The 72089-nt window shown below is 41.8% G+C and overlaps 4 protein-coding genes across 5 annotated transcripts; 2 read left to right on the top strand and 2 right to left on the bottom strand.

The window, feature by feature from the left end:
- Positions 1-9067: 9067 nt before the first annotated feature.
- Positions 9068-13312, top strand: LOC308304486 (aquaporin-11-like). The gene is made up of 3 exons (XM_080749087.1): positions 9068-9787; positions 12491-12607; positions 13191-13312. Exons 1-3 carry the CDS (start codon positions 9187-9189, stop codon positions 13292-13294), a joined length of 822 nt encoding a protein of 273 aa, XP_080605213.1. The 5' UTR covers positions 9068-9186; the 3' UTR covers positions 13295-13312.
- Positions 13313-19703: 6391 nt separating this feature from the next.
- LOC308304150 (junctional adhesion molecule A-like) lies at positions 19704-29851 on the bottom strand (the record flags this gene model as incomplete). The annotated part of the gene is made up of 8 exons (XM_080748709.1): positions 19704-19711; positions 23675-23725; positions 25046-25124; positions 25251-25453; positions 25905-26048; positions 26223-26339; positions 26788-26847; positions 29803-29851. 8 exons carry the CDS (start codon positions 29849-29851, stop codon positions 19704-19706), a joined length of 711 nt encoding a protein of 236 aa, XP_080604835.1.
- A 9352-nt stretch (positions 29852-39203) lies between these two features.
- On the bottom strand, positions 39204-64556 carry rsf1b.1 (remodeling and spacing factor 1b, tandem duplicate 1; the record flags this gene model as incomplete). Its single annotated transcript, XM_080748605.1, has 16 exons — positions 39204-43305; positions 44741-44926; positions 45962-46173; positions 46508-46727; positions 47127-47194; positions 47291-47400; positions 47490-47544; positions 48130-48209; positions 49360-49464; positions 51785-52066; positions 53073-56860; positions 57561-57700; positions 59293-59498; positions 61131-61223; positions 61674-61765; positions 64394-64556. 16 exons carry the CDS (start codon positions 64554-64556, stop codon positions 42722-42724), a joined length of 6384 nt encoding a protein of 2127 aa, XP_080604731.1. The 3' UTR covers positions 39204-42721.
- A 1540-nt stretch (positions 64557-66096) lies between these two features.
- LOC308304046 (uncharacterized protein) lies at positions 66097-70372 on the top strand. 2 transcript variants are annotated; one of them, XM_080748606.1, is made up of 5 exons: positions 66097-66203; positions 67327-67804; positions 68206-68459; positions 68700-68862; positions 69436-70372. In XM_080748606.1, the coding sequence occupies exons 3-5, from the start codon at positions 68443-68445 to the stop codon at positions 69616-69618; spliced, it is 363 nt and encodes a 120-aa protein (XP_080604732.1). In that variant the 5' UTR covers positions 66097-66203; positions 67327-67804; positions 68206-68442; the 3' UTR covers positions 69619-70372. The 2 variants fall into 2 exon arrangements, with proteins under 2 accessions (XP_080604732.1, XP_080604733.1); XM_080748607.1 differs by lacking the exon at positions 66097-66203 and having other exon boundaries at positions 66506-67804.
- The last annotated feature ends 1717 nt before the right edge of the window (positions 70373-72089 follow it).

The following is a 72089-nucleotide window of genomic DNA, read 5'->3' as shown; positions in this document are numbered from 1 at the left end:
AGTAAGAGCACCACCACGGTCCAGACACCCGAAGGTTGTAGCAGCACGAGGCAGGATGGAGGAAGCACGACTCAACTTTGAGCGTGAACCAACAGAGGAGGGTCGCGAGACACTGAACGAAGCCAAACAGTCTCTCTTCAGCACCTACGACACCATCAAAGGGGAGGAAGTGATGGAAAGTGTGCGAAGAGTGCAGGCAGCGCAAGGTGAAAGGCAATACGGGGAGGCCTGGAAGGTAATAAATGAGATGACAGGGCGGAAGAGGGCCAAGGAGGGCCAGGTGGAAGGACACAGCCCAGAGGAGAGGGTGGCAACATGGTTCGACCACTTCCAGAGGCTCCTGGGAACATCAGTGGAAGAGGGAGAGGAGGAAAATATACCGACAGTCCTCCAGGGCCTGAACATCGAAGACGGACCCTTCACAACCAGCGAGCTCGCCAGGGCAAAATCCACCCTGAGAGAGGGAAAAAGTGCTGGGCCTGATGGCATACCCCCAGAGGTCTTGAAGAACTGCGACCTAGACAACCTCATCCTAGACTTTTGCAACAATGCTCTACAGCACAACAAGCAACCTGAAATATGGTCTCTGTCTAACATCATCCCGGTGCCTAAAGCTGGAGACCTCTCAAAGCCAGACAACTACAGAGGCATCAGCCTGACATGTATCACTGCTAAGGTCTTCAACCGAATGATACTGAACAGGATACGGCATGCCATCGACCCTCACCTGAGAGAGAACCAAAATGGTTTTCGAGAGGAGAGAACAACCGTAGCACAGATCCTGGCATTAAGGAGATTAATAGAGCAGGTGAAAAAGGACAACCTAGCAGCTGTACTGTGCTTCATTGACTTCAAAAAAGCTTTTGATTCTATCCACAGAAGCAAGATGGTGAAGATCCTTGAGGCCTACAATGTCCCTCCCAACATTCTCCGGGCTATCGAGACCATGTACGCAAAAACAAGGGCCAAAGTGGTGACCCCGGATGGCAGCAGTGAGGTGTTTGACATCCGAGCTGGTGTAATGCAAGGAGACACCCTAGCCCCCTACCTCTTCATCATAGTTCTAGATTACGCGCTCAGGAAAGCCATAGGGGGACGAGAACAAGAGCTTGGCTTCACGCTAACACCAAGGAGGTCAAGGCGGCATCCCGCAGTAGTTCTGACAGACCTGGACTATGCGGACGACATCAGCCTGCTCTCCGACAGCATGGAACAAGCACAAGAACTCCTGAACAGGGTGGAGATAGAGTGTGCCAAAGTTGGTCTCAGGCTAAATGCTAAGAAAACTGAGGTTATCACCTATAACCTACCTGATCACTCACCTCTGACAACAACAGAAGGAGCTGTGTTGAAGGAAGTCAAGGACTTCAAGTACCTGGGCGCATGGGTCGACTCAACTGAGAAAGACCTTAAAGTAAGGAAGGCACTCGCGTGGAGGGCCCTGAACGGCATGAACAGTGTATGGAACTCTAACCTCCCCCGCCAAATCAAACTTAGCTTCTTCTTTGCAACGGTGGAGTCTGTTCTCCTCTATGGCAGTGAATGCTGGACCCTGAAGCCAACCCTGCAGAAGTCTCTAGACGGGTGCTACACTAGAATGTTGCGTGCAGTACTCAACATCAACAGGAGTGCACATGTTACCAACAGGAGCCTGTATGAGGGAATACCAAAGGTAAGCGAGAAAATTGCCACCAGAAGAATGAGACTAGCAGGACACTGCCAAAGACACCAGGAGCTTCCAGCCAGCAAATTGGTACTGTGGGAGCCAACACATGGGCACCGGTCGCAAGGACGTCCCACAAAAACATACGTGGACGTACTCAAGGAAGACGTAGGGACACAGAACACCAATGAGCTGGCCAGATGTATGGAGAACCGAGATGACTGGAAACAACGATGGAGGGCTCGTCTGAGGACGACCTAGATAGATAGATAGATAGATGTGTTGCAGGTGGCTACAGCATTGTAGATGATGGGTCTTCAACAGGGGGTCCGGTTACTCAAGAGTTACTACAGGGGTCCTCCAAATCTTTGTGTGATAGAAAGTTTTTTCTTTTCTCCTTTTAACCACTTGAACCCTAGTGTCCATATTCTGAGAACTTTAGCCAAAAATAGCAGATCTACAAGCTCACAACGCCTCGTGTGAGGCGATGTGAGCTTGTAGATCGGCTTTTTTAGGAAAGAGCTTTGGTGTAGAGGGGAAAAAGAGCTGACTAAGTACAGAGTGAAAGATCAAGTTCAAACATAAATTTGACATGAATCCCAAAATACACTGATGATTGTGCTGTCAAAGGATGAAACTATTGAATCTATGTTAAGGTTGTGGGGGTCCCTGCTTCATCTCTCTCTCAACTAAGGGGTCCTTGGCCTGAAAGCGTTGAAGACCCCTGTTGTACATGACGAGAGGAATCATCCACACACACCTGACATCATGTTGGTGGACTTTGGCTGTACATGTAGCACTTTACATGTAGCACTTTACATGTAGCACCTCTTTGGCTTTACATGTAGCACTTTACATGTAGCACCTCTTTGGCTTTACATGTAGCACTTTACATGTAGCACCTCTTTGGCTTTACATGTAGCACTTTACATGTAGCACCTCTTTGGCTTTACATGTAGCACCTCTGAAGTCAAGTGTGGCACCTATATTCAGAAGTGACTGTGAGTATCATGCAGTGTGCATGCATGGATATGCTATTCATTATCTGAGTTAGGCAGGCAGTGGACCCAAAGCAGAAAAACATTAAAAACGATATAATGCAATAGTTTTTACTAATATCGTGAGTAATATAATATAATAATACCAGTAAGACTCCCTAATCGGGAGATAAGCGACCGTTGGTCACACTGCTGACATCAGTATGACATCACACCGTACACAAATGACCCTTATATAAGACCGGCATTATCTACCGACAGATTAGTAACAAGATGTCAAAATCGTTGAAGGTTGAATCTCCAGATATGGAGATAACCAACACATCCCTCCATATATGGAGATAACCGACGAATCTCACTAAGGGTGACCTCACAAGCCCCATATTTGGACACGAACAACATATAACTCCATATGAGACATAGCTGCTGACATCAGTATGACATCACACTGCTGACATCAGTATGACATCACACCGTACACAAATGACCCTTATATAAGACCGGCATTATCTACCGACAGATTAGATGCAAGCAGGATCTCGACTCTGACACAACTCATCGGCTCATAAGCTGGTTCTCCCTCCATATATGGAGATAACCGACGAATCTCACTAAGTCTGACCTCACAAGCCCCATATTTGGACACGAACAACATATAACTCTATATATAGAGACATAGCTGCTGACATCAGTATGACATCACACTGCTGACATCAGTATGACATCACACCGTACACAAATGACCCTGACGGCACACACCAAGCAGTGTGATGTCATACTGATGCGTAGATATGAGCAGGGCAAAGGTGTGACGTGTGACGTGTGACCGACGGACGGACGGACGGACGGCCGGTGGAGGTTTGGTACTAAACTGCGACCTGACGGTCGCAAATACTATATTGAGGTATTCAACAGCGATATCGAATATCGAAGGTTTTCCTAATATCGCCCAGCCTTAGTGAACACCCACCCCCCATTTATTATATTTTTTGTTTATATTTTTTAATAATTGCATTGAATGTCGTTCTTTACTCTGTACTTATAATGATCTTTTATAATTGCATTAAATGTTGATCTTGTTACTATTTGCGAGGAATTGAATGTTAAGGACTTCCAACGTAAGCCATAAAAGGTCTTATTTTGGATGTTCCTTTTTGGGCAGGATGTTTTAACCGGCCTGTGCTGCACTGCATATATTTGTGTTGTCTGTACTTGTCATGTTAATCAAAAATGATTCAATCAAAACACCACTGCCTATTCTGGGCATGTTATTGGCCAAATGTAGGGCTGTCACAATTATTACATAATCGTCAAAACGTGATTATTTGACATAATCGAGATTCTTTTTCATAATTGTCATAATCGTTTCCATGTTGAAAAATGTTCATATATTTAAAAAATAGTCAAAAATAGTGGAAATAGCAGATCTACAAGCTCACCGTCGCATCGCGCCGCGTTGTGAGCTTGTAGATCGGCTATTTCCACTATCAATGTTCTTTTTTAAGTATAACGTTGTCAAATATGTCAGTAATTTCTTTGTATATTTAGGTTATGTGTCCTATCTACCATGTGCAACTTAAAAGCCTAAAAGCCAAACAGAAATGTTATTGTCATTGACAAAAATACAATTAAATCGTTAATCGCAATTATTTGAGGGACAAATAATCGTCATGTAAAATGTCATAATAGTGACAGCCCTAGCCAAATGTCTACTTTCGGAATGCTAGACCAGGTAACAAAACGTATAGAAATACAAGACTAGAAACCACAAGCAATGACAAAGTCTGTGACCTCATGAACCTATAACCTCATGAACCCTATTCTGCAAATGTCAATAGGTGAACATTCTGCAATTCAGCGGCATTAGGTGAACAGTCAACAAAAATAGAGCTTGTAGAGCAGGGTTCCCCAATAGGCGGCCCGCAGGCCATTTGCGGCCCGCGGGGGGCTACTGTCTGGCCCACACCAACCCCTGTAATAACGGTGGTATAAGAGCAGCAACAACACTAGTATATCGTTGTTGTCGGGTGGAAATCTCCTATCTCCAAATTTGTACGCTCTTTCCCAAATCATACAAGGCCGTCGCACAAAAGTAGTGAAAACAGCAGATCTACAAGCACACAACGCCTCGCGGTGCGAGGCGTTGTGTGCTTGTAGATTGGCTAGTTTTTGGTGCATGTGAAAATAAAAACAAACGTAATACTTCCTATTGTTAATATGAACATATTTCAAATGTGTTTGTGTGTTTTTTTGCACATGCATGCCATAAATTCCATAGGGATAGATCACACATGACATTTATGACATCATCAACTTGCGACAGGTATTTCCCCTATTGAGTGAAAGATTAGCTATTTCTAGAAGAAATAAAATATTTAAGGTGTTTTTAATTTTACATTGTAGTTATAGAGGACAATTATAATGTATTAATGCATATTTGTCGTATTAGCCAGGGATCCTTTTAAAGCACAAAATATTCTGTGGGTCTTGAAAGATTAGTAAACACGCGCTGACAGTGACTGCACATTGCCAGAAAACACAACATGTGTGTTTAGTTTTTTTTTTGTTGCTTTTCTTTACTTTTTTTTGTGCGTGTGCTGAATTGTGATAATTGCTTTTCAGCAGGAGGTCTTGTTTTGACAAGGTGTCTCCCCGTCCCGGACACAGAGGGTCACAGCTCCTACAAAGGGAAAGCAGACCTCATCGGACGCAGCCAGAGGAAGGAGTCAGTAAACTCAGGACAGAGTACTGAGACTGGTATGAGTACCTCAGTCACTCAGCCACTGACTGGAGTATGTTGGTTTGTATCAATCTGAAAGCAGCAGTCGTCAAATTACAAGTTCAGAGAACACATGCGACCAGCAACACCTGGGGGATTTTTGTCTTTTATATATAGCATGTATATTTGTATATTTGTTTTTGTGGCTATGTGCTGAATACAAACACCTTTTCTAAAGGTGAATTAATATTGAAATAAACCTTGTAATGTTCAAATAAATTGTTAATTGTTGTTAATCCTATATACCTACTGTAAGCACCAAATCCAGTAGAAGTAGTAAATGGCAGCAGTTGGACAACTCCACAAGGTGGCGCCAGAGAACATCTTTTAAGAGTCCACCTTCATTATGACTTATAAAGCATCATGCCACATGCATGCACCATCAGTTTAATGATCTGGCAGGCCTGCAAATTCTACTAGTCACAGACTATGACACAGCCCATTATGGGCTATCAAAATGTTACTATTTATCATTTTATATAGCCATACTCTGAACATGTAGGTCTCTGAACATAATCTAACTCCTGACACTCAAGATTGTGTAGTTATAGTATCATAATTGTTCCCTAAAGTGATATTTAAAATGATTTCTGTTGGGGTTATAATAATAGCCTACATGATAATAAATTACCTTTGTAAATAATTATTTATAGTCTATTTAATGCTAGCTTGAAGAGGTGCATGGGTTTTAAAGACTCAGTAGGTCTGCTTGATGGACTGCTAGTGGACAGACACTAGGCATATTTGACATGCACATGTTAAATATCTTCTCAATATTGTCCATCACAAGTGATTAATTTAGTTAGCATTTGCGTTCATATTCACCCTGGAACTGACTGTGTGTGAAAATCTTTACTTTTAGCCTGTTTTTATATTTGAGGCTATAGATTGGAATTTTCCTTGGATAGTTTATTTTCTAATGCATAGTCTATGTATGTATTTATGTATGTATGGATACAATAGTCTACTTTATAAATCCCAAACTCGCTTGCAGATTTATATCTCACATTCTCACAGAAGGCAAAGCTGCCAGGCCAAACTCTAAAACAGTTACCTTTAACTTTTTATGAGTTAAAAAAAGGTTTCCTATGTATTGTAAATACGCCGCAAGGCTTTTTTTGGACCTCCTTTTAGTTAGGCGGTAAGTTGTACTGTCATGAAACTACTACTTTTTAGTAGGGCAGGAGAGAGGGGTCTACCAGCACCCCAATGACATTTTTTCGAAACCTGTTTTTTTTAGGACCGTTATGATGTCTAGTTATGATTTCTGCTTGTTGCCGTGGTCAACTAATGTCCCATGGGGTTCATTTTTAACCTTTTCTCACAACTATTCCCAATCTGAACCATACAATGGTCATAACAGAAGATGCCATAACTCTTGATGTAAACAACCTACAGGGACAAATGAACACACTTTCTATATGATTTTGACCCAGGGAATTCATTAAAGTGGTTATTTTTAACATTTAAGCACATCTTGACCCTATTTCAGGACAGAAACGGCGAAAAATAACCCAAAAATGTTCAAAACACGTCTATACTTCTCTTTGTACAGATAAATTAAGGTGTATTCTTTTTATACCACAGGTTTTTTAGGACCCTTATGATGTCTAGTTATGATTTCTGCTTGTTGCTGTGGTCAACTAATGTCCCATGGGGTTCATTTTTAACCTTTTATTACATCTATCCCCAATCTGGACCATACAATGGACATAACAAAATGCCTTAACTCTTGAAGTAAACAAATACAGCGACAAATGAACACATTTTTCTATATGATTTTGACACAAGGAATTTATTTACGTCATACTTTTTAACATTCAAGCACATCTTGACCCTATCTCAGCTATCTCAGGACAGAAACAGCGAAAAACTACCAGAAAATGTTCAAAAACATCTATATTTCTCAAATATTAAGGTGTATTCTTTTTATACCAACCCTAATGGTGTCTAGACAATATAGCTTCTTGTTGCCGTGGTCAATCAACGTGGCTTGGGGTTCATTTTAACCCTTTCTTACACCTATCCCCAAAACAAAACATAAGATGGAGTGATAGAAAATACCATAACTCTTGAAGTAAACAACATACAGAGACAAAACAACACATTTTCCCACATCATTTGCATTGCATTTGCATCTATATTTCTCTTTGTACAACATTTCTAAGGTCACACGTCATGTTTCTTAGTACCCTAATGGGTACAATGTCTAGTGTCAAGATTTAGTAGTGTTGCCCAACTCATGTCCCATGGGATTCATGTTTTTTCCCCAGATATGTTTTTGGGCTTTTATGCCTTTATTGACAGGACAGTAGCTACTGACAGGAAACAGAGAGAGAGAGTGACACACAGCAAATCTGGACGGGCTCGGGGATCGAAACAGCGACCCGCTGCAGGCTACACAAAGCCTACTGTATGTGGGATGCGCCCAGACCATTTTGAATCGATGTCCGTAAGTTATCAAAGAACAATTTCACTGATCAGTGTCTTCCATCTCATCAAACTCCACCTCATCCTCTTCCTTATCATCATCGTTATCATCACTGAGGACAGCCAACAGGTCAATGAGAGATTGGGGAAGAATTTGGCCCACAAGACCAGACAGGCTCCAAAGTCCATCCTTCCGTCTTCTGCCACCCCTCACCTTCGTCATAAGTTTAGGCCCCCACAAGATTGGCTCAGCTGCTCGCTTGTAACAGGCCACTCACTCTATAGTTCACCCGCTGGACGTGGGGGATGAGCATATTGGCAGAGGATAGATGTGATTTGAATATTTTCTGCAAATCTTTTGCAGTTTCTGCCATGAAGTAGTGTCAAAATGTGCTTGAATCTTAATAATAACCACGTTAATGAGTTCCTTGGGTGCAAATGATGTGGGAAAATGTGTTGATTTGTCTCTGTATGTTGTTTACTTCAAGAGTTATGGTATTTTCTATTATCTCCATCTTATGTTTTGTTTTGGGGATAGGTGTAAGAAAGGTTTAAAATGAACCCCAAGCCACGTTGATTGACCACAGCAACAAGAAGCAATATTGTCTAGACACCATTAGGGTTCAAAAAACAAGTGGTATAAAAAGAATACACCTTAATATTTATATGTACAAAGAGACATATAGATGTTTTTGAATATTTTCTGGTAGTTTTTCGCTGTTTCTGTCCTGAAATAGGGTCAAGATGTGCTTGAATGTTAAAAATGATGCCGGAAATGAATTCCTTTTGTCAAAATCATATAGAAAAGTATGTTCATTTGTCCCTGTGGGTTGTTTACATCAAGAGTGATGGCATTTTCTATTATGTCCATTGTATGGTTCAGATTGGGGATAGTTTTGAGAAAAGGTTAAAAATGAACCCCATGGGACATTAGTTGACCACGGCAACAAGCAGAAATCATAACTAGACATCATAAGGGTCCTAAAAAAACAGGTTTCGAAAAAATGTCATTGGGGTGCTGGTAGACCCCTCTCTCCTGCCCTACTATTTCCTATGCAAACTTCTAATAAACTCAGTGTGTGAGTATATAGCGCCATCTACTGTTACGTCCTAAAGATTCTACCAGCTTCCGCCTGCACTGCAGTCACAGTCAGTCACTACTAGTTTTTCTGCAGTGCTGGAGGAACTGTAAACTGCTGTTGTACTTTCACAGGGACCAAGTGAACTCAGACTGAAGCATCTAAAGAAAGCACGCCGAGGCAGTGAACCAGGGGAGACGGTCCGCAGCTCTCTAGAGACTATACACAGACGGGACAATGGCAGACTTGGTCATTTCTATAGCTCTGGTAGTTGCGATCGTGCTTCTCAGCGAGGCGACACGTAGGACAGCAGCAAGACTCGTGTCCCAGAAGAAGAAGGATTATTGGATTTACTTGCTGGAAACGGTGTCGACCTTCCAACTGTGCGCGTGCACCCACGAGCTCAAGATCCTGGGCGAGGTGGCGAGGATCGAGCCTCACGTCGGCCTGACGCTCACTTACATAATTACCGTGATCCACATACTAACTTTCCAGGGCGCATCGTGCAACCCCGTCGGAGCCCTGGAAAACGCGTACCGCGGGCGGTTCGGCGCGAAGTGTGCGTGCGTCCTGATCGCGTGTCAGTTCGTGGGGGCGATCGCGGCGCAGTTCTTCGCGGCCGCCGTGTGGACCCTGGGGATGTCCGAGCTCCACGTGAGACACGAGCGCTTCGGGTTCAAGTGTTTCAACCCCATCGGTGGGAGCGTGGTCGAGGCGGCCGCCGTGGAGCTGGCCTGCTCCTTCGCGCTGCAAGCCGCAGTGCTGCACATTCACACGCTGGACGAAAAGTTGAGGGTCCACGCGATCGCCGCTGTCATCACATCTCTGGTCTACTTAGGTCCGGCTTAGTATGTTATTGGGGGCTGTTGTTCAGTTTAAACTCTGGCAAAATGAGAAGAAAACCAAAACAAAACAATGCTTTTAAAGGAGTAGTCAGGGCCGTGCTTAGCGATTTGGAGGCCCCAGGCAAACCCCAGTTTGAGGCCCCTGGGTCGGGAGCCAAATGCGGGTCGCAGACCAATTTCTAGGGGTCGCGAATAAATACTCCCTTATGTTTTGTTTCCTATATTTTAGCTTTTAATTATTTGAAAAAAAAAAAAATATATATATATATATATATATATATATATATATATATATATATACATACATACATATACATATACACATATATATATACATATATATATACATACATACCCTTGTAATAACACAAGTTTAATAGCCTATTAAAAAATAAAATAATAATAATAATCTCATGAGGCCCCCAGGCTGTGAGGGGGCCCCAGGCGGCTGCCTATTTTGCCTGTATGGTAAGCACGGCCCTGGGAGTAGTTCACCCCCAAAAATGATTAGTCACACGATGGAGACTTAACAATAATATCTTTTTTGTATTTGTCGCATTATGACGAAAAATCCATTAGGCTATAGTAAATTTACCCCCATTGATTTTGGATGGGGACCCATTTGAGTGATAATCAATAAGGGTAAATTTACTTGACCCTTGGCCCCAAATGTTCCCCCTTGATTCAGACCATAGAGTATAGATTCAGACCCAAATGCAATTGGGTCCCCATCCAGGCCCATGCATTTGGGTCCCTACAGAATCAATGGGGGTAAATTTACTATTATCTTTTCTTTTTGTTCTTTTTTTTGTCTTAGGAAAGCGACGAATAGGCCTACAAAATAATATTATTGAACTCAAGTCTCCATGGTGTGACTAATAGAAAATAAGTCATTTTGGGGGTGAACTACTCCTTTAACTCTGACAGTGTACTAATGGAACCAAATGGACCCGTTAGGGTTCATTTGGTTCCATTTGTACACTGTCAGAGTTGCAGACTTGGATGGGTCAATAACTGTAAATTGTGTTATAAGCAGATTATAATGCATTTATGCTTGACCTTCATCTAAGTCATTATAGGATGCTTCATATGTGTCAGGATTATTGTTTTAAAGCATTTTGTATAGAGTGCTTAGATACAGTGTTGTAAGCAGCTTCTAAATGTTTCTTCTAATGCATTATATACATGCTTTATGGAAAGTGCTACCAAATTGTTCATTAGCAACATTTAGCCATCACATTACGATGATGGCTTAATGCCAAGGGGTCATTTTCTAAATATGAGAAAAGATGACACAAAAGTTGCACTGTTATGTAAAAGATTTTGAACATGCATGCTAAAGTAGAATAGGCACTGATTGGCTCATTCATCCTGATCTGCTGTTATGGGTGAATTGGATGAATTAGGTAGTTAGTCTTAAACAGGAGTAGTAGCCTACCCAGCTGGTAGGTCCCACTAAAAAATCTCCCATTCATTTTCCCCATAGACTTTAACAAAAATATTTATAACAATTATGTTAAGCCTAGAACCAAGCCATCCAGGATTGCAGTGAATCATGACCATAACACCTTGGATCCTATGTGAAAACATATTTTAATATTAAATTATGTGATATACTAAATTTAATAACTACCCGGCTTTGTTTAGCGATTTTCAAAATGTTCTTTTCGTAGAAACAAATGTTTTATGGTCATGATTCACTGCCATCCTATGGCTTGGTTCTAGGCTTAACATAATTGTTATAAATTTGTTCGTGAAAGTTTATGAGGAAAATGAACAGGATAATTTTTAGTGGGTGTGGGACCAGTAAACCACGCCCACTGCGATGCTCTATTGTTAGACTATAACAGAGGGAGAAGGTGACCTCAAGTTTAATTTTGCTGAGGTATGTGCTTTACTGCTTAGGCATTTTGCTTAGGTAGGTGTTTAGGCATTTGCTTAGGTGACGGTGCAACATCTGAAATTGGAACCCGGGTCTCCCATGAAGGGAAACGTCTACTCTAGGACAAGAGGGAATCCCAGTTGGCCAGGGGGAGACGTTAGCAGGGGTTAAAGTTCTCAGTCCTGGGGACTGATTTCAGTCTTGAGGATTCCATAGAGCCTATTTCTGAGATCAGTGCAGATCTGCAAATAAAATAAGGCCGGGGGAGGTGTAGCGATGGCTGCGGCATGAATGACAAAGTCATCAAAACGCTAGTCAAGTGATCTCCAAACTAAAAAGCAGTTGTAATTTCAAGATATGAGAATTTGAATTGGCCAGACTTGCAACAGATTACAACAGACTTCAGAAGATACTTCTATGTATAAATTGAAGCATGGATTGGCACACACACATTCAGTGAAGGCAGTTCAAAACTTCAGGGAAACGCCGAAATATTGGTGTGCGCTGCGCGTGCCATGTCCCATTCAGGCCGGGAACACATTTTGCTGTTTGGGAGGGGCTTACAGTACATGTACAGTATGTAGCAACATATTTGTTTTGTAGGCTAATTTCTGATTTAGCCCTATTCTATAGGTTAGGCCTAAATGGGTTAAAAAAATCACATATTGGGACGTGGTCTGTTAGGTTTATGGGCTTCAGGCTCAGCTACTCTGTTACATTCACCCAAATGGAGCTGTTGCTAGAGGTTGTGAAGCTAGTGGTTGATAAGTGTTTGTTCTGATTGGAATGTCTTGTGTTTCTCTCTTGTGTGCAGGAGGCAGTATTTCTGGTGCCATTTTCAACCCAATCTTGGCGTTCTCCATTCAGTTTCCATGCAGTGGCAACACGTTCCTGGAATACAGTTTTGTCTATTGGCTTGGACCAGTTTTAGGTAATCAATATAACATATTTTTTGAGTCCTTGTGTGCAGGAGCGTCACATGGGGGGAAAAATTCAAATATTTTTGAAAAGTTGTGTACGTGAATGTGTGCTAATCTTTGAATATAATGCTTTTTTAAGCGAACATTTGTAACTCAAATTTTGCTTCTGGGGGGGTCCCTGGAACTAAATATTTTGAGATGAGTTTCCGTGGCCAAATATTTATCATTTTGGGGGTCCTTCAGCTTCACATGAAAAAGTTTGAGCACCACTGACATAGAAACATGTTTTTAAAAAAAAACCTTAGAAGGATTTGAAATATTGAAAGATTTGCACAAATTGTCAACATTTTTCCAAAATAGCAGATCTACAAGCTCGCAGTGAGCTTGTAGATCTGCTATTTTTCAATAGTTAAAGCACAAAATACGGTAATGCGTTCCCATTCTAAATGGGTTAAACCCCCTCCCCCTATGAAGAACATTCATGGGGGCCCGCAGTGAATCCTTGTAACTACAACCAGGGCCCAGAATTTGGTGCGACGCCCCTGGTTCCAAATACTGAACAAAACTGACCTCCTCTTTCTTGTCTTTCCCTAGGTGTGGCAAGCTGCATACTGCTCTTTGAGAAAATCATCCCGTTCCTCTCTGGGAAAAGTACTGCTGGACTAGACGCATCTGCCCAGAAAGAGAAGCTTCAGTAGCTTAAACCATAATTCACCCATGACCATGTGACCATACTGTAGCTCCTCTGGGTGGATAGGTTGATTTTAGTCTGTTCATCCTAAAGGGGGTTCCACATGGTACGCGGTCACCGCCTGCTAGTAATTCATTTTCAATGAGAGGCGGGCGGCTTTTTCGGACACGCAGCGAAGTTTTGGGGCGGCGAGACGAGCGGGCGCGGTCCCGTGAAATCCACCGCGAGCGTGCTCGTTTGTGCATGCGTACGCGGGCGGTGAGAGATGGATTGCGTTCATCTTTGTGAAATACCGCGCGGCGTTTACTCACTGAGCGAGTGTGTTTGTGTCTCACCGCGGTGCGGGCCGGCCACTGCTGATGCTAGCGGCAGCCCCGACGGCAACCGCGTACCGTGTGGAACCCCCTTAAGGGTGAATACACATTCACGTCTTAAATGTTCAGATGTTCCACTCTCGCTCAATTCCAAGCACAACCTGACTTTTCACACTTTGTTGACTTTACACTCATCTTAACGTTGGATTTTCACACTAGCTGACGACGGATGAGGTGGTAATTACGTATAGGTGCTGAGGTTGAAATGTCTTTTTAATACATTTTTGTATTATTATATCAATGTATGTGACGATAATAACTAATTAATAATTGTACCTGTTATGGGATTGTAACTGTCCCACAAGGACAGTCGATGTTAGCACAACACTATGAACGAAATGATTCAAATCTCAGTTAGGATTACTTAGGAGAAACACCAGATGGTTGGAAATAGTGGAACTGCGAAAGTAAAATGCAAGAACTTCGGCTTCACATTTTTAATGTGATACTCCAGGCTGCTGACATGGCTTGGCATACTGCCAAGATAAACATCATATAGAATATATTATTCATAATAATGAAAGAGATAATTGTATCTCAGTGTAGCAAAGTCGCTCAGCCTGAATGCCTAATATCTCCCCTGGCCAGTGGGATTCCCTCTTGTACAAGTGGTTGATCTAATACAATATGACATGACTTTATTATCAGTTTTCCCATAAATGTGACTTGTGACACATCGCACGCTGTCGGGTGGAAACCTTGTATGTCCAAAACTGTTCCTTTTCGGTCGCACAAAGCTCGTGAAAATCGCAGATCTATAAGCACACAACGCCTCACAAACATACAAATGTGAAACTTGGAGATACAAGGTTTCTGCCCGACATTGACGATAATGCAACACATTACTGGCATGACTACTGTTTTTTTTTACGTCCGGAGACTCCTGTCCGGGGCAGGTTTCAGACGTGTCTCCTGCAGGAGACTTGGCTCAGATCTGAACTAGGGCATTCACCAAATATTTGAATATTCGATTATTCGAATATCAAAGTCACTATTCGACGTTGTTCACCGAAGTCGAATATTCGCTTATGTTTTTATTGTTTTCTCTTTAAAAAAATATATGGTTTATAAAGCTTGGCTAGATAGGAAGTCATAAGAATGAGTTGTCAATGCCCCCGGTGGATGAATTTGTTAATGCTCTATACCAGGGGTTCTCAAACCTTTTTAGGCCGTGACCCCCAAAATAAACATATTTGAACTGGGGACCCCCCACCCTGACAAGCACTTGGAATTGTAGGTATTACATTTAATGTGACTCGGTTCCACAGATAAATATTGTGAAAATAGCAGATCTACATGCTCACAACGCCTCGCAGCGCGAGGCGTTGTGAGCATGTAGATCTGCTATTTTCACAATGTTCGCCTCTTGCTTACTTAATATTTGACAGTTTGGCCAGTCCTGTCGAATATTCCACTATTCGAATACTTTGAGATCGAATAATTCGAATACTAAAAATCACTATTCGTGAATGCCCTAATCTGAACCCCATTTGATCTGGCGTTGGTGACCCGTTGCGACCGCGTGCCCTTGCTGATGTCGAACGCCATGCAGGGTTCGAACCCACGACCTTCCGCTTCAAAGGCGGCTTCCCCACTCAGGCGACGTGTCAGTGTCCCCCAGGTTCAAATCGCGGGTGTTATTTCCGGGTTCGAATCTCGGGTGTTATTGGTGCCGTGACCCCGGATCGGGTGTCCCGGTGGGGGAGAGGTCAAAGGGGGTGTATGTAGCCGAGTATATGGGCACAAGTACAAAGGGCATAGGAGGAATTCCATCTTTTAGTGGGCTGTTATTTCCACTCATCTGGTGTTCCATGTTTGCTTTTGTTTAGTTCTTCTGCAAAGGTTTGACTTTACCTGAGCACCTGCAGCCATAGGGCTGTTAAGTCTGACATCATTTTGTAGGCAGAGGAGAACTTTTGGGGCCAAAAGGCCCCAGCGCCCGTGAATCTTTTTACTATTTACACATTTTTCTTCTCTTTCTTGTTGACAGGAAAGTGGTAGAATTATACTTTAGTCGTTATTTGTGTCTCGGATCTGTTGAAATAGCGAGGGACAGATATTGACAATAAATCTGCTTGGAGGTCTGACTACAAAATGATGTCACAGCTTAAAAGCCCCATAGGGAGCCTCCGCTCTTCATCTTGACTCAGTCACCATGATGTTTGTTGACTATAGGGCTCATGCTAACCCTGGAAAGGTCACTCTGGATAAGAGCGCGTATGATAAATGCCTTGTAGTTAGGATTACCTCAGAAGATACTTTGTCTCATAGAGGTTGAGTGCATCTTCTGTGTGCCAAAGAACTCAATCAAAATGTCGACACTGGATCTTGTATTACCTCAAAGGTCACGTAACTAAACATGCCTCTCTATGTCATTTTATAATGAAATGTATGTATGCCTGATTATTATTTATATCAACATCTCAATTTATTATTTCCAAAATTGTCTTTGTGGAATAAAACTGGGTTCAACCCGGCTAAGTTCAATTTAAATATGAGCACACTTGTCGGGCTAATCTCAACTTTGATCGGCTGCCAGTCGTTTATTTATTTATTTGGTCCCTTCATGGGTGCATAGTCCACACTCCAATGCCTTCATTCAACCACACTCCACGCCAAATGAGACAAGCAAAAAAGGAGTGGGTTAATAAGGGGAGTTGATCGATCGATTTAAGTTATATAAGCAGCATGTCTAGATGCACCATCATTGCATCTCCTTCTCTCCTGACTCATTGCAAATATTGCTTCTGTATTCTGTGTTAAACTCAACCATGGTCTCAGAGGGTGGGTGGGACAAGAACAACTGCAAATAGCGATCAAGGGACTGATGTTTTTACTGACAGTGCAGCTGTGCCCGTGTCACTGGAATACATGTTTTCCTTCTGTAAGACACAAAGGCCTTTCTGTGACAACAATGAAGGGGTGACTTGACCGTCTGGAAAACCAGGGCGTACAGGCACAGCACACAATACCATGACAGACAGACTACCAGTTGGTGAGGGACATATTTTAATCTAGCCTGAGACTGGAAACATGCTTGTTGCTAACAGTGCCATCCACACAAAGACTTGTTGGAAGAGATGTTTTCTTATCCACTTTAAATCTGGTCTCCCCAATAAAGGCAATATGTTTTTCAAAATTAGCTATAATAGCAGATGTTTTAGCTACCAGCACATTGTGATGTATTGTGAGCTGCTTGTAGATAATCTATTTTCGCTATTTATTTTAGATTGAATATATAGGTCTTAAATGGTTATGCACAACGCATAGGGCTAGATGAGGGGTTTCCATACATGATAGGCCTACTCATGTCACCCCAGACATCCAAAATGTCTTATGACTTTAAATGAATTTCATTGTATGTCTAGCTGCACATGAGAAGGTGTACACGATAGACAAATAGCTTAGATTAATAGTGGTAACATCGACTAGTAAGGGTACTCAAAATTGTAATATCAAGAGAAAACTAAGCAGTGCTCTTCCGAGCACAGGTCTCCACCAGGCCAGGCGTCCTGGTGGTGTTATAATAGGCCAATGTAAAAAGGGTGGCATTTGTTCTTCGCCAATCTTAGACCTTTCAAGGCAGTCGGACGCTGCATGCATGATTTGAGACATTGTGTTCCAAAAATGTGTTTTGCTAAAGTCTACCTGCTGGTGGCACTATAACAGGCCAATGTGAAAAGGGCAGCATTTGTTCCTTAACGTAGTGGGAATATGTGTGGCAAATTTTACGGTATTCGCAAGCTGCGTTGATGATTTGAGGCATTTGTTCAAAAACGGAGCAATCCTGCAAACCTTGGAAGCCAATATTAGCCAATTAGGATGGAATATGAAATATCAGACGGATTGGACTTGATCACATGACTATAGAGATACTGTGTACTGATTTGCATGATTGTCTGAGAAAATCTGATGGAGTAATAGCAAATAATGTGTTTTACATAAGTTGTCCTCCTGGTGGCGCTATAAAAGGCTGATGTGAAAAATGCAGGGCAAAGGTTTATCCTTAGCCTCTAGGGAGTGCGCTTACAAAGTTTGAAACTGATCGGTGGAGTTATAGGTAAAACCACAAATCGGCCTGTTATAGCGCCACCATGAGGCTGATTTAAAAAAAATTAAGTGTAATTTCTTCCTCTGCCTATGTGTGTGTGCGCGATTTCATGATAATTGCACTTTGTGTTTGTGATTTGAGGCATTTTGTTCAAAACGGCTCAATCCTACAAACTTTGGAAGCCAATCTTAGCCAATCAGGATGGAATATGCAAAATTGGACAGATCCATGTCGATCACATGACTGTCGAGATACTGCCTACCGATTTGTAGGATTTTTTGACAAAATCTGTAAGAGTAGTGTACAGAAATGTGTTTTGCAAACATCAGCCACTAGGCTGTGCTAGATCAGGCCCATTTGAACCGTTTGTCAGCCTTCTGATTGGTCCCTGAGACTCAGTGACTGGCCAACCAGAAAAAAACATTCACTTTTCGCTACCGGGGGTGGAGTTATGGAGTGGGACGAAGTCCTTTCGTTCTTTCACCGTGGTGCGGTGATGCGGAGCACGGCCAGCGTGTAGTACGGCGCTGCGCGGTCATAGCGATTTCGATCATTATAATGAATAAGCTTCAACAGACTAGTTCACATGAACCTTATCAATGTAACTAAGAGTTTCGATTGGGTACATATATTTTAAATGGGCAGAATTACGACAGCCAGCCTATTATGCAGTGGCTGGCTGGCAACTTCCTACCCAAGATGCACTGCGCTTTCTCTCCCTATTTCTGTCCTCTGCCTGTTCCAGAGGATTAAACTAATTAAAACATATATTTTCGGGGGAAAACACCTGTTTTGCAATGTAACTACTGTACTTTCTTCTTCCCTTTTTATTAATATCACGTAGATGTGTTTCTTTTGGTACTTTAAATAGCTATAATGAGGCTATGAAAAATCTTTTTTCCCCCATTCATTTCCAATATAAAAACAACCTGCCCTGGTTTTTCTGTCCCACTGGGATTAAACTAATTAAAACATATATTTTCGAGGGAAAACTCCTGTTTTGCAATGTAACTACTGTACTTTTTTCTTCCCTTTGTATTAATATCACGTAGATGTGTTTCTTTTGGTACTTTAAATAGCTATAATGAGGCTATGAAAAATCATTTTCCCCCCATCCACTTCCATTATAAAAGAATCTGCCCTGGTTGTTTCGTCCCACCTATACTAGTAACAAGAGCAAAATGGGGCGGGATTTGACATACAGTCCATTGGCATCTAGGGAGTGTGTGTGCTCATTTTGGCAGCGACCGGGCCAACGGCGACTGGACGCACGGACGGACGGAGGTGAAAACATACTCTCCTCCATGACTTCGGCTGGTGGAGACAATGATGAGTTGTGTGCATAGCTGCATACTTACTGCAGACTCTCAAATGTGCATGACACTTTTCTTGGGAGACTAAGAGATGTGGAAGGACCTTGTTCAGACTTTTTTATTCTAAAGCATAAAAATAAAGATGTATGTATTAACTCACATCACATAATTTGAACAACATGTAAGCATAAACACGTCCTTGAAAAATAATTAGGAAAAAAGCTAAACCATTTTTTTCTTTCAAAATCAAAAGGTCAAAATCTTCAACATTATTCATTATCATTGTCATACAAAATAATTGAAAAAAGTCTGTAAAACGTACAGTACACAGTAAACTATACAATATACAATACATTTTAAAGTTTAAAATCTAGTTGAAAACATTTTAATATCTACACAAACTAATAGTAATTCAAATAATGATATGTGATATAATTGATCTAAAACCACAGTTGTAATACACTACAATTTAATGCACTTGAATGAGGCACCATGAGGCAACTGTAAAATAAAGTGTTTATGCATTTTCGGTGTGTATGCAGTTGTATCTATGTTGTTGTGTGCATGTTTGCAGGTGCATGTACAGTATATACAGTAACATGTGTGAACTGTGGATATGTATATTCAATTATTGTTGAAGATTCGTTTGACTTCATCCACATGTCGTGTTGGGTTGACCTACACGTCTGCATGAGGAGTTGAAACAGAGTAACAATATTTAAAACAATGAACTCTGCTGAACATTATACTATCATATTTTATCTACTGCTTTTCCTGGAAGTATAAACTCTTTCAGTTTTGTCAGTCGCTGATTTAGAATTCATACACTGTATCTCTGCTCACTGTAATTTCCTTCAACATCCACTCTGCCTCAAAATATATGTGGCTATGGACTCTGATGCTACCGTACTTTGCTGTAATTTTAAATTATACTTGGTAGAGATTTGGTCTGTGTTTACCCCCTCCATCTATTTTGATACTACAGTATGTTGCACACACATTAACAATTTGGTCGCATGTCCTCTTCCCTAATTAATATAGTATAAAATCATTTAAAAATGTCTTTCTAAACTGCAAGTGCATGACATCATGGATGGTTGTATGTCTTCCCAACCAGTTGTTGTTTACATGTGTCTGTCCAGACTCATAGTCGCTATGTAGTAAATGGCTGTCACCGGCAGAGGCATAAAAACCCTGAACAAGGTTTTGTAACGTTATACACTGGCAGAATATATATTGTTCACATTTGTTTGTGTGCTATAGCTATCATCACTTAGACTCAGAGACATGTTTCTCCCTGGAATATGAGTCAATGGGGAGACTATTTTGTATGATCAAATTTGTATCTACGGAGCAATTATTGAATATATCTTGCCAATATTTGGTATTACTAAAGATGCAAGACAGGCTAAGATGCAGTGTTCCATTTTAATCTGAACGCTGAGGACACTGCATCTTAGTCTGTCTTGCATCTTCATTTTGGTGTGCTGCTTTTTCCACTCCTGTGGATCCTTGAGTTCAGTACCTAGAGCTAAGCACCCACTGCCCAAATCAGTGAAAGCACACCTGTTCTCTTCTCCTAATTTGGTATTAGTACTTGGTAAATAGTTTATTGTTTTCTTCCTATGGTAGGGGTCTTCAACGTTTTTAGGCCAATTAAGGACCCCTTAGCTGAGAGAGAGATGAAAATAGCCGATCTATCTGCTATTTTTGCCTATAAAGTTAGCACATGCTTTATGTGATGGACAGCCGAGGTGCAACACTTATCGAACTAATCTTGCTTGCGACACTGTTCTGTTGTACGACAAAGTATAAAAGTTAATCAGACTAATCCATTTACATGATTATTAAAAACAAAATATTCTATGTGTTTGCGTTTAAATATATTTTTTATTACAAACAAGCACTTCTCGATTATTTGATGAATATAAAAGGTAATTGATATATTAATTGCTAGGAAGATAATCAATAGTTGCAGCCCCAATGCATATAGCGTGTGGTATTGACCTACTTGGTGAAGTTCATACTGACACTGCAGGTTCACACAATTTATTTTATTACAGTATATGAGTGATATGCATTTGACCTGCCTCTCTTCTTCTTTCACAAGTCAGTGTTCTTTTAAGCAGTGTTTTGTCATATGGTAGGCCTACTAATTACTTAAAAACTTTCTGAAAAGTTGACTGTACAGGTAGCTGAATGGATCAGTTCAACCTTCAAAACAATTTGGTCAGTGGCTAATGATCATTTCTACATACTCAGTGGAGTTAATGATTATTTTAAAATCCTGTTCCACGCAAAACCTTGAACCAGAATGTCTGTGAATATTGTACATCAGGGGTTCTTTAGCTCATTTTAGCTCAGGACCCAAAAAGACAAATTAGACAGATCTACAAGATCTACAAGCTCATCTACAAGCTCTCGAGGTGTTGTGAGCTTGTAGCTTCTTAGACATTTATTTAATTTATTCATGAAATAACTTTTTGGAAATGTTTTTTGATAATGACAGGCGTTAATTTTGCTCAATAAACGCCTGTCTCAAATAAATGCCAGGTTCGGTTAAACGCCTTGGCCCTAACCCTAACCCTAACCCCAATTTATTTTAACTTATGGTCGTTTATGGTCCAGAATCACTCATTACCTACTGTCGCTGCCTGGGTGTTCATACCAATTAAAATAATAATTATTATAACTAGCCCTTACCCGTTCAAAGATATGAGCTCCGAAATGATGTGCAGTGTGTGGGTTATGGGATGTGCACTGTGCACACAGTATATGAGGGATGGAAAGTAACTTTAACTGGTGCTTGCATGCTAATATGTAGGAGCATCAATGTAAGAAATACCCGTTCCATGTAACGGCTACAGAGATACTGTGTACCGATCTGCATGATTTTTGGACAACATCTGTAACAGGGCCAGAACCCCCCAGCCCCCCCGCCCGCCCGCCCGCCTGCACACACACACACTCCCCCCCCCCCCCCCCCCCCGTGTGTGTGTGTGTGTGTGTGTGTGTGTGTGTGTGTGGGTTTGTGTGTGATTGTGCATGGCCTGAACAACAGCGCCCCTCCCTTAACATGTGTGGTCACAAAAGGTACTGTAGGCTAAATAGATATAGATACACCATAAAAATGCTAATATACAGCATACGATTTGTGAAAGTGACAAACGGGCTTCACAGTTATGTCAGGTGTGTTCATATGCTGATGGTGATGCGATTTCAGATCAATTGCTCCAGCCACCGAGGAGAAACGCTGAGACAGACAGACACTCACTCACTCACTCAGACATTTGCAAAATTATAGTATAGATGTTTCGATTATTATTACTATTATATAGTTTGAGTAAAAAAATAACCAAATAATGGCCCAGTGCTGGCCAGTGCCAAAATAAATAAAAGCCTGTTACCAAAAGCCGCCTGGCCTCTTTTAAGCGCCCGGGGTCTGACCCCATTTTGCGAAAATAAACACCCGGGTTACTAATTGGTTATTTACGGTATTACAAACAAAATGTAGAAAACAAAATTAAGAGACCCATAAAAATGGGTCTGTGACCCACAAAACCCAGTGTTTGGGAACCAGTGTTATACATAACACAATGTACAGGTACCTGTGGCTGATCCAGTCTTCACTTCAGAATACAAAGAGCTCTCAAGTGGATCAGCAGGCGTCTCTGCGAAGGAGACGATCTGTTAGGAACACTTGTATTCATGTTTATCCATGCTTTGCTGATGCTACCGATACAAATGATTGTACGCCATTACGAAGACACAGCCTGCACACACAGTGTGTGGTAGTTCACCTACTTTGTGAAGTTCATAGACTGACTCTCTGCATGCAGGCTCAGACACAATATCTAACTATTAGCTGAAACGATGCCCAAATTTGGAGATGATGTCCGCCATCTGTCTGCATGCTGACATCACTGATAATAAACCATGGTAAAAGCCGCATGCTGAAACAATGCCTACATCACAGACAGGTATTGCACAACTGGACGTCAATGGTGACTGTTCTGCCCAATGGGCACCCGCCTGGGTTCTCCAACATTACTTCTGAGCCTGCTACATTCAATCCCTCATATACTGTGCATAACCCCCGGGCACAGGACTAGTATGGTGTAATTTCCCAATTTATGGTGGCATGAGTAACAACATATGAAACCACTCATACACTCAAATTGTGGGCTGTGTTAAAACAAACCCCTTCTATACAGTCATTAATCTATATATATTAGTTTAATTTCATATTTTTTGGTTTGCTCATCCTTCTTCTTCTTGCCCATGTGTTTAGTTCAATCTGTGAATATGTCACATCACTGGACTCAGCTGCAAGCTCACCTGAAAGAATGAATCATAGACACCCGTAATTCAATAACCTTTTCAAATAATTTCCTCCTAATAATATGTATTTTATATTTTTTGTTTGCTCACCCTTGCTTTTCTTGGCCATTAGTTCATCCTTTGAACATCTCGCATTGCTGGACCCAGCTGTAGGCTTGTCTGAAAGAAAGTAACATAGACATCCTTAAATTCAATTACCAGGTCAAATCATCTCCGCCCAATTAATGTCTATGATCATGTCAAATCTAACTGCTCCCTCGTTGAAAATATGCATATTTTATCTTGAAGTACAGTGTATGCTAATGTACCTGTTTCAGTGGCTTGAGAGTCTTTGATTGTTTCATAGATGTTGTTACCACCTAATGGTAAAGGAGAATAGAGAGGCTGACATGATCAGAGTCATTCCATGTTACCATTGTTGGTTGAAACTCTGTAAACACTGAAAACGTATTGTTTTTAAATGGATTCAAGTAGAACACATGTTAAACCACATATTGGAAGAAGAAAGTAGCTGCTGATTGATGGATGGATGGATGGATGGATGGATGGATGGATAGATAGTAGTCCAATTCTCAAGTGTGACTGATTGATTGTGATTGGTTGAAATTCTGACCATGTTGTGGGGAGTGTCCATCATCTGCACTTCCTCTCTGGTTGGTCATCTGGTCTGAGTCCTGATTGGTTCCCTGGCACTTGACAAATCTATTTCAAGATTAATAATATTTAAATAATATCTTCTCTGGCCATGTTTTAAAATTAGAGACTCTCACACACACGCGCACACACACACACACACACACACACACACACACACACACACACACGCAAACGCACACGCACGCGCGCGCGCGCACGCACGCACGCACGCACGCACACACACACACACACACACACGCACGCACGCATGGATGACAAAGGTGTCAGCAGTCAGTGGGGGACAGCCCTAGAAACGGAGAGCTGTTCTTACCTGTCCCAACATGATTCTGTAATAAAAAATAAAATGATAAAAAATATGTTAAATATTGTAACACTGCAGCTGTTCAGTGTCACAATATGCTGTCTGAGGGCAATTTCCCAGCATGAGTTAAAACATTTTTTTAGATGCGGTCCGCTTTTGAGACGTTCATCTCACCATTGAATGTTTTGTATCGATACAACAGGAGCAGAAGGATGGCCAGTAGAATCACAACAAGAAGTCTCACAATCAGTCCCACTACATGTGGAGAACTCCGTTCTGCTGGTCCAGACACTGTACGTTGAGACACTTTGATGGCATTGAAAATTAAACAAAAAAATAACTACATTTTAACAAATTGGGTATAATGCCTCCAACAATAGTGAAACAATCAACTATTGTTATAAACATGTGAGACCACGGTCATGTTTGTTATTATGTAATACTTTACAAACAAAACTGTAAAGTGTTTTTCTTTAAGGAGTTGAGACATTCTCCACCTATTAGCCTATAACATTATGACAAAGAATGGTATATGAAAAAAACCTGTACCTTAATTTGCATATTTTTTAAATATATGCAAAAGTAAAGAGGGAGGGCGAGCTCTCAGAGGGGTGAGAATTGGCAACAACATTGGGAAAAAATGGAGGACAAAACAGCCAAAAGACACGTTTGTACACTGCAAGAAACAAATACTTACGGATTTCCATTTTTTGAGCTTTACTGCGCTGAGGAGGGCCAGCTTCATTGATAGCCTCACAGGAATAGCTTCCAGTGTCTGCCTTGGACACAGCGGGAAATTCCTGGGAAGGGGAGTCACAAACAATTTGAAATATCTGCATGTGAAGAACTTGACTGAAAAAGGCACTTCAGCGAGTGCTATTGTCTATGCCTGCTGGTGTGAATGGGGATGATGAACATTAACTGACTAGATTGCCATTGACTCGATTCATCTTGTAGGTGAGATTTTTGAAGTAGGAAAACTGGCTGGGATTCTCAGGCAGGAGCGTTCCATCTTTGTACCACTTATAGGTCGGAGGAGGTGAACCATCACTGTCATGGCATGTCAACAGGGCAGTCTTGCCTGTTGTCACCGTCTGAGGGATTCTGACCAGGGGTGGAGATGGTGGGACTGTTGGGGACAACAAGAACATACATTTAGCTCATAGTAAACTCACATATACACACACTACCTTTTGATACAATGATTTTTATTAATTATACATTTAAAGAGGCGGTGCCATAGTTTTGTACTTTTTCTGGTTTTCATGTGTCCAAAAACACACATACTTATTACATCACAGAATCAACCCCTCCCCTAATTACCATTCACCCAACATACGTGGGTGTGGCTAACTTCAGCTGGGTCACCACCCACCATGACAACCACGCATACCAATGAACTGGTGGGTGTGGCCACATAAAAACATAATTTTAACTCTTTCTGTACACTTTTGGAAAGAAAATCTTCCTCCTAGTATAATCATAATACCTGATAATCATGTTTTAGAGGGGTGAAAAATCATGGCACCACCTCTTTAAAGAATTTTAAATGGCAGAATTTAGGTAGTTCACAATCTTACCTAGAACAGTAAGCTTCACTTTCACTTCCCCAAACTTGGCATTGCCAGCCACCGCACAATAATATCCTCCATTATCCTTGCGAGTCACTTTGTTGAATCTCAAATTACTACTGCCGAAAACCGTGACTTTGTCCCTATATTGTGCTGTGGAAGAAACGTACAATTACCAATTCATTCCCATGTAATTATTTGAAATAAATGGTTCACGTACATGACCTATTTGGCTCCCATGAAAAATGTGGACACATGATATTCTAAAACAAGAAGTATCATTCTACCACTAGAAAGAGATGAGGTGTTTTGCATGTATTGACTTACCTTTGATTTGCCCACTATAATAAACATATGTCGTTGAGCCTTTCTTGTCTACAAACTTCCACTCAATTCTTGCATTTGATCCAAAGTCAGCCGAGTAAAAACATGTAAGATCAGCACCTGAAATGAAAAACGCAATCAGAGCAGACAAAATAATGCTGTGTTGCTGTGTCACAAATCCTGCAAGCTCACAATTGGCCCCATGACAAGAGGCTTGTATCAAGAAGCTGAGTAGGCCTATTACAAATAAAGATGGCTACATTTGGCCAGTGTTAATAGCCCTAAAATGTGACATCTGTTAAGGCTACGCTTAACACAATTGTATTACTACAACAATTGCATAAGTGAAGTCTGATAAGAATTACAGGAATTTAAACAGATTGTGTAAATTTGTTGTAATTACTGTATAAGAGTGTAAAGTCGCTAGTGCAGTATAAGGTATAACGTTTTCAGGGGTTTGTGCTGTATGTGCTTGTTATCTTTCTGTGTTTTGTCTTTTAAATTGGAGTTCTGTGAATTCTGTACAAGGCATAAGCATTCTGTCCAATCTTCTTTCAGGAGGACTCACCTTCACCTTCCTTGGCACGTACATTTGCATTTGTGGTTGTCACTGTGAAAACCCTTGCACCTGGAAGGGTGAGAGTCAAAGGAATAACGTCAAAGTGTAATATAAGTGTAGAGAAGCTCGGAAGCGGGGATTGAACTCGGGACTCCCACTCGCCAGTCCAACGCACAACCAGTCGTGCTAATAGGGCTGAGCCCGATTAGCAGGGCTGTTGTCGCTGATTCATGGCTGGTACTAACTGTGGGGTATACAATCACCCCCCTGATCTTTGGAGCGCGTCCTCGCGCTTCACACTTCACGCCGCGGACCGCCGCACACGACGTGGACCTGTCCCTCACGCGAGGATACCACGCTCCTCATCTTGCCGACAACGCCAGATTGTAGTGATGCGCGGAAGCGGGGATTGAACCCGGGACTCCCACTCGCCAGTCCAACGCACAACCAGACGTGCTAATAGGGCTGAGCCCCATTAGCAGGACTGTTGTCACTGGTTCATGGCTGGTACTAACTGTGGGGGCTACATAAGGATTAGGAACATCAAATCTAATGCAATCATGAGGGCAGTACCTAAATATTAAATTACCTAAAACACTTGTAAAAAATACAATAAAATAGAAGACTGGACGAAATTAACAGATCAATATACAGAAACACAGACAGAAATGCCATGGGCCAACAAGAGCAGACCTAGCCTAGCACAGCTAAACAATCCACCCATGTTAAAACAAGGCAGTTAGTTAGCTGCATTAGTATATCTGGCTATGCCAGGCTAGAGCAGACCTGTGTCTTGGTTGACATTTCCCTGTCAGAGGGATCAAAGCCAAACAAAAACAACTAACAAACACGCCCTAAAACTTTGAGCAACAGCCAACCAGCACGCCCTCAAGCCTGAGGGTTTAGGCTTTTTTTTAGGGTGTACACAACCAAAGTGGTTTTCTGCTGACACACAACACCTCCAATGAAACCCTTAACCCATTTAGGCCTGAACACATTATAACGCAATATTTTATGCTTTAAATATACAAGAAAATTGCAGATATACAAGCTCACAGCGCGGCACCGAGTGCCGGACTGTGACATGATATGTGAACTAAAGACAGAGCCCCTACATTTTGCCTGTTATTGTTCAAAATATGATATATATTAAATATATTTATTATCACATACTGTTCTATTGTCTGGCACCGAGTGCCGCGCTGCGAGCTTGTAGATCTGCTATTTTTGAAAAGGTCGTGAAAATATGCGCAAATCTTTGAATATATGTATTTTCAAAGCGAACGTTTGTAACTCAAATTTTGCTTCTGGGTGGTCCCTGGAACTAAATATTTTGAGATGGGTTTCCGTGGCTAAATACATTTTGGGGGTCCTTCAAATGAAAAGGTTTGAGAACCACTGACATGGTAGTCTCTCAAGAACAGACTAACTGAGCTCCATTTAAGTGAAAAGGACCTTTTCTTTGACGATGGCTGGCCAGATTGCTGACATATAGAAACATAGGTTTTTTCCAAAAATATTAGAAGGATTCAAAAGACACTTATAGAATCGGGTCAAAATTCTAATTTTCACGATTTTTCAAAAATAGCAGATCTACAAGCTCGCAGCGCGGCACTCGGTGCCAGACAATAGAACAGTATTCGGGGTCGCCACAGCGGCCAAATCAAGTTGGGCTCCCATCGACTTTAGTGATGAAAAGTGATGAGTCAGAGTTTTGTGGGTGCTGTGGTGACCCCGAAGGTCGCCGACTCGGGCGCCCTAGCTAAATCATTAGAGCATGCCCTGAGATACATCTGTGCAAAATGTTGCACTTTTAGACTGATTAGCACGAGAAAGAAAACCCTAAGGCCTCCGACTAACTTGAATACTCACCCATACGTGTATTGTTTTCTGAGGCCATTTCTAGCCCACGGAATGTTTTTTGTGCAAAACAAATGCCTGCAATGGATTCAGCATCATGACAAACCCCTAGTTAGACCCCTCAGATCCTCCTTAAATACCCAGAAAAAAAATCTTTTTCTGGGTATTTTCCTCCTGGGTGGATTTCTTGTGTTTCAGGCATTAAGGGGTTAATAATAAAAAATGCTCAATGGATATCACTGGTCATCATCTTGAATCCTTAAGAGGTGACCCCAAGCTACAAGAATCAGTTGAGAAAAAAACTTTTACAGGCGAATCCACGTTCACCCCCACGGCTCCCGGACTATTAGGGTCAGCTTTACAATTACTACTTGGTAGTCTAGTAACCCGCTATAATCCAGAATAGAATTCAACTACAGTCACCTGCCAGTCACAGTCTGAGTCTAAGACAGATTTTCCCATAAAAGAAACTAAAGACAGAGCCCCTACATTTTGCCTGTTATTATTGTTCAAAATATGATATATATTAAATATATTTATTATCACATACTGTTCTATTGTCTGGCTGATGCTTTTTGTTAAATGTTTTGCCTAAATGTGGTTATATGGTAAACTTTATTGTATTTGAGGCCTCCCCAGAAAATGAGATGCTACATCTCAAGGGATTATTGCTAGTAAACAATTTAAATGATACAAACATAATACACATGGCATCCGTGTTATAGGCAGTGAAGTGTAGAAAACAAATCAAGCATTGCTTGTTTGGCTTTTTCTGTGGGCGGAATCTGCGACAAACAGCAAGATAAGGTGGCACGGTCATAGTTTTGGTATGACCTGATAAAGGCTCGTGGGAAAAGAAAAGGCTTGTGTTGTGAATACTGAACAGCCATCCAACAATACACACAGGCTTGAAAGACACCAGCCTAAATGAAACAATCAACTTCTCTCTTCAATCATGAAACAGGTTTCAGAGGAAGTAATGTCTATGATCCAAAGACAAAAACGTGATATGTGCACTGGTATCAGCCAGTGGTGTAAAGTAACTAAGTAGATTTACTTAAGTACTTTACTCGATTACAATTTACAATACTTTTTCTTCTGCTCCACTACAGCAGCTCAAGAGCCCCTGGGGGTCCCTACAATAAATAGAAAATCAATCTTCACCTTGACTGTGTCCATATGAGAGGAAGCTGATCAGCACTGAAAGATACATTATTTGATGAGTTAATATCAAGCAAAAAGTATAAATGACTGCATTTGAATTATTCCTACACGACACACACAAAAAAGTTCAATAACAACAAATAACATCAATTTGTCCAGCAGCTTAACTTTAACAAAAGTTAAGTACAGACAATTTATTCCTTCATTAAAATGGTTCAAATACAAGTTAATTAGACCTACTAGTAAAAGCTATATACTCACAAAGGAGCACACAGGGCAAGATGTGCCCCCTCTTTTCCTTTGATGAATGGCTGTGAAAATCTAATACTTTCTATTCTAGTGCAACTACTATAATACTGCCGCGTGAAACAGGGAAATGAGAGAGAGAGAGAGAGAGAGAGAGAGAGAGAGAGAGAGAAGGGGGGGGGGGGGACTACACAATGGATGGCATAGGCTATTTGATGTTACATACAGTGATGTGTCGTCGTGTAAATGATTACTGGATAAATCCTCATCTTTCTGTCTTCTCGACCAGTTTCATGAAAATCTGACATTTTAAATGTGTAATGTATAACATTAGCTGTTCTCTCCCACCTATCCTTGTATGTAGCCTACTGTACTGTCGGTGTGCAAAAGAACGTTTTCTATTAAGTTTAAAATATGCAAAATGGTATAATGTCAAAGTCCTCAGGGTTGATAAAGGTAATTAGGCTAATTGCTCAATAATTTAATATGCATTGGTAGTCGAATGAAATGCACATAGTGAATACTAAACGCAACACATCGGTGTTTACAATAGAGAGAATTCCTCTGTTTGACTAATTCTATAATATTGTTTTAAAATATATTAAATTGCATTAGTCAAAAAAACAGACGACTACTGTATATAACTAGAAGCAGTGCTCTTCCGAGCACAGGTCTCCACCAGGTCAGGTATTAATTATTGTGGCCTCCTGGTGGCGCTACATGTGAAAAGGGTGTCTTCTTTGGCCTTTAACCCTTTGAAGTTCCCACCAAGAAAGATTATTTCTTTGCATTTCCTATTCCCTTTAGGCATTAATAACAACAATCAATTGTTTTTTTTACAATACACCCACCAGTTTTTAAACTATAAGCCTCTACCAAACGGTAGAGATGTACGTTATTGTTAAGGGTGCATTTGATAGAAACAACTTTAACTGATAGCTAGAACAATGAAACTTCTCCAGTGGATTACTTACATTAAAACAAACAAAAAATGTATTACAAGTTTTCTGAAACTTTATTTTTAAATATGCAAATGATGCATTATATGCGCAAAAATGCCACATTTTCATGTATTTTGGGGGCATATATCTGAAGATTGGATAATGGCAAATTGAAAAATATTGTTTCATTTTCTTGACGTATTAGTGACAAAACAAATATCAGATGATGAACTTTAGATAATGTGTTGAACTTTGATAATTACGGTTGAATAGGTGAACAGGTGTACTGTGTATGTTGATTGGACACTACTCTTTTACCACTAACAGACATCTCAACCGTTTGGTAGAGCATATTTTTTAAACAAGAATAAAATCTTACTTTTAGAACTATTTCAGCATATATTATAATGACAACACATTCAATGTTTCATAATAACAACAATGAATGAGTAGAAGTTGTAATTATTCATAGTAAATAGTATGTTTTTAATACTTTAGTTTTGCTTGCACTACACCTTTACCATCAATGGACACATCTACCATTTGGTAAAGCATGTTTTCAAAAAGATATTTGACCATTATTAGATTTCTTTTTATTGCATTTTGTTACATATGCATGTTCAGTAAGATCTCTGAGATGATATTATGTAAAGAGAATCCTCCTAGCTTTGAAATTCCTGCAGGAGAGAGCCAAGCTGTCAGGAGTGTTTTTCTTGTGTCAGATTTCCTCTGTGTCACATGACTTGGAAAGCATGGTGTGTGAAGTCACTGCACCCTCAGGTGGATATTATTGGCCATCAAACACCTCAACCAAATGGTAGAAATGGCTGAATGAGGTTGAGTTAATTTCAGCATTGTTTTCAATGAGAAATATGGACTTAAAATGTGCTCTACCATTTGGTTGAGAAAACTATCAAAGGGTTAACGGTGACGATCACATGACTGTTGAGATACTGCCAATTTCATTACAATTGCACGCTGTATTCATGATTTGAGGCATTTTGTTCGAAACGGATCAATCCTGCAAAGTTTGGAGGCCAATCTTAGCCAATCAGGATGGAATATTTAATATGGGACAGATCCGTCTTGATCATATGACTGTAGAGATACTGTGTACTGATTTTTGTAAATTTTGGGTAAATTCTGAAGGATCCAAAAATGTGTCTTACATAAGTCGGCCTCCTGGTGGCGCTGTAAAAGGCTGATGTGAAAAATGCAATGAAAGGGTTTTTTCCTTGGCCTCTAGGGAGTGTGCTTACAAAGTTTGAAACTGATGGGTGGAGTTATAGGTAAAACCACAAATCGGCTTGTTATAGCGCCACCATGAGGCTGATTTCAAAAATTTGAAGTGGCATTTCTTCCTCGGCCTAGTGGGAACGTGTGTGCACGATTTCATGATAATTGCACTCTGCGTTTGTGATTTGAGGCATTTTGTTCAAAACGGCCCAATCCTACAAACTTTGGAAGCCAATATTAGGCAATTAGGATGGAATATGGAAAATCGGACAGATCCGTGTCGATCACATGACTGTCGAGATACTGCCTACCGATTTGCGTGATTTTTGGACAAAATCTGTAGGAGTACTGTCAAAAATTGTGTTTGACAAAAAACAGCCTCATGGTGGCGCTATGAAAGGCTGATGTGAAAAATGCAGGGAAAGGGTTTTTCCTTGGCCTCAAGGGAGTGCGCTTACAAAGTTTGCAACTGATCGGTGGAGTTATAGGTAATACCACAAATCGGCCTATTATAGCGCCACCATGAGGCTGATTTCAAAAATTTGAAGTGGCATTTCTTCCTCGGCCTCGTGGGAACGTGTGTGCGTGATTTCATGATAATTGCACTTTGCGTTTGGGATTTGAGGTTTTTTGTTCAAAACAGCTCAATCCTACAAACTTTGGAACCAATCTTAGCCAATCAGGATGGAATATGGAAAATCGGACAGATCCGTGTCGATCACATGACTGCCTAACGATTTGTAGGATTTTTGGACAAAATATATATATATAAGTACAGAAATGTGTTTTGTAAACATCGGCCTCATGGTGGCGCTAGAACAGGCCCATTTGAAAAATGTAGGGCAGAGGTTCTGAATTGGCATCCAGGGAGTGTGTGTGCTCATTTTGGCAGCGACCGGGCCAACGGCGACTGAGATTAGGTGGTAACAAACTGCGAGGACGCACGCACGCACGCACGCACGCACGGACGGACGGACGGACGGACGGACGGACGGAGGGGAAAACATACTCTCCCCCATGCCTTCGGCTGGTGGAGACAATAATAGTGACATTAAACTACATCTTTGGCTGGAACAAGCTCAAGAGCCCCTGGGGGTCCCTGGACCCCACCATTAATCTGGAAAACGAACCTGTAGTGCTTTAATGCCTGTCTTCATGTCATTTTTCCTCTCAGTAATTATCCCACATGCTTTGTACAAAGGTACATGTTATTTATCATGGCTATAAATACACATACCGCATATGTTATATGACAATGAATAAACATCAGAGGTGAATGAACACAGGTTTTTAATGTGTAAGCACATCAAAGCGTTAATTAGTTTGTATTCTGTGGTTGAGAAACAGAAAAAGAGTGTTTATTGGTGCAGCGAATGCTTAAGGAGCAAGCGGTGGCCTGCATGCGTGGCATCTGTTGCTCAACCTGACCTTTATTCCCTCCCTCCCTCCCTCCCTCCCCTCTCTGTCCAAATTAGACCTATGCAGCCTACAAGAGGAACATTATAGCTTCCCCGTTCAATCTGCAACATGAGATTTGTTAGTTAGATATCTCACATGGCCAGATTACGGGTCTATCCGAAAGGACGGCCAGTCACAGGCTGAACCGCTTTGGAATCAGTCATTAGTCACAATCTGTCAGCGAGGGCACCAACTGTCACCCACAACATCAGTGATCCTCAACCTTTTCAGGCCGCGACCCCCAAAATAATCATAGTTTAACTGGGGACCCCCCCCCACCCTGACGAGCACTAAGAGTTGAGGCATTACATTTTGTATAACACGGTTCTATTGTGAAAATAGCATGTAGATCTGCTATTTTCACAATTTCTGCCTCTAATATCTCACAATTTGACCAATGTTTAATTTGTCATTTTAGAAGTATTAAAAAGTCCTTAAATCATCACTTTAGAAATGTGCAGAAACCCTCTATACACTTAGATTTTATGTTGGTTTGTTTACTGTTGAGTGAGAAAACAATGTTGCACATTAAGTTAATCATCTGGGGACCCCCCAAAATAATTTGGGGACCCCCCTGGGGGTCCCGACCCACAGGTTGAGAACCACTGATCTACATCATGGCCTAGCGGTCCAGACGCACACCACATAGGCTCTGATGCATGACAGCGTGTCATGGGTTCGAATCCCGATCCCAACAACCTTTGCTGCGTGTCACTCCCTTCAGGTGACCTTTTTGTCAGATATCTGGAGGCATATTTTGGTGTGATGTACGTACGTCTGATCTCACTATTCTCACCTAGTTATTAATGAATGAAGCCTGATTTACTTCATCACAAGACATAGACATACAGTACAGTACATTAGGCCGTACTGAGAGTCCCTGCTGTTCATTCGTGTAAGCCAGACTGTGACTTATGTCTGTGTTAATAACATCATACATCAATCACTACAGCGGTTAGGCCTGAAAGGCTGAAACCATGCGGTCCTGAGTGTGTGAGAAACAACAACAGGATTGTGTGGAGCAACAACATCTACTACCAGGTTACTCAGGACGTCAAGGACTCTGGTGAAGACTAACGTCAAATAACAAAGGCATCTACTCGGCTGAGAAGAGTGGTCAATGCCTCAATTCCCTTTGGTGGACTCAACTTCACTGATGAAGAAGCTTACATCAGGGGTCTTCAACAGGGGGTCCGGGCCCCTAGGGGGTCCTCAGAGTTACTACAGGGGGTCCTTCAAATCTGTGTGTGATAGAAACCTTTTTTATATTAACCACTTGAACCATATTCAAGTGGTCCATATTCTGAGAACTTTAGCCAAAAATAGCAGATCTACAAGCTCACAACGCCTCGCAGTGCGAGGCGTTGTGAGCTTGTAGATCGGCTATTTTTGGCAAAGGTTTGGTGTAGAGGGGGAAAAGAGCACACCAAGTACAGAGTGAAAGGTCATGTTTTTTAAGTATTGACAGTTCAAGTGGTTAAATATTTGAAAACACAAATTGACATGAATCCAAAATACACTGATTATTGTGTTGTCAAATAATGAAACTATATGGAATCTACGAAAAGGTTGTGGGGATCCCTGCTTCATCTCTCTCTCAACTAAGGGGTCCTTGGCCTGAAAACGTTGAAGATCCCTGGCTTACACTGTCTGATCAGGTATAGGCCTGAGGTGCCCCATTGGATAATACTATACAGTTATCACAGATGTATTTGTAGACTGTGACAGCCAAGAGATCATTACTGAGTGATTACCCAAGCGATCTGACAAGATACTGTATATTACAACATGTGTTTGCAAGACTTTCAAGGCCAGCTTTATTAAAGAATAGCAATGTTTCTTTGAACCTTAGAATACATGCAGTTTATTTGCAAGCACCAAAGTAGCTCTAGCAGTAAAAACCTGGTGTGTTACTTTAACTCTCAGTGTACAAATCGACCCCGTAATGCAATGAAAGGAGAGCTCTCTCAGTCATGGCAAGTACATGACAAGGCCTACACAGTGGCATTCTCAGTTCACACATGCTAGAAATGGAATGGAATCCGTATGGCAGTCTTAGCACACACATGTGACACGATATCTGCTGCATGGACTACTGGTGAATTTGTCTCAGGCTGGTCTAACACGGCTGCTTGGTTTGGCCGTTTCTGATTGCAAGCAGGTCAATATTCCAAAGATGAACACTAAACTATGCTGGAGTTTAGTGAAAAAAGTGAAATATCTATTTAGCATCCTTATTTCTTGGGGGGAACATTCGCAGACAGATTCGCTAATCTACAAGCTCACATTGTTAGCTTGCAGATCGGTTATTTTCAGTGAAGAGATGTGGTGTGATTTGGCGTGATTTGGAAGTATAGAGGTTTTTAACGGTTAATTTATGCAGTTTGTGATATAGGACTCAACACAGGGACGTGCTGGCCATTGGGAAAAGCAGGACAACTCCCGAACGGCCAGTTCATTCCCGGCCGGTCCAGGCCGACCATTAGGAAAAAAATAAAACTAAAACGTCGTCCTTCGTTCCATTTTGGGGGCTGGGTGGCCAACAAAGTAAATCGTCACTGTCGGGCAGAAAATCTTGTATCTCCAAGTTTCAAATTTGCACATTTGTTTCGCAAAGCAAAGCCCTGCTTCATCATACAAGGCTGTCGCACAAAAGTAGTGAAAACAGCAGATCTACAAGCACACAACGCCTCGCACCGCGAGGCGTTGTGTGCTTGTAGATCGGCTGTTTTCACTAGTTTAAATCATTTTTAAAATGGTTTTGGACGTACAAGGTTTCCACCCGACAATGACGAAATATAACTCATGTAATTGGCCCACTGGTTTGTCACTTGTCATGATCTGAAATGGCAAATCTTTGAGTAGCAGCAGCGCTATGGAGAGAGATCTCTCTCCATAGCGCGCAATGAGGGCCTCTACAACTCTTTTTCCCAGGCTGAATCAGGGGCCCAGCATGTCCCTGACTCAACACCACCCTGTGTAACTGGATCCTGACAGAGAGGAAGTGAGAGATGGTGTCAGGGAGAACAACCTCCATCTCAATGTCAGCAAAACAAGAGGAGATGACCGTGGACTACAGGAGGCTGCAGGGAGCACTCGCCCACAGGGACGTGCAGAGAATGTTAGAGAGGCAGGGGCTGAAATTTCTAAAAGGGCCCTTTGGTGAAAATAGCAGACCTCCAAGCTCACAACACGTCGCATCACGACACATTGTGAGCTTGGAGGTCGGCTATTTTCAGTGCTTGATACCACTCTGATCTAAGAATCAAGTCAAGGCTGAACATATTGAAAATAGCAGACCTTCAAGCTCACAACGCGACGCATTGTGAGCTTGGAGGTCGGCTATTTTCAGTGCGTGATACCACACTAAACTAAGCATAATCAAGTGAATACTGGAGATGAGGCATAACTGCATTTCTACACAGAGAGGGCAAGAAATCTTTCAACCATAAGATGCTGCTCAAGTTCAGGAGAGTTTGGACAAGGCAATTCTCTTGAATGCTGCCTTCAGGTATGGCATGGAAAGAGGGGGCATTTGCATTTATTTCACCATAGTAGGCTAAACTGCATTCATGGTCTGGAGAGGGCACTTTTTTACAGACGGATAAAAGGGCAGGGGCTCAAGCCCCCTTTGATGTCTATAATGTGTGCACGTGCCTGCTCGCCCCACATCAACAGGACTGCTGTGGAGAGATTGTCTTCCTCCGCAGACTGAAAAAGAGGATTTGGAGGTTTAATTTAATATACTGTATATACCCACAATATATTGTCGGTTTTAGTTTTCTAAAATGCTTTCTAGAGGCCCTTTGGCCTAAGGGGTCCCTAGCTGCATTCCATTGACACACATGTGACTTTTGTTTTCTGGAGACATTCCAACTATTTTCAATCAGATACACACACACTGGAGTGTACGGTTAGAGATGTCCTATTCTGTGAATCTTCAAGGAATCAGATGAATGAGTTGTGTTGCTTTGCTCACAATGACAGTCACACAACTCACGGTCCAAGCAATGTGAGTTATTTGACCTTATGCCTTGTTGAGGCTGGTGATGCTATCGTGCACACTGAAGAGCATACACACATACACAAATGGTATGCAGATACAGTTGTAGACTTCTTTCTTTCTTTCAATTATAATTCCATTTTGATTTTAAGCAAGTGTTGTGTACTGTAAAATATGATTCATCGTTATATCCTTTAACCGCATCCCTATTCTGAGTACCAGAAAGAGCACCCTCACCTTCAGGCCTTTGGGCCCTTCTACTTAAAAGTTCCCCTCATCTTACATACCAAGCATTTTCTACCTGAAAGCCCATTCAAATGTTTTATCAGCAGCAACTCTCTCTACTGGTTAGTGTTGATCAAATATCAGTGCTGTATTTGACGTTTATTAAGGCATCCGAACAGAATCACGTCAAGTCACGTCACTCAGTTGGAAGTCAACATAAATACTCCACATGAAAGAGTTACAGTTTGGGACTCTGAAACTGTTGTTTGGATACCCATGATTCACCAGTAACCGGTCTGACTTTCAATGCTTGATTTAACTACTTAAACCCCAAGCTATTTCAGCTAAACAGATTCATTTAAACTTTTTTTTTTCTTCTTTTTTACAAAATAGTCATTGGACTGGATGTCCATTTGTTTCAAGAGCAAATATGATGTCTCCCTAAAACAATGTATAAAAAAGAAAGGGACAAATAATCACACCTAGTGTGAAGTGAGCGGTGCAATGTATGAGGTAATTTCATTAAGCATCCCACAAAACTTGGCAAATATGACCCTGGATGTACAACAAATGTTGGGCGCTTCCTGCAAAGATGTAGGCCAGATGTAGGCCAAGCTTCGCATCCGGGACAAAGCCAGATGTTGGAGCTTAGCTCCTTCCAGGAGCACCGCTCCAAAAAAAAGGAAAGTACAGGTCAGAATCAGGTTTAACCCCATTTTATTATGACAAATGTACAAGATCAGATTCATAAGAAATAACAGTAAAGTTAACAAAAACATAAGGACCAGACAAAACACAGAAGACCAATCTACAAGGTTCTATACACACCAGACAAGCTGTCTTTTCTCCCAGATTCTTATATGAGGTAATGGGCGACTAACATTTCAGTCATTGGCACCAACTCCCCTCCCGTCCCACCCCTAACCTGCTGTTCTTCACGTACATCACCAGTCCCTCGCTCAAATATCTATCCTTCCCTATATGCAGGTCTCGCTACTGGTTATTTCATAACCAAAATCTAAAAATTAATACTTTTGAGAATATAGAAAATAGTTAGATATTGAATGTGCACAATTCGGGTGGTGGGGGGTTGAATTCTCTGTAGTTCCTGATTGGATATAGTCGTTGTCCGATGAAAACCTTGTATGTCCAAAGCTGTTCGTTTTGCACTTATCATTTTATAAAATGATTTAAACTAGTGAAAACAGCCGATCTACAAGCACACAACGCCTCGCACCGCGAGGCGTTGTGTGCTTGTAGATCTGCTGTTTTCACTACTTTTGTGCGACGGCCTTGTATGATGAAGCAGGGCTTTACCTTGCGAAAGAACGTACAAATTTGAAACTTGGGAGATACGAGGTTTCTGCCCGACAGTGACGATATGCTGTATTGTGTCCCATGGCACTTAAACCCTATATACTTTGTCGACTGGGGCCCCCCAGGGTTCTAATACTTTGTCCATCTCCTTTCTTCCCCCTACACAAAACCCTTCACCTAAAATAGCCGATCAACAAGATCACAATGCGTCGCTTTGTGGCTTACAGAACTGCTGGAAATAGCACATCTATAAGAAATAGCAGCTTATAGCTCTGCTATTACCAGCCAAAATGTGACATATTCGCCTATGAGACAGCCAGAATAGCGACACTAAAGGTTCATGTGGTTACAAACTGTAAATATTGTGTAGTGCAGTCTATACCACTTTGTGTGCACCGTCAGGATCACAAGGATGTCATTTCGCTTCGCAAATGATAATTTGGCCACGGCAAATATCAAGACATGACATGATAAAGAGAGTGGTTTATCCTTTGTGAAGACCATGCCATGACCAATTTACAGACATATTTTACAAATACCGTCGGCTTTCTGCACCCCCCACTCCAATCCTCTACAGACAACGGTTTCCTGCAGATTCCATGATGACTTCGCATCCCTCCCTGGCATGTTATAAACGAGTTTCACTGCACATAATCCGTCGTGTTTACTTGACAAATCTTTCCCCCGGTAATTTAACAGTGAAATCATGATAGTTATCATTACAAAAAAAAAAAAAAAAAAAAAGATGTTGTGCCTAGATTATGTCCTTACAAAAGAAAACTATTAGAAACTCATGCAATCCCAAGGAATTGCCAAATATATTTCCCCATGATTACAAAAATAAACTAAAAATCGCATCAGTGCGAAGATGGTATCAAAACACGACACGGGTGCATATCTCCTTGTATGGGCCGTTCTGTCTGTGACGTTAGTCATCTCCATACATGGAGTTCCGTGCTCATACGGACATACCGTGCTCGTTGGTTAGCACCGCTCAATGTCAATGCCTCTAAATATGTTACAGCAAAAACTAAATATACAGACTGAGGTCAGAGTAATTGCGCTTTCACTTTTTGTCCACACAACTAACCCAGCTTGAATCTTGCTATATATGGTTCCAAAAAAACTAAATTATTCCACTGTCTCATTTATTAATGTATAATAATGTATGATTTGAGGTCCCAAGTCAGTGATTTACTATACATGACTTTAGTTGAAGCAACCCTCAATTTTATGAGCACTATGAGAACACAAAGGCGGGACGTTTGCAGCAAGATGCGATGTGAAATTACATTTGGTGTAGTATCCTCTATGATCGGTACGGTACGCCATACTTATAGCAGAGGGACAAACCTGAGTTATACTAGGGTTTCGCAACGGAAACAGTCGATCTACAAGCTCGCCAAGTGTTGCGACCGGCGAGCTTGTAGATTGCCGATGTTCGGTGCACGACACCGGCGCACAACCAAGTCAAAATAAATCTGCCTGTAGAGATGAACAAACACAAAAAGGGGAGTTGTGCGGGTATTCATGTTCTTTAGTGAATAATGGTTTGGAATATAAAAAAAAAAAGGTTTTTAACCTACAACAACGGACAATGTACACAAGAATTAAGCCACTTTAAAGTGAGCCACAGACAACAAAGAGGGTTGAGTATAAAAAATACATTACAAAAAAGCAAAAAAAAAAAAAAAGAGAAAAGAAAAATCCACAAACAAAATAATCGTTATAATACACGTGTCTATTCTAAATCTCAAAATTGGGAGGGACACAAGTTCAGAGGACTTACCAATGCAGTACGGTAATTTGAATCGCTTTGTCTCGCTAATCCCATTACAGGATAGCAATCGCATCTAAAAGGGGATATCGCCACTGATATTACTGGCAGTACACAAATTTAAAATTATTATTATATATGTATACAATAATATACAAAAAGCTAAACTAACATGTCTAAAATAGGTGTGCATGCTCAAATAGAACAAGCGAGAATAAGGATTGCTCTATTCTACTTGCGTCACATATACACATTTAAATCTCCCAATGCTCGGAGGAATTGAATGTGTATATGCGAGACGGCACAACAATCGAACACTTGGGGTAGAAACCACTAAAAGGTCTATGATAAAAGCTACAATCTGAAATTTGATCTTCCTCCCCCAACTGGCACTGGCACATGTGCAATTGATGGGGCTAACTCCTCACCAACTACTTTAGTTGGTGCGTTAGCCAAATATTATTGAACCATTAGGAGTCAGATGTGTGTTTAAAATACCTGTGCTCGGAGCAAAAACAAGGGTTTATTATGCTTAAAAGAAATGATTAAAATAGTGTCTTCAATTCATAGATATCATAGCTTAGATATTAAAAATAAAACCTTGTAATGTAAGGACTGAGAACAGATTCAATTTCAACAAATTGATCCACAGAACTTCAGGTCAATCACGGAATGCATTTAACTTTAACCCCAGCCCATATTTTGTCGTTCATAAAAAACACGAAAACAAAGTGATTTTGTATTAAGATAAGACAAAATGTTATCCTAGAAAGTAGGGCTGTCACAATTATTACATAATCATCTAATTGCGGTAATCGCGATTATTTTGCATAATCGTTTCCATGTTGAGAAATGTTAATATAGTTTCAAACACTATCAAAAGGGTAGTGGAAATAGCAGATCTATAAGCTCACAAGTGGGCTTATAGATCGGCTATTTCCACTATCAATGTTATTTTTCTGGTATAAAGTTGTCAAATATGTCAGTAATTTCTTTGTATATTTAGGTTATGTGTCATATCTGCAATGTGCAACTTCAAAGCCTACAAGGCAAGCCAAACAGAAATGTAATAGTCAACGACAAAAACACAATTAAATCGTTAATCGCAATTATCTGAGTGACAAATAATCGTCATGTAAAATATCATAATCGTGTCAGCCCTACTAGAAAGTTGTACACGTCAACACCGGTTTTCCAGCAAAAGCAGACACGACATCACAGCCTCGTGGCAGGATTCAGAAATGGGTTTCGGGACAGTTTTCTTGAGCATAAAATAATAATAACGAGACTTACAGGGAAGGAACATGATTGTGACTCGTGAATGAATGTCTCTAGTAGGAAAATCATGTGTGGTTTGGCAGCTAAGCTTCGTGTTACAGGGATTAGTTCCGTTGCGAGATAATGCAGCGAAGATAAGTCTCCGATCACGCCCGACAGTCAAAGAATCCTTTGATTTGTACAAACTCCCAGAGGAAGAGCAGGAGAGGAACAGACTGGTGACTGTTCACAGCGATCCAGGTCATACTTTTTGTTGAGGTGGGCCGAGGAGCTCCCGACGGCGATTATATAAAGGACAGGGAGTGCTGGCGATGAACATCGTCAGTGAGGGTGGCGGATTATAATAATAATAAAGTTAAACGATACAAAAATACAATACCACAAAAAAAGAAACGTACACCATGTTTTTCTTTCTTTCTTTCTTTACAACGTGTTCGTTCATTCATTGCAGACGAACTCCACCAAGTCCGTGACGCCCAGCAGGTCGTCGTCCTCGTCGTCCTGCGGCGCCATCTCCTGGGAGGAGACGAGGCCGTTGGGCGCCGCCGCGGCGGCGGCCGGTGTCGTGGCACTGCCGTTGTTTTTGGCCTCGAGGCCCGAAGAAGCGCCCGCCGCCCCTGGCATCAGGCTCTTTATGGGGCTCTGTCCGTTGGTGGGGGGATGCAGCTCCCCCAGGTTGTAGTCCAATGGGCTCGTCGTACCTTTCCCCAGCGTGGCGGCGGCGGCGCCGCCTTCCTCCTCGTCCTTTTCGGCGGCGCCTTTCTTCCCTTTCTCCTCCTCTTCGTTGTCGTCGGAGTCGTCCGAGTCGATGCGGTTGACGCGCTTGCGCACGGGGCGGTCCTCCTCGTCGGATTCGTCCGAGGAGGAGGAGCTGCTGTCCTCCTCCTCCGAGGCTCTCCGGCGCTTCAGGGAGAGACGCCGGCGGCTGCGCTGCCGGGACTCCTCCTCCGACGAGTCCGATCTCCTCCTCTTCTTCGGCCTCCGCTCCCGCGGCTCGTCCTCCGAGCCTCTGGACAAACTCGCTGTGGAAGAAATGAGAGAACTAAATTGGACGGGTGCAAAAGATCTTTGAAAATCATTTTCTATGAAAAAAGCTGATCTATAAGCTGGGAGCGTGTCGACGTTGTGACATAACATTTGTTCGACGTTCCATTTGTTCGACACGGGTGAATGTTAACCTGGTGAATGTTAACCTGGTGAATGTTAACCTGGTGAATGTTAACCTGGTGAAATGCTAACCTGCCGATGCTGGTGAATGCTAACCTGGTGAATGTTAACCACTGAGCCTAAACCTAACCTCAGTGAAACTATGCCTAAACCAAACCCTAAAACCTAAGCCTAACTGCGATTAGACGATTATGTAACCACTAAGCCTAAACCTAACCTCAGTGAAACTAGGCCTAAACCAAACCCTAAAACCTAAGCCTAACTGCGATTAAACGATTATGTAACCACTAAGCCTAAACCTAACCACAGTGAAACTATGCCTAAACCAAACCCTAAAACCTAACCCTTAGTCGAAATAATGAAACGTAGAAATATCGAGATTTCCCCCTATAAGCTTGAGATGCACAATGAACTTGTAGATCGCAAGTTTTGCACGATGCCGTTGTACGACAAAGTATAAAATGGTGCTAAAGTAGTTAATCACAGTATCACACCAATCGATTTAGTCTAATTATTTTTTTTTTTTAATGTTTTCACTTTGATTTTTTGATATATATATATGTTACAGGGATTTTGGGTAACTCAGTGAAACCATGGTAAGAGCGCTCGTTTTGTAGTTCACCACACACTAATCACCACCAGGTGGCGTACGACAGCCATTCACTCATACTCAGGGCGTGATATTGAAACGTAACGGCATTGAGGCAACTCAGGCGCTGACGTCACTCGTTTGCGACATTGTTTACTAGCCTAGCCTAGCCTAGCCTAGCTTAGCCTAGCTTAGCCATTAGCTCCATTGTAGTCGCTTGGACGGGGCGTTTATTGTGCGCTTGCCCAGGCCTTACGGCCTGGGCAAATATTAATATAACGATTGCGTCCACCACGGCTTCGTAACTCGCGCGGCGCTCCGCCGGCCGCGCGGCCCTGGCCCGCTCTTCGCGGCCACTCGCGCCTGCGGCGCTCGGGGGCGAAGAGCAGGACCAAGGACCGCTGGCCTTCGCGCCGCTTGGGGCTTCGTGGACACAGGGGGGCTTCGTAACTCGGCGGCTCCGCCTGGAAGACGTTGTTGTGGGTGAGCGCTTGTTCCGCCCGGCGCCGCACGCCGAACGCTCCGTTTCTCTATCTCCCTGTTTCTCTATCTAACCGTGACATATATATATATTTTTTGTATAATAAAGAAAGAAAACGTGGGCGGCATTCCAATGAATTAGGGCAAATCGGACACGGTTGTCGATAATCATCCCTAAGCGTCGGTCTGTGAGTTTAACTGTAGATTGGGACTGAACTGACCTTCGCTGTCCGAGCTGCCCGGCCGTAGTCCTGGTTTGAGCTTGGAAGTCTTGGTGCCACCCCTGGAGCCCTCGGACTCTGAAGTCTCGCAGTAGTTGACCTGCTTCTTCACTGCGGCGGTCCTGCGAGACCGCCGCCGACTCATGTCCAGGTCACTGTCGCTGAACTCACTGGAGCCTTCTGTAACTACACATGGACATGCAACATGCAGTCAACACTATGGAACACATTTGTCAGAGGGGGTTGAATAATATCGAGCACAACTGTACTTAATCATTTTATACTATAAAAACATTTTTGAAAATAGCGGAAATAGCTGATCTACAAGCTTACGTGTTGTTTCCCTCATGTAGATTACATTCATATACTTCCTTATGTGGATTTTATCTGGCGTTGTTAATGTTAACTTTCACCTGAGGTGGTTTTTAACTATGTCAATATGACCATTCCTGTTGCAAAAACTGGTCTAACACTGTACCTACTTTTTTTTTTGTTGCCTCATGGCGTCTTGCTAAGTACACCCTGCATATGACGCTAATGTTTCTAAAGAACACGTACACAACTGCATATTATGCTTAAGTTCTAAACATGATGTACAACCTGCCGTCACATACACTATCTGTACTGTAAATATATTTGTTTATGTAAACTTTTCTAGCAGTGTTTCTTTCCCTTTTCTCTTCTGCTCTCACTCTACCTCTATGGACAACATCCACAACTTCTTACTCCAAACCCGAGGAAGACCATTCCCTGTCTTTGCACAATTAAAGATTACTCGGAGCATACAGCTACTTTACTTCATTTGACTTTGTCTTGCAGCAACCTTGGATGTGCATAACACTTTTGAAAAGGGTTGAAGAAGTCATCACATTATATGAGGAAGGCAGGTAAGGGCACAAACATGATCTGACTCTGAGCCCCAGAGAAGAGACAAATAGGCTTGTCAAGAGAGAGAGAGCTTTACAAGATAACTACCCTCTTGAGAAGTTCTGCAGCTATCTGTATAAGAGCAGAGGTGACAGAACACTACCCTGGGATGAGTCCGCATTAGAGATCATGGTGTTGAACGTAATGTCCATTCATCAAAACCTGCTGAAGTTTAAGCTCTTGGATTTATTGTGTTCTACCTACAACCGATCTTCAAATGTAGATTAACAGAGAAGAAAGTGAAGGATTAATATAGAAAACTTGAAAAGAAATATACTGTAAGTGTCTGAGTACCAAATTCATCTTCGTCATCTTCATCCGTCTCTTCCTCTTCGTCGTCCGAGTAACCTCTAGGTCTGCGTCGTCGTCTACCTTTCCGGCGCTTGGGTTGTCTCTTAGCACGTGACGATCTGCGACGTCCGCCACCGGCGCTTCCACTGTCATTAGAGCCGGTCTCTGACTGGCTCTCGGCATTTTCCGACGCCACAAATTCCTCCTCGTCAGAACTGCATGCGAACGTACAAATTAAATAATGTTTTAGCTTTCAGAGTGGTATGTTTCCTCCTTTTTAAGTCTGAAAGGTCGAAGTTCTATATTCCGATAGTTATCAGTAATCACTGCTATATAGTGTTCAATTTTATCCAAACAGGTTTTCATCATCACTTAAATGTTCAAATCGTTTATCTTGAATCCTGTATTATTTCTTCCTCCTGATTGGGAGAATCCCAGGTATCCTGGCCTGAAAATGTATTGTAGTTATTTGTCAAAACTGCCCTATAACTACTTTTCATTAATCTGTTCAATGCCAAAAGCAAAATTTAAATCGCTAATCGCAATTACCTCTCAGTGAGGCGGAACTCGTCCTCACTCTCCTCCTCGTCCACGGTGCTGTCGCTGTCCAGGTCGTTGAGTCGCCGGCGCTTTTTCCTGCGTGGGCCAGTGGCGGGTCGGGGCGGCCCGCCATTTTCCTTCCCCTCCTCCCCCGCATTCAGGATGACGTTTATGTCCTTCCCCCTGCTGTGGCCTGTGATGTTGGCCATGTCTTTCCCCCGACCGGCTCCTGTAAGAGTGATGGTACTTTGTTGGCGACAATGTGCTTTGATCAAACTTACAACACTTAAACCCTGTATACAAAGAAACGTATTCCCCCTGTTATCAGGGTATCATAGCGAACATAGCATCCTTGTGACACGTATGTTCATTTAAACCACCTGTTCTTTCTCCTGGCCTTTACACGCCCTCTCATTTTCACAACGGTGGGGGCCGGTGGGCAAGGAGGTACTAGGGAGCGCTCTGCTGTGTTCACTTGGACCGTGCAGAGGTGCCGAAAGTCAAGGGGATGAGGATTTCTGTTGTGCTTAGGTTCGTTGGCAAAAACAAGCATGCGGTCTTTACACCTCTATTAGTATACAAACCAGCTTTTAATTGAATACAGGCTAGTATGAAATGCGGTATATACCTCCACCTTCTGCTTCTTTGATGTCCTCTTCAATAGCCTCCTCAATAGCCTCATCAAATTCATCAAATCTGGGGGACAAAAGTATAAAACAATAAGAAGGTTCAATTCAGTTTTGATTATAAAGGCAGGTTGTGTCACCATGGCTGTTCTCTCGGTGCATGTACCTGTAGCTAATGTTCTTTTTCACCCTGGTAGATCTTCGACCCCAGCTTTTGCTCCGCTTGACCTCTTTCTTCTTTACTATTACTTCTTCTTTTTCATCCTCTACCTCCACCTGGTGGAAAGACGCGGGAGAGTAAATCAGCATGTGAGCCCATGATAATGTGTTGCTGCCATTACTTCATGAATATCCAGCATACTTACAGAAGGTGTAATGATGTTTTCGACACTGATGCCAACGTAGACGAGACGCTCTTTCCTGGAGGAGAGAAGAACTGGCTGTGAAACTTCATTTGACTGAACCACTTGATCCCTATTTAAAAATGTCATCATATGATGGTGTTGCGCAACGAAAGTACAGGTAGTCGATCGCAATTTTTCACAATTTCCGACAGTGGTGTAGTTTGTTCATAGCGTAATGTTAGCTTTTCACTTCTGGTGATTACATTTAAGCTTCAAAAATCACACAACAAGTGTACATTTAGGAAGTTGTTTTGTGGAACAAAACATTTAAGTACCATGAACTTTTTTTTGCCACATATCTTACTTTTAGAAATAATCAAAATTTGTTTACAAAGATCTCTTTGATGTTTGTTGGAGGAGCAGGAAGGTGCTAATGTCTTGCTTCCAACAATAGAAATATGTATTTGACTGTTAAACAAGGCTGAACAGCGGCGGACTAATATTTATACTGTGATTGGTACAGTTCGCAAAACGTACACTGATGTTAAAAGGACATTTGAGAATGGCTATGCTCATTTGAGCAAGCAATCAGATTGCTTAGTCTGAACTTCCTGTTGTATAATTTCCATAGATCCTACAAGTTCTTTAATAAACAGCTCACCTTCTGTCTGCACGTTCCTTCTTTTTCAGCGCAGTGTCGAGGTTTAGGAGCTGCTCTTCTAGTTTGTCACAGAGCTGCTTCTACAAGGGAAAGAGGTCCCATGGGGAAGAAGCATTAACAAGACGCAACACTGCATACTGGTCAAACCTTTGTTTTCAGATGACACTATTTTTGTATCTAACTAAGGGGTGGGCAACCCTTTTGGCCACATCATCACTCAGCCATATTCCAATGCTGATGTGATAAGCCAGTGCCAGACAGTGAAAATCAACACTGGTTTTATACTATAGGCTGCCATTTAGAATACAAGCATAGAATAAGTCAAACCTTTCATAATAATAATGATAATAACTAGAACTGAACTCTATCGAGGTGCCAACTTGCGCCTCACGTACAAGCAGGCCACACATGGCCAACTTGTGTGCAAGCAGAGCACGCCACAAGGTGTGCCCGGCTGGCCTCATTGGCTGTTAATGAAGACTTTACCAAGAATGGTTACTCTCTATACCAAACTCTGCTGACATCACCAGTGGCATCACCAGGAATGCTGGTCCCACGTTGGCTGTAGGGAGACACCTACAGTACATACATTCCCAGAATCCCAGCCATTTCAGGGCTACGGTCTTCAAAAAAGTTGGACACCTACATACATACCCAGCCGATTACAGTACTTGCACGCTCTACTTGCACAAGTAATTAATATGACTAATAAAAGTGACTATTTTTGAAGAAAGAAAAAAACTAAAAACCCTATTTTAACTGGGGACCCCCCCCCCCCCACCCTGACGAGCACTAAGAGTTGAGGCATTACATTTTGTATAACACGGTTCTATTGTGAAAATAGCAGATCTACATGCTCACAACGCCTCGTGTTGCGAGGCATTGTGAGCATGTAGATCGGCTATTTTCACAATTTCTTCCTCTAATATTTGACAATTTGGCCAATGTTTAATTTGTCATTTTAAAGGTATTAAAACGTCCTCAAATTGTCACCTTAGAAATGTGCAGACACCCTCTATACACTTAAACCGTATGTTGGTTTGTTTACTGTTGAGTGAGAAAACAATGTTGCACATTAAGTTAATCATCTGGGGACCCCCCAAAATAATTTGGGGACCCCTCTGGGGGTCCTGACCCACAGGTTGAGAACCACTGATCTAGTAGATCAAAAAAAGAGGTGGTTGCCAATGGCCACCCACCATTCTTCAGATTGTAAAGACGGTTACGTACGTGTTGACACAGCGGACAGAACCATTCCCCATCAGGGATGATCATGAGAGGAGGTCTCAAGCAGGCTGTGTGGTAACCACTGTCACATGAATCACACAGGAGGATCTGGGAGAGGGTAACAAGAAACAAGAGAGTTGGGGACAATAATGAGGTCATGGTAAACTGTGTTAAATCACTGCATCAAAGGACTGGGAATTATTTTGAATTTTGAAAGACATTTTTACCCCCAGAACTCTCCCCAAATAATTTGAGCTGATTTATGAAACAACCTTTTTCACAGGCAGCAGATATTCATACACAACTTCTTATTAACTCTTTGCGTGCCAGCGCCCTCTAGGGGCCAAAGAATGCCAGCGCATCTCTCATAGGCGAGCGCTTTAGCTTCCAGGACTTCAGCTTCCAGGACCTGACGTGCTCACGTTGATGCACTGCATGGAAATGTCCCGGATGAAGATGCTAACAGAATGGCTATTCCCATTTTGTCATCTAAAAGATCATTTTTGGGCGATTTCGCCGTAAATAAACCTCGCGCCGCTTTCCAAAAACACAAAAAAGAGATATAAGCCTTTAAAGATGCGGTCCTTCATTGGATTAGGCGGAGATTGGCGATTGCGTTCGCAAATTATGGCCGGCCGGGACGTTGTTAGCTTTCGGCTAGTAGCTACAAAAATCAAGCCAGGCTTCAGAAGGCCTCTTATCATTTTATTCATTTAATTAAATAAAGCCGAACTACTTCGGGATCGGCACACTCGTGTACTCATCGGAAGCGGCGCCGAACATCGGGTGAACATTGGGGAGCTCAAAAATGTATTTTAAACCATTTTTAATGGAATATATCGTCGGACAGAGTAGAATGGCTAACTGGCTAGCGGCTAGCGAGCCAGGACCACCCACGACTCTACAAGCAGCTCGGGGTAAGTGAATTAATAAAAAAAAAGATTGTATTAGATTGAAATAAAGCCGAACTAGTTCGGGATCGGCACCAGATGAGTTAACTCAAACTCTGCCATCAAAATACCCCTTTGTACCCCTTCTCTGCCATGCCCGTAGAACCCGTAAATGTAATAAAAATTAATTAAAAAACATTTTTTTATCGAACCGAACTAAAATAGGCCGGAACTAATGCTCCGTGATCGGTTTCTACACGGACACATTATTGAGCGGACAACTTTTAACATTGGAGTCCCTGAACCGGAAGCGGAAGTCCGTCCTCTATTTTGGCCCGTTAACTTTCTGTCTGAACTCCGCGGCTTACAGATGGAGAACTTATTGATCAATTGAAAAAGTTTCAACGGATTTGAGAAGCTGATGGAATACGCGAACACACGATGCATAGCAGTGTCCGATCACGCACTATGGGAACTGGACGAGCGCCCACGTTAACAGGTAGGAGAAGCCGGCAGTGAAAGACATAGAGAAATTAACGGGCTTTACGGCCGTAAACTACGAATGAGTTAAGGGCACAACAGTTAATCAAACTAATCGATTAATCAAACTAATCGATTAGAAAATCAGGTTCAGGTTTATTGCCACATATATCCATACGAGTACAGATACAATGCAATGCTTGTGCCAAGAGCACTCTCAGCCTTATTACACAAAGACATGGTCACAGTGACCGACAGGAGTGTGGACCCACATACCATGCAGGCCACACAAAAACAAGTCCCAAAAAACACAACATACAAACCATACAGTGTAACAGTGAGTGTACAGTTTAAAAGTGAGTACAGTGCCTATGTTTCAACCCTTCGTTGAGCAACCTGACTGCCTGGGCAAAAAAAATATTACTGAAACGAGTGTTGTGCGATTTGATGCTCCGGTAACGTTTTTTTGGATGGGAGGAGTGAGAATAGGGTATGGTCGGGATGGCATTGGCTGCTATCTTTAATGATGTTCTGAGATTTTTTCTTGCAGCGTGTGGTATAGATTGTATGGAGCTGTGGCAGTTCTGTGCTGATGATTTTAGCTGCTGTCTTCACAATCCTCTGTAGCTGTCTACAGTCCAAACCAGGTCACAAAAACACACTCATACAACCTGTCAGAAGACTTTCTATGGTGCAACAATAGAAATTCACAAGAGCCTTGGTGCTCAAGCCAAATCTCTTGAGGCGCCTCAGAAAGTACAGTCGCTGCTGTATTTCTTGAGGATACATTTGGTGTTTAGAGACCATGTGAGTGTGTTTGTGATGTGTACACCCAGGAATTTGAAACTGTCCATTAGATGAACCATTGATGGAAAGGGGGATGTGATTTACTTTAGACTTCCTAAAGTCAACAATGATTTCCTTAGTCTTACTGACATTTAGAGAGGTTGTTATTCTGGCACCATATAATGCAGCCCAACCTCTTACATCAATAATTATTGCACCTAGCTTAATATGATTTCAAGAGGAGAATGTGGACAGAGAGTGGAGAGACCTACCAGCTCGGGGTGATTGGGGAGTCCACAGTGTTTGCAGGGGTCATCGTTTGGAGGTAGGTCATCGTCAGAGGACGTTGAGGAGGCGTCGCTGCGCCGCTGTTCTCTGTTCCGGTTTCTTCTCCTCCGGTTTCTCTCGACCTTGAAGCTTTCGTCGCTGTCGTCCTCTTCCTCCGTCTCCCAGTCTTCGCTGGAAGAGTCCACGCTGTCGTCGCCGTCGTCATCCTCGGAGCCTTTCTTTTTGCGTCGCGCTCTGGTCCACCGTACCTTCCGCCGCTTTCTCCCCTGAAGAAAAAAAGGATTGTGTTAACTGATGTTCTCTGTAGCGATGCCGCGATACGATATACAGTCAGGGTTCCCACACATCTTTACCAATTCATTTCCAAAACTTTTCCAGAATATTTAACCCGATTTCCAGGACTATATCACAATAATTCAGCTCAATAACGAGTCGCTTACTGCTATGAGCAATATGCCTAAAGAGAGGCAGTGTCTGCCAGTGCTTCTCAACCTTTTCAGGCCGTGACCCCCGAAATAATTATATTTGAACTGGGGACCCCGGCACCCTGACGAGCACTAAGAGTAGAGGAATTTTGTTAACACGGTTCTATTGTGAAAATAGCTGATCTACATGCTCACAACGCCTCACGTTGCGAGGCTTTGTGAGCATGAAGATCGGCTATTTTCACAATTTATGACTCTAATATTTGACAATTTGGCCAACTGAATTTGTAATTTTAGAGGTATTAACAAAATCAATAACCAAAGACAATGCATAGCTATTTTTTCCAGGACCTTCCAGGACCCTTGATCAATTCCAAAACTTTTCCAGTACTGGAAAAAATATTTTTCTAATTTCAAAATATTTCCAGGAATTCCATGACCGTGGGAACCCTGTACAGTATGTATCGCATATCGGAGCGATATGAGCAAAAAAACGGATATCGGATCGTATCGGAATTCAGCTAAAATGACCGATATAACGCTCCGATACAAGCAAAATATGTGCTGTATCGTATCGATCCATATCGGAATAGTATCGATTTAGATGCGGTCATATCGTATATCGTATCGAAGGTGAAAAATCTATATCGCAGCGTCACTAATTCTCAGGGTACTTATGACGACAATTGGCTGTTTACATGCTTACATGAGTTACTTCCTACTGATCAAAAGCCAAACAGATTTGGTGTAGAAGGAAAATGAAGCGTACCAGGTATAGAGCCCTGGGAAACCACGGTCAACTAATTACATGGTATTTAAGTGGTTAGTGGGTTAGAAAGGAGCTTACCCTAGATTTAGACTGAGACTCCGGGTCGTCATTTCTCTCCCTCGGTTTCTTCTGCACAGCTTTCACGCCATCATCCTTATCCTCTTCGTCGTCGTCTTTGTCACCCTTGTCCTCGTCGTGCTTCTCGGATGGCGGCGTCGCCTGTCTTTTCTCCAGCCTCCGGTCCTGGGTCTCCACTGCCTTTATGGATGGCCTAGAGATCCGTGCAGACCGTCTAAGAGATCTCCCCACATTTGTGTCAGACTCAGAGTCCCCTTGTCGCTCCTCCCTCAGCAGTTCGGCTTTGGTCCGGCTTGTCGAGACCTTCCTTTTAGGACAGACGCCTTCCTTCCGAACTTTGGACGAAACAGCTTTCTTTTCTTCTCCAGAAGAAGACTCTTCTTCACTCTCGTCTTCTCCCTCCTTATCTTTAAGATCATCATTGACAGGCTCTTTGCTTGCTTTTGTACAGGACTCTGGTTTCTCCATTTCGTTTGATGTCTTGCTATCGTTATTTTCATCATCCATAGTGGTATGTTCCTTTGTCTTGGTACCTTCACTTTCTTTGTCTTTACATGGAGGGGTTTTGCTTTTATTTTTAGGAGTCTCTTTGTCTGAGCCTTTGACATTTTCATTGTGTTTGTCTTCTCCATCTTCCCTGGGTGAAGCAGACGACGTCTCTGGCTCCTTGTCAACGGGATGCTCTTCAGATTGTTCTTTATCTTCTTTTATGCCATCAGATTTCTTAGCAGTTTTTTTAGAAATGTGTTTTGTTTCTACAGAACAAGATGTTTTGCCTTTCTCTTTAGCTGGTTCCTCGACCTTGTTGACTGTAGTCGTTCTTGCTTTGACCTTATCACACTTGGGCTCAGACTGATCCTCTTTCCTCACTTCCACCTCCATGGACTCACACACCTTAGCAATCTCCTTGTCTTTGGAGGGTACTTTGTTTAGCCTTTCCTTCTCTTCAGAGGCCATATCAGCTGCCACGTTCTTTTCCTGCTTGGGTTCAGACATTGCAACATCTTGGAGGCTGCCACTCTTCTCTGTCAGTTTAGATGCATCGGTTTTGCCTGCCTGTTTGGGTGCATCTGTTTTGTCTGCCTGTTTGGGTGCATCCGTTTTGTCTGCCTGTTTGGGTGCATCCGTTTTGTCTGCCTGTTTGGGTGCATCCGTTCTGTCTGCCTGTTTGGGTGCATCTGTTTTGTCTGCCTGTTTGGGTGCATCCTTTTTCTCTGCCTGTTTGGGTGCATCCTTTTTCTCTGCCTGTTTGGGTGCATCCGTTTTGTCTGCCTGTTTGGGTGTGACTGCTTTTTCTGCCTGTTTGGGTGCATCCTTTTTCTCTGCCTGTTTGGGTGCGACTGCTTTTTCTGCCTGTTTGGGTGCATCCGTTTTGTCTGCCTGTTTGGGTGCATCCTTTTTCTCTGCCTGTTTGGGTGCATCCGTTTTGTCTGCCTGTTTGGGTGTGACTGCTTTTTCTGCCTGTTTGGGGGCATCCTTTTTCTCTGCCTGTTTGGGTGCGACTGCTTTTTCTGCCTGTTTGGGTGCATCCGTTTTGTCTGCCTGTTTGGGTGCATCTGCTTTATCCGTCTGCTTACGGGCAGGCGATTTTTCTGTCTGTTTGGGTGCGTCTGCTTTTTCTGCCTCCGTTTTGTCTGCCTGTTTGCGTGCGACTGCTTTTTCTGCCTGTTTGGGTGCATCTGCTTTATCCGTCTGCTTACGGGCAGGTGTTTCTTCTGCCTGTTTGGGTGCATCCGTTTTGTCTGCCTGTTTAGGTGTGACTGCTTTTTCTGCACCTGCTTTTTCTGCCTGTTTGGGTGCATCCGTTTTTCCTGCCTGTTTGGGTGCATCCGTTTTTTCTGCCTGTTTAGGTGTGACTGCTTTTTCTGCCAATTTGGGTGCATCTGCTTTATCCGTCTGCTTACGGGCAGGTGTTTTTTCCTCCTGGTTGGGTGCATCTGTTTTCTCTGCCTGTTTAGGTGCACCTGCTTTTTCTGCCAGTTTAGGTGCTTCAGTTTTTTCTGCCTGTTTGGGTGCATCTGCCTTATCCGTCTGCTTACGGGCAGGTGTTTTTTCTGCCTGTTTAGGAGCGTCTGCTTTTTCTGTCTGTTTAGGAGCGTCTGTTTTTTCTGCCCGTTTGGCTGCATCTGTTTTTTCCATCTCTTTACTGGCATTTGTTTTTTCTGCCTGTTTGGGTGCATCTGATCTTTCTGCCTTTTTAATAACGGAGGATCCTTCCATCTGTTGAGTGTTCTCCAGCCTCTCTGAACGTTCATTGAGAAATGGCTTATCTTCCTTTTGAATGACTGACGATGCTTTTGCGTCGATGGGGCTCACCAGGCTACCTGTATCATTACCGCGTTTTATTACTTCTGTCTTTTTAATGACAGAAGGGTGTCCTATCATCTCTTTAGGATCATTGGACTTATGTGTGTTGTCCCTGTCGGAGGACAGCGCGTCGGTCTTTTTTATTACTCCTGACATCACTGCAAGTGCAGAACCATCTGGCTTCTTTGGACCTGTATCCCGTTTTGACATGTCTTTAGGCTCAGCAACATTTTCTGTAATCTTAGTTATGTTTGGTTTTCCTGGCTTATTCTTCTCCAATATGGCCATATCTTCAGGGGCAGCTTTATCTGCGGATTTCTCATGACTCTTACATTTTGCCAGTTTCGATGCAACTGATGAATCGATTTCTTGATTAGAAATAACCTTGTCTGTGGGATCAGACGTTGATTTGTTCATGTCTTTTACTGCTGGTGGCCCATCTGCTGTACGAGCCGCTGTTGCGTCAACGGTTTTAGAATTGTTCTTCTTTTCATCCTCTTTATGATTGGATGACAAAAGTGCTTTCGTAGCGTCCTTGGACGGTGTTGGTGGCTCTGCTGCTACAACATGTGAGGGAGATTTTATCGAAGATTCTTTCCCACACGAAACCACTGTGTTTTCCCTTTCTACCTTTTTTGCAACAACTTCTTTCTCCGCTTCATGTGATGTTGCCGATTCCACAGACTTCTGTGTGTTGCATCCTCCCTGCATCGTCTGATTTTTAATCCCTTCATTGGCCGTGGCAGGAATCTCCTTTTGACTGGATTCGGCGGCTTTACTTTCCTCAGAGATGATTTTAGATGGTTGCCGTTTACCATCGGCAGAGTTCCTGTGTTTTTCGGCATCTGTATTTGACTCACACAGACGTGTGACTGGTACACCTTTCTCTGTTGCATGCCGGTCATCTCCATTGATATAATCAGCCACGTTGTGCTCGTTCTTTTTTTCTTCCATTCTCTGTTCAATCTTCGGTGGTTCCCTGACTTGAGCGATAGATGGATTTTGGACAATAATGCGACTCCCGCCACTTGTGTCAAAGCCCTCGCTAAGCTTCATCCCTCTTTTCTTCAAGGGTATTTTGGCCTGCTGGTCATTCATCGCCCGTTGAAGTTCCTCCGCAGCATTTTTCTTGGCATCCTCAGCGTGGTCCGTTTTCAGCGATGCACAAGACTTTTCAGAGTTTGGCGGGGCTTCGACTTTTACAGTACTTGCCGTACTTTCTGACAACTCCATGGGCTCCTCTTTGATGGTCTGGACATTTGAAACGACACTGTTATCCACAGGAGGCTTTTCTGCTTGGACGCCGGGATCCAATTCCTTTTTCTCATCTTTGATGCCATTCGCTGGTGACTTGGCCTCAATCAAATCTGATCTTGATTCGTCTTTCAGGGGAAGGTTTTCGCTGCTCTCTGTTTTTGGTGAGACTGGGCAAGGAGCGTCTTTGGAAGGTTTACCTTCTTCATCTGACTCTGTCTTTTTTACTACAATTGAAAACAAATTAAGGATCAGTTGAGCATTCGGTTTGTAATAGAAATTTCCATTTGGTTTGTGCATAGTAAATATACAAAATAAGTGTAATAGATTTTTTTTTACATGCATTACTGTAAACCATGGTTCCCCAAATAGTTTTCCCCAAGGTCCGAATCATGTCTAGGCCTAGGGTACCAAGCAGAGGGCCACAACATTGCAGGGGGCGACGGTGGCGTTTCCGCTACTCCAGCGACAGTTCAGATATCGTCACTGCTGGGCAGAAACCTTGTATCTCCAAGTTTCAAACGTGTACGTCTTTTGGTAAAGCAAAGCCCTGCTTCATCATACAAGATCGTCGCACAAAACTAGTGAAAACAGCAGATCTACAAGCACACAACGCCTCGCGATTCGAGGCGTTGTGTGCTTGAAGATCGGCTGTTTTCACTAGTTTAGTAAATTCTTTAGATGATAAATACAAAACGAACGGTTTTGGACATACAAGGTTTCCACCCAACAACGACGATATACTAGTGTTGTTGCTGCTCTTATACTACCATTATTACTGGGGTTGGTGGGGGGCAGACAGTAGCCCCCTGTGGGCCGCAAATGGCCCGCGGGCCGCCTATTGGGGAACCCTGCTGTAAACTATTATAATGAAACAACATAGAAATGGATAACTACACAGCACATTGCATTTGTCATTATTATTACCTTCTTCCCCATTCTTTATATCTTCAGCATCTTCAGACTTGGGGCTGGATGCTCTGGATTCTTTCTCCTCTTTTGCAAACATTGAAGGGTCAATTTGTGTCTTCAGCAGTGCCAGAATCTCTGCCAAGTCATTTCTGTCTCTGCATGGAGAAAAGGACAGACAGTGGAAATGTGATTGCTCTCTCCATGGTACCAGTCTGTTTGGCTTCCTGAGTTGAGACTGAAGACAAAGGATGACAGGCATTTGTCAGAGTTCCTCGACTCTGGTACCACCTGCCTGAGGAGTCCAGGATTAATAAATCTGTTTTATTTTCATTCACTTCTTTAAACGACTTTACATGAATTAAAATGTTGATTTTGTTTACAGAGAATGCTGTAATGTATCGATTGGTTTAGGGATGCGACCGATCCGATCCTCAGATCGGATATCGGCCCAATATCAGCCAAAAAACGTAGATCAGATTGCAGCGAAAACGACGATCATAAATACAGTATATGCGTTCATTTTATTTTACTTATTTATACTGTACATATCATATTTCATATGTGCTATATCGGATCGGTATTGATTCTGCCATATAGGTAATCGGATCAAAAGTGAAAAATCTAGATCGCAGCATCTCTAGATTGGTTGCTAACTTAGACAGTCAATATTTAAGGTTGACAGCACAGCTAGGCCTGTCACAAGTATTACATAATCATCTAATCACAATTATTTGAGAAGTAGCAGATCTACAAGCTAAGAACCACTATTTTGAAATGTTTTGAAAGTGTAATTTCTTTGTATATTTCAGTTATTTGTCTTATCTGCCCTGTGCAATTTTTGATTAGGAAGCTACTGATTACGAGGCTTCGTAATCAAATTACATTACATTTCTGTTTGCCTGTGTTCAATGCCAAAAACACAATCAAATCGTTAATGGCAATTATTTGTGCGACAATCAATCGTCAACTTAGAATTTGTAATTGTGACAGCCCTAAGCACAGCCCATCAGGAGCGTGTCATCATTTTGACATACCGTAACATTAACCTGGTGAAATGCTAACCTGCCGACGCTTGCTAACCTGGTGAATGTTAACCACTATGCCTAAACCTAACCCTAAAACCTAACCCTTAGTCCATACATGGGCAACTGGCGGCCCGGGGCCCACATGCGGCCCCCACCTTCACTTAATGCGGCCCGCAGGTTAATACCGGAATACTGATACATTATTGATTTCAGCTGTTACAATTCCAAACATGACCTGCTTTAATTCCATCAGTCTATATTAGTAGCTTAATGACTAGTATAGTAGTACTAAAATGTATTTTTTTTATATACAATGTATTTGTATTTAGGTTCATAAAGTTAACATGAGTATATAACTAAATTTCAGGATTCCAATTAAAAAATAACAAAAAATTACTTAGGATTCCAATTCAAAATAAGCAAAAATAGCCGATCTACAAGCTCAAAACGCATTGCAGCGCGATGCGTTTTGAGCTTGTAGATCTGCTATTTTTGCTTCTTTTGTATGAGATACTAGAATGACAAGGTACGACGTAGCAATATGCAATGTGGCCCTCTGGAGTGAAGGTGGAAATATAGGGGCCCTCGCCATCATCAAAGTTGCCCACCCCTGCCTTAGTCGAAATGATGGGGACGTCGTAATAGCGAGATTTCACGCAGCCCATCATCTTCCAGTCAAAATAAGTGCACACACAAAACAATCCCAAATGTTGCTGGCTTACCTGACAATACACTTCCAAGACATCCCAGACAAGTCGTCCTGCTCCTCCACATAGACCCGCACGTTGTTGTCTTGGTCCAGTTGAAACCAGTACATCTGTCCATCTTTGTCCCGGCCAATGGGCTGCTGTCGCATCTTATCTGGATCCTCCTCATTGATCACCGTCTTGAACTTAACGTTGTCATCGAACTGACACTCACATAGATACTGTATGAAGACAAACAAAAGACAAAAATAAATATATTAGCACAGGGGTCTTCAACAGGGGGTTCGGGACTAGGGCTGTCACAATTATTACATAATCGTCTAATCGTGATTATTTGAGATTATCGCAATTATTTTGTCATAATCGTCATAATCGTGAATGTTGAAAAATGGCAGAAATAGTGGAAATAGCAGATCTACAAGCTCACAGATGCGACGCGTTGTGAGCTTGTAGATCGGCTATTTCCACTATCAATGTTATTTTTTAAGTAGTAAGTTGTCAAATATGTCAGTAATTTATTTATGTGTTTAGGTTATGTGTCATATCTGCCATATGCAACTTCAAAGCCTAAAAGCCAAACAGAAATGTAATTATCAACAACAAAAATACAATTAAATCGTTAATCGCGATTCGCCAATTATTTGAGTGACAATTAATCGTCATGTAAAATGTCATATCGTGACAGCCCTATTCGGGACCCCTAGGGGGTCCTCAGAGTTACTACAGGGGGGCCCACCAAATCCTTGTGTGATAGGATAATTATTTTCAATTAAAAACTTTGAAACCTCGAATCCCTATTCTGAGGAGAACTTTTAGCCAAAAATAGCAGTTCTACAAGCTCTCAACGCCTTGCGCTGCGAGGCGTGGAGAGCTTGAAGATCGGCTATTTTCAGCAAAGTGGTTTGGTGTAGAGGTTAAAAAGAGCAGACCAAGTACAGAAAGTCAAGTTTACTACTTATCGACGATTGAAGTGGCTAAATGTCTGGGGAAAAAAAAACATGAACACGAATCCAACATAGACTGATGTCATCAGTCTATGTTGGATTTGTGTAAAACAAGTCTATGAAAATCTGCATAACGCATTTATACAACATGTAGAGGGGGTCCCTGCTTCATCTCTCTCTCAGTTAAGGGGTCCTTGGCCTGAAAACGTTGAAGACCCCTGTATTAGCACACAATACTGATACAGTGATTACAGTGACAGTAGCTGAACGACAGTCCAGGTAGGATATGGACAGCAATATCTTTGGTAGGATGAACAAAATAGTTCCATTTCCATTCTTTGAATGTTATGTTTTCACTGTCAACTTTCCTCTTGAGACTTTTGGATGAAAAACTTCACAAACCAAAGATGTGTTTCACATGCCTTAAATGATACATTGTCTCTCTCTCCGTTCTAAGGGACCCTGAATGAAAGAGCTCTTGTTTGAAAAGGAGTATCTGTCTCCTGATAAAGTATTATTTTGAAACTTTTTAATTAAAGTGCCACATTCAAGGATGGGGCCTGCACAAAAACAGTTACATTAGCATTTCTGTGTGCACCTGTAACATTTGATTCCACATGCTTTTCTATCAATTGTTTTACCACACACATATTAACTTTTATATCAAAATACGGTAGTTATTATTATATAAAAGGTTGTTTGTTGCAAGTTCCACGTCCTAAATTAGCCATTGATTGTATTCTGGCCCACCATCTAATGTCTTTGAAAAGGTTTGACCTGAAGCTGACCCCTGCTGTAGGCAATATGTCCATTTGTTCAAACATTGTGGAATTAATAACTGCTATCACATAACAGCAAATAATAATATGCTAGGAAAATATTGATTGTGCAGCAAAGAGTGTGACTTACTTTAAGGATTCCTATTTTGCACTCCACCGACATGTTCTGGTATCCTTTCTGTTCCAGCTCCCATGCCCAAGTAGCGTTGAATTCTGAGCAAATCTGTTTAGAATATATGGTATTAGAAATGATCAATTATATCAGATTTTTTGTTTCTGTTTTTCTTCATTTTTTGACATCTCTATACCAAATTTCTTTGACATGTTGTTGGCTTCATTTTTTTTTTTTTTTCGCCACAGTGCAAACAAAGCAGTGAGCTGACGTTGAGGCAACAATTAGCATAGACTAATATCATCATAAATAATATATATTTATATATATCTATAAGTTAACGTATTACATGGAAATATATGGATATATACATTGCAGATTATGATTGTAGTAATGAAGTAAAAAAAAAGAGCATACAAGAGAATATATTGTTTTTAATGCCATTTTGTTTTAATATCTGCTAATCCTAATTCATGAATGGCATTCCATAGCCTATTTTCAGAGTAACAATACTTAGTACTTGTCTTACCAATGTGTAATTACTATGTAAAAACAACATACCTTTAAAACATGTTTCTCCCATCTATCTGCGGACACCGACTTCCCGATCTTCCTCAGCAACTTCACATGAAGGTCCACCAAGAGCTTTGGGACTGAGGAAGATATACAAACACTCAGTAAACACATACAGATATATACAGATATATAAAGCATTCACGTCACTGCGTGCCGCATTTGAGATTGCAGATCTGCTATTTTTGCGAATGTTTGCCTATGGATGGCTATCATTAGCAGATAAACTAGTACAATAGTGAAATAAAGATAATATGTCAACACAACCAATAATACTGAATATTTTCCACCACACAGGCACATACTGAAAATGAGATACTGTTGCAACTTGCAGTATAACAGGTGTAAAACTATTCCTTTTGCTCACTGGTGGGTCAACTGAAGGGTCCCAATTTAACACATTTACCCAACATATTTTGAGGAAAATGTATTGCATTAAATTAAACTGGATAATCAATATTCCAATACAACATAATAATGCTGTCACCCAAACGTATCTTGCAAAGCCAGTAGCTAAATCAGTATTAATTTACCCATTTGTAAGTCTGAGAGAGGGTACATTATACACTCATAGTTACATTAACACAGGATACTGTGTAGTTAGATCAGTGGTTCCCAATATGGGGTCCGGGGTCCCTGGGGGGGCCACAGATAAAAGATTGATAAGTAGCCAAATGGCCCTTACAGGTATGTAAGTGTACTGTACTTTACTGTGCTATTTTTGCAAACTGCTAATAAAGCATTGAATCTATCAATCACAAATGGAATCAAAATGTACACACACACACACACACACACACACACACACACACACACACACACACACACACACACACACACTGAGTGTTAAATTAACAGAACACTGAGGAGTTTACAGTGTAGAATAGATTGGGTTCTCAGAGGTTCCTTTGGTTCTCAACCTTTTCAGGCCTCGACCTCCAGAATAATCATATTTTAACTGGGGACCAGGACACTTGGACGAACACTAAGAGTAAAGTCATTACACTTTGTATAACACAGTTCTATTGTGAAATGCTCACAACTGCCTCTAATATTTGACCAATGTTTCATTTCTCATTTTAGAGGTATTAAAAACTCCGCTTAGATTGTCACATAGAAATGTGCAGATACCCTCTATACACTTAAAATGTTGGTTTACTTTGTTTACAGTTGAGTGAGAATTAACAATGTTGCACATTAAGTTAATCATCTGGGGACCCCCTGGGGGTCCCGACCCACAGGTTGAGAACCACTGCTTTAATACATAATAAAGAGTTGAGAATCACTGCACAAGTATGGATCAGTGCTGCTAGTGCTAACTGTACTAGTCTCTTTGCCACTCCATCCCCTTTCTCTACTTTGTCTACAAGATGGCCACCGAAAAAAAGCAGCCTTATTATCAAATAAAATGAAACAAAACAGAGAGGATCACAAATGATAACAACAACATTGGCAACACAACGATCGCCGGGGGGACACGTGACGACACGTTCATTCCGCCCTTTAATTTGAACGTGCATGGTCTGCAGCATCACCGAGCGAGGCGTAATTACACAACAACAACACACACACGTAACGTTCAGTTCAGGAAGAACATAGCCGTTTTTAAGCCCAAAAAGATAAACGAGACTTTTGCCTGGGAGACCCAAACTAGTGAAAATAGCCGATCTACAAGCTCACAACGCAAAACGGTTAATTATTATTATTATTATTAATGTATTTATTTTTATTATGGAATGTCTTAGATGTGTTCGTTTTAAAATGGATACAATTATTATTTTTTAAATAATAATTAAAAAAAAAACACATATTTTGAAAAATGTGACTTTTTTTTACTCGAGTCCATAACTGGTCCGTGAACGACCGAGAAGATGGGTCCCCGACCCACCGTTTGGGAACCCGCGACGTAGAGGAGCAGCGCACTGCGCGTGCGCACCGAGCGCAGCGGACCACCACTGTATGCAGAAATGTAACTGTAAATAAAGTACACGGTCGAATGTGGCACCGAAAACACACACAACGCTGCTCCTGCACAAAACAAAAACATCCCAAAGCATGCACGCATGTTTAATGAACAACCACTTCATCATAGTGACTATTACACTATATTAGTTTATATATTAGGAAGGAGTGTGTGTTGACTGTTTGTGTCTGTGTGCATTTCAACCAGTCCAACAGCAGATAAAGGCTAGTGCTGGAGAAAGGGGGGGATTTTTTTTAAGCTCAATTAAAAAGAAAGAAGCCGCAGCAGCTCCAAGCACAGAGAAAACCAAACACCGTTCTGCCAACAACAACTAAAACAAAACAACAAAAAAACACATGCAACGAGCGCCACTTCTTCTTCGAATTAACGGCCTCGTAGTGTTCACAAAAACCCCATGAATACAAACAACGAGAAAAAATACGCACGCACACACACAATAACACAGCAGCAGTTAGCTAACCCAAGCTAGCATGATGCTAACGACAGCTCCTACAACAGAACACATACAAGCCCGGGGTTTGGACTTTAGCCGTACTCGCGTCGAAAAATAGCAGAGCTACAAGCTCAGCGCGCGTCGCGGAGGTGACGCGCGGTGAGCTTGTAGCTCTGCTATTTTTCGACGGGAGTACGGCTAAAGTACCCCCCCGCCTTCCTTAACGCTCCTCTCCTCCCCAGCCTCCCCTCTCCTCTTCCCCGGGTTGCCTTTGTGGGGCTGGCTGCTCACCTGAGCCCTGGTCCTGGAGGTAGCGCTCCAGCTGGGGGAAGGTGAGCTCCGGCAGGTCCAGCAGGGCTCCGTAGCGCTCCAGGAAGGAGCACACCACGGCGTAAGCCGGACACAGAGCGGCGGGGGGAGAAGAAGCCGTTGCCGCCGGAGCTGGAGCAGCCATCTTTTAGTTACCACCAGCAGCAGCAGCAGCAGCGGAGCGGCGGTAGATAGACTCAGAGCGGAGCTAGAGCTAGAGCTAGGAGGACCCGGAGCTCAGCTCATCGTCCACATACAGTGCTCTGTGGACATGGAACTACAATCCCACAATGCACCGCGCTCGTGCGACGGCTTGCTTGCCTGCCCCCAGAGCTGTTTCCGTCGCGAGGAGGCGCCACCTAGCGTTTTCCAACGGGTCTGTGCCCCTAAGCTAGATGCAGAATAGATATTCCAATACCCAATTCACCCAAATCTAGAGGTTTTTTTTTGATTGATTGATTGATTGATTATTTTATTAGACAAAATTGGAGAACAGTACAAGTATAGTCAATACAATTGAAATGTAGTACAGTACAAGACAAGACAAGACAAGACAAGTAGGCTACAGTTGAACACCCTGCCTAAAAGGAACATCCCAAATAAGACTTTTGTTTTACGGTCTTTTTTTCGTTGGAAGCCCTCGGTATTGCTCCTGGGGGTCCCTGGTCCCTCCCCAGAAAGCCTGGTGTGGTGACACGTCACACGAGGTTAGGGGTCCCTGGAACAAAATGAACATTTTTAACTCAAATCTTTCTGGGGGTCACTGGAACAAAATGTAGTGAGATGGGGGTCCGCGGTATATCATGTTGGCCGGTCCTTGAGACCTTGACATGGCAAAGTTTCCCACTAATATAGCAACACATCCTTTTTTTTTTCCTTCTCCAGATTAAGACAATTAGAATCGGCCTATATCAGTGGTTCTCAAACTTTGTCATGTCAAGGACCCCCAACAATTATATGTATGTGGCCGCAGAACCCCATCTCAAAATAGTTTGCTCCAGGGAACCCCAGGAGCAAAGATTTGAGTTAAAAATGTTCACTCTAGATTTGGGTCTTTCTATGAATATCTATTCTGCATCTAGCTTAGGGGCACAGACCTCTATGGCACAGACCATAGAGTATATATAAAATAGAGAGCGGACGAGCCCCGCCCCCACTATCATTCCAATGCAAGTGCTCAGTGGCGTTTTGAAGCAACGGCTACGTGCTAGCATGTAGCTAATCCAGGTGCATTCTACTACTTAATAATAAGGCTAAACAGTTGAGTCATGGGTTTGTTGAGTTCAGTTCAGTTCAGTGCTGCAGCTAGCTGCTAGCTGTTGTTGTTTACCAGCTGAAAAGTACCGCGCTATGCATTAAGGGAAACAACACGGTGCATTTTTTTTAAAACAAACAAACATCGCGACAACTGCGCCGAGAACAAAACAGCAGATCTACACTCTCAAGGCGTAGCAGGTGCGACGCGATGTGAGCTTGTACATCTGCTGACTCCGCCCCCGTCCTTTCTCTCGGCACGCGACGGGGCGGTTCCCGACGTGACTGACCAATCACAGCGAGTCTCGTCTGTCAAATGAACTAATCAGACAACAGGTGCTTCTCCAGATGATGATAATCAAACTGTCATGTCTGATTTCTGTCAGTCACTCACTTTCACTCCTGCCAGCTGGACGTTTATTCTGACACTAGCAGAGTTGACCGTTGACGAGACTACTACTACTACTACTACTACTACTACTACTTCTACTACTTCTACTTCGAGTTCTTCTTATCACCTGAGACCATGGCGAAGATGGTATGTTAACGTTTATTAATATTATGTACTGTAAACGTGTAATTATGTTATTTAGCTCGCGTTGTTGTTTAGACAGACGGTTTATTTAGGTAATACTAATTTGAAACTTAGTTAGCATAGGTATGCTAGCAGTAGCATAGACGTTATGTTAGCATAGGCTACTGTAATCGTGTAATAATGTTATTTACAGAACGTTAGACCGACGGTTTGTTTTGGCTCTATCTGGGTACGGCTAATTCGAAACGTTAGTTAGCATGAGGTAGTTTTCGCTCGATGTCGTTTGGATTAATGTCGGTTTGGTTTGCAATTTGAAGTAGTTGTGCCTGTGGATATACATAATGAGCGTCTACTAAATGCCTACATTGTAAATTGTAATGAGTCATTGCATCTTTCAAGCGAGTTGTTCGTTCCAATCAATGTTAATGTAACTCTGGAAATGTTGTACAAAGTTAGCCAAAGTGACTGGTTCAAATATTATGTACCCAATGTAAACGGTTACATTAGCTGACTCTTTGAGAGGTTCAACTGGGCTAACTGACTGACTCTCAGAGTTACAAACGGCCATTTACCACCGAAAAAGGATGTTACTTTTTTCATGTCAACGTTTCCCAGATTATTATATTTGGCTATGGACCTCCCCATCCGAAAATAATGTTGTTTTTAAAAGATTTGTGTTGTTAAAATTCAAAATTTCTTTCAAGCTCTTTTGAAAATAGCAGATCTTCATGCTCATAATGCCAAGCATCATGACACACTGTGAGTTTGTACGTCAGTTATTTATTTATTATTAAGGTTAAAGTGGTTGAACTGATTTTGAGAGGCCTATTATATTGTTCCTGGGGACCCCTTCAAGGACCCCTACAGTTCTAACTAATGAACCTGTAAATGTTTACAGTTACTCCCTCTCAAAGTTACACTGAGGAGTTTACTGTGCAAATAACCAACTGTATAATGTTCTATCCATCTTCACACTGCTTATCTGGAGTCGGGTTGAGGGTGCAACAGTTCCAGAGAGTTCCAGACTTGCTTTTCCTTGGCACCATTAGGCTTGACACCATTAGCCACTTCATCCTGGGGATTCCCAAGTCCAGCGTGGAGATATAATCTCCTCTGTCTTCTCCAGGGTCTCCTTCCAGTGGGACATGCCCAGAGCAGCACCCAAGGGAGACACCCGGACATCATACCCTTTCCACGTGAAGGAGCATATGGCTCCTGGCTAAGTTTCATTCATACATGTCATCTAATCAATTGTTAAAATGCTGTCAGTCAGAATCCTCGTTCCTTTTTGTTTTTTCATAAATTAAAATAAATATCCTACTTGAACATACTACAGCTTCACACAGAACAGAAGTATCAAAAATAGCAGATCTACAAGCTCAAAGAAGCGGCGTTGAGAAGCGGCGTGTTTGATACATTAGAATCCTGAAAAGTATCACTTTTGGACATTAATGTACTTTAACTTGATTTACTAACGTCTCCATTTTCTCCCATAGGATGCTGCAGCTTCCAGCTTCACCTGGACGTCTACGCTGATCCAGGACCCCAGCAACCCGTCCAACACCAGGGTGGTCCTGAAGAGGGTTTGGACACAGCGCCGTCAAGTAAGTACATCCTTTCTACCTGTAGTGGAAAGTAACTAAATGCATTTATTCAAGTACTTGTACTTGAGCACAATTTAGAGGATTTGTTTTTTTTACTTCACTTGAATGAGTATGTTACATCTTTTGTACTTTGTCTACAATTATTTGAAAATGTTTGCAACTACTTTGTAGATTTTGATTATTGTTAAAACAAATACCTTAGTCTATATTTTCAATCACAAAATAGCTCATGTACAAGTTCGCAATGCTATTGTGAGCTTGTTGACTGCCTATTTTTGAAGAAAGCATCCGTCTGTAGGAAGAAATATTACACAAAAACAAAATTCAATGCACTTTTCCTGCAGTTTCATTTATTGAAGGAAATGAGCTCAAGTTCTAAATGTCTCCATTTCCTCACACAGGACACCTGGACGTGTACCTTGGTCGATGACCCCCGGAATCCCAGGGGGACACCGAGGAGGAAGGTGCCAGTGAACGATGCCTCACCAGGAGAAGCAGCAGCCGAGCCACAGCCACAGGTGAGTTGGTTTCCATGTTTAACCGACAGTTCAGACACAGAAACTGATTCTCCTCTTTCTCCTCCCCCACAGGTCACCACCAGGAAGAGAGTTGCTGTGGCCAAGAAGCAGCGAGCCCCCATGACTGGCTGGTTGAAGTAAGTACATACATTTCGGTTACTTGTTCTCATGGTTTTGTTACTCTTGACCTCAAATGTTTAAGAATCATGTTTAGATGGTATTTAGCATGTTGTATAGACAGATGCTAGGTTAATTGCTAACCAGAGGCACTACATTGTCCTCTCTGTGCTGTATTTGTGACTATTATACCTTGTTGTTTATTGACTGGAGTTCATAACCCTAACCCTCTGCTTATTGTCATCTCACTCTTTTTGCAGGGGTATGCGAGGCTTCCTCCAGCAGAGGTACGTCCGTCAGACCACCGGCGCCAATCGTAGGCCAACGCTGAGAGCCTGCAAAGGACACTCCTGCCAGGGAGAATGCCGCCAAGGTGTTGCCTGCAACGGAGAGAGGCCACCGCCACCCAAACACCACCTGCTGGTAAGTCCACGTTCCCTACGGATACAGATCTCTACGATAGAGAAATGAAGTGACATTAATTCATTGATAAATACATCAGTTAAATGGTTTAGTCTAGTTATACCAGTCATCCATCTTTGAAGAAAATTAAGGTTGATTTTCTTACTATTGATTGGAGTTGGTGCTTGATCTCATAGAAGTACAAGAGTTGGGATAAACTAGGTCAAGCTCACATTATACAAACCTTTAACGTTTAAACCCTATTTACATTGTTGACTGGAGTTCTGGAGGCTGTACTTTCCCCTCTCCTTTTTTTCCCCTCTGCATTAAATCTCTGCCACAAATAGCCAATCTACAAGTTCCCAACATGACATGTTTTGAGCATGTAGAATTTCAATTTTTGCAGAGTGCTTGCCCCAAACACCATTTGTTGTGTTTATGAATGTGGTTAAGCTGCTGAGACATGGAATAAAACCTCCATGAGTTTGTCTGTAATTGTTAAAACCGTGTGGCCTGTTGAATTGAACTGATTGATCAGTGATTTGGTTTGTGTACATTTACCACCACCACTAACCTCCATCTACATTTTCACAGATCGATGAAGATTACTTCACCAACAGCAGGACGTGCATCGTCATCGATGACCCCAGCAGGATGGCTAAGAGCAGGAAGGGACCATCTTCTGCCATGGCCACCAAGAGACCTGGACCCTGCCAGCGGTTAAGGTTGCTGAGAGCCCAGATTCAACCAGCGCACTCCAGAATCTCCAGACCCTGAACTTCAGGACCTTTGAGCCACACTGGCATTGATGGACACTTGGACATTTACTTGAGTAGTGAACTCAAGTACATTTTTTGATTGTTTTTTTGCAAGCACTTTACGTTCACTGCAATACATGTACTTTTGACTCTACATTTCTAGGAACGGACTATTTTTCTTTCTTTTATTCTTATTTTGTAATATTTTTGTGGAGACTTGACCATTGACTTCAGTATTTTACTTCAGTACACGGGTTAGATATTTTGTTTCTTAGTTCTTATCGGACACCACTACGAGATGGGTCCTAGTCTTTCCTTTGATTCATCTTTTGTTTAGATAAAATGTATAGTCATGTTATTTTGTACAGAAAGTATGCTGTCACGATCCTTTGTTTGTAATAGTTATGGTATTTTTGCACAATAATTATTATTACATATTTGTTTTTAAGGCAACTAACGGTTCTGTAAATAATAGTGTTATATTCTACATTGATGATGGTTTAATCTTTTATTTCTTACATTAAAGGAGTAGTTCACCCCCAAAATGACTTTTTCTATTCATTACTCAACTCATGGAGACTTGAGTTCAATAATATGTTTTGTTTTTTGTTGCATTCCTAAGACAAAAACAAATTGTTACAATAAATGTACCCCCTTGATTCCGGATGGGGGTAAATTTACTATTATCATATTTTCGTCTTGGGAATGCAACAAAAACAAAAAATATTGAAGTCTCTATGGGGTGATTAATGAATAGAAAAAGAAATTTTTTGGTGAACTACTCCTTAAGTTTTTTTTTTTTTTATCTTGTTTTATACATTAAATATGTTTTATCTTATATAATTTAAGTTTGTTAGTCTGTGTAATAAACAATGCATTTTTATTTGATAATCATATATCAAGCTTCATCTCTTTATTTTCTTCTTCACTGTGAAATATAAGCTATGCAAAGCACTTCATTCCAGTAACTGAAGATTGGCAATATCAATTGTAGACATTTTCTACAGGCTTGAGGTTTGACTGATGACTACACAACTAACTGTACTGCCTCCATGCAGGCCTGGGTATGGGACTGAAATATACTAGTGGAATAGACCATATACAAGTTACACATGAACATGATAATGTGGAGTTTTGAAATTAGGTTTTGAAGCAGAACCTGAAGGTTAAGATTGATGTCAGTGTCAGCTGACTACCATACTCCTTTTGACACCTGAAGAACTGGAGAATGTCATTGAGGGAAACCAAAGGCAACAAGTTTCACTATTCTGTCTTTTCTATGAAAATAACTCAGTTAAGAGGGTTTATCAAAGGAATGTATTATGAGGTTGACTTTCTTTGTCCACACAATGATGCAGATGATGGAAATCCAGTCCTGCATTGGAGCAGTTCTGTTTGAACATACTGTGGTCAGTAGGCCTACAGTACATTACAATGAAAGCAACAGAAACATGTACAGTTATAGCTGTTTTGCAGTTGGTAATTTAATGGAGGAATAAGGAAGAGGGAGGCAAATAAAGGATGGTTCTCAAGGTCAGGTCTGGGGACCAAATGGAACCTTACAGGTCAGTGTAGACTGGGGTAAAACATGGTATCAAATGGGGGTCTGTGCCCTAATGCATATCATTTGTCTCGAAAATTAAGAGCTCAGAGGAAAAGATTCAAACAGGGAAAAATCTAATTACATTTATTATTGATGCATTGTTTCTTAAGCAAATTATCTGTTTGTTTGTTTTTTCAGTCTAAAGAAACTTTACAATATAAAGAAACAATAATACAAATGACATCTTTATTACCTACACAAGACACCTACACACACAAGTCCACGATTCCTAACTATCCCATCATGCTGTGTCATTAGAATGGACCATGAACAGGACACACAGCTTGTGGGAGAAAGTGGACTAACCAACACTGCCACCCGGTGGACAAAATTAAAAAACATCTTAACATGAGATCTAAACATGAGCTTCATAGGTTTCCAAAGATGTCATCCATTATTCCAACATAAACAAAAATCATACATATAGGCCTACTGCTACTGTAGCAATTATGCCTCCCTTGCATAATTATCTAATATGATTTTTGTGTATGTGTGTGTATTATGGATTTTGATGCCAAACCTTGATATAATTGTCAATGCATGATTCATATTCTTGCCTGTCCCTCCCTTGTTAGGGTACCCTGACGAAGAAACACCTCTTCCAATGGAGTTCACCTGTGTCCTACCCTATAGCCAATATACCATGATATGTGAGGTTCATTCTTGTTGCATCAATCCCTAAAGAAGACCTATACTGTTTACATCATAGCTATGAGCAGTGCAGCCTTTTTTCATTAACGTCTTCTGACTGCACCATGGCACATCCTTTTTGCTTGTTGGTTTTTAAACATTTATCTTTATGCATTGCTGTAGGTCTTCTTGTCTTTGTTGTACATGCATCCTACAGCAAGTATAACGGCTGTTCCAATTTATTTTTGGAATGTCAA

Source organism: Nannobrachium achirus (genome assembly GCF_963921795.1).
Source record: "Nannobrachium achirus genome assembly, chromosome: 19".
In the NCBI taxonomy this organism is placed as follows: domain Eukaryota; kingdom Metazoa; phylum Chordata; class Actinopteri; order Myctophiformes; family Myctophidae; genus Nannobrachium; species Nannobrachium achirus.
The sequence above is the reverse complement of the archived record's forward strand: the minus strand, read 5'-3'. Positions and strand labels throughout refer to the sequence as shown.

Excerpts from the sequence above, each read along its gene's own strand:
- LOC308304486 (XM_080749087.1), top strand. The coding sequence starts at position 9,187 with ATGGCAGACTTGGTCATTTCTATAGCTCTGGTAGTTGCGATCGTGCTT. Across the intron at positions 9,788-12,490 it reads CACATCTCTGGTCTACTTAG|GAGGCAGTATTTCTGGTGCC; the intron begins GTCCGGCTTAGT and ends TCTTGTGTGCAG. Across the intron at positions 12,608-13,190 it reads TTGGCTTGGACCAGTTTTAG|GTGTGGCAAGCTGCATACTG; the intron begins GTAATCAATATA and ends GTCTTTCCCTAG.
- LOC308304046 (XM_080748606.1), top strand. Across the intron at positions 68,863-69,435 it reads CACCCAAACACCACCTGCTG|ATCGATGAAGATTACTTCAC; the intron begins GTAAGTCCACGT and ends ACATTTTCACAG.